The following is a 72089-nucleotide window of genomic DNA, read 5'->3' as shown; positions in this document are numbered from 1 at the left end:
CCTTCTGATATCGGTGTTAAACCTCCCCCCCTTCACCTTGAACCTATGACACCAGCCTGGGAAAAAGCTTCCCACCGTTCACCCTTTCTATGCCTTTCATAATTTTATACACCTCTATTAGGTCACCCCTCATCCTCCGTCTTTCCAGTGAGAACAACCCCAGTTTACCCAATCTCTCCTCATAACTAAGCCCTTCCATACCAGGCAACATCCTTGTAAACCTCCTCTGCACTCTCTCTAAAGCCTCCACGTCCTTCTGGTAGTGTGGCGACCAGAACTGGGCACAGTATTCCAAATGCGGCTGAACCAACGTTCTATACAACTGCAACATCAGACCCCAACTTTTATACTCTATGCCCCGTCCTATAAAGGCAAGCATGCCATATGCCTTATTCATTACCTTCTCCACCTGTGACGTCACCTTCAAGGATCTGTGGACTTGCACACCCAAGTTCCTCTGCGTATCTACACCCTTTCTGGTTCTGCCATTTATCGTATAGCTCCCCCCTACGTTAGTTCTACCAAAATGCATCACTTCGCATTTATCTGGATTGAACTCCATCTGCCATTTCTTTGCCCAAATTTCCAGCCTATCTATATCCTTCTGTAGCCTCTGACAATGTTCCTCACTATCTGCAAGTCCAGCCATTTTCGTGTCGTCCGCAAACTTACTGATCACCCCAGTTACACCTTCTTCCAGATCGTTTATATAAATCACAAACAGCAGAGGTCCCAATACAGAGCCCTGCGGAACACCACTAGTCACAGGCATCCAGCCGGAAAAAGACCCTTCCACTACCACCCTCTGTCTTCTGTGACCAAGCCAGTTCTCCACCCATCTAGCCACCTCCCCCTTTATCCCATGAGATCCAACCTTTTGCACCAACCTACCAGCAGTGCAGCAATGGCCTCAAAATGGAGTTGGCAGCCATTTTGAAAGGGGCCTACTGCCGGATGTCTAAACTTTCTACCTGATTCAGGCAATAAGAAGCTTTCAATAAAGACATTGGGATCTTAGGGATTAAATAGGGTTCTGAATGTCATCTTAAGTAGGAAATAGTTGGAACCCAGCACAATGCAACTTAATCAGTTCGAGGGGTGATGGAAGAGTCCCAGCAAAGCGAAGCCTTTGACTATTTTTGTGAGCCCCAGTGTACCTCCAGAACCCACAGAAACAATGTGGGTCCGTGCAAGCCTGGGACTCCCACCTTAGCGCATTATGACCCATCGCTCCGCCTTACCTGCAACTTGGCTCTCTGGCTGCATCTTTAGCATTGTCAAAGCTGCACCGCTGTAATGCAGCGCATTAATGCTCAAACTCTGGTCGGTGAATTAAAGGTGTATTAACAGAACAACTATGCACATTACAGAGCAAGGGAAAAGGTCTTAAACTCCACAGGCCCAAAACTCCGACTCCTGGAACAAGCCCAGGCAAGTCTGAGTGAGCCCCCAGTTCAGCTTCCAATTGGACCAGCGGATCACATGACCCTTTTGCGGAAACATCCCTTAAAAGGCCACGACACCACAAGCTGGAAGTCTAGTTGGTGCCCTACAACATGGCTGGTGGATGTAAATGAGGCTTGAGTTTCCAAACCTGCCCCACAGTGCCTCATCCCTAAGCTATAGGCTCATTCCTCTTCATCTCCACAGAAAGAACCATCTGTCCTCACCCAGAAGGCAAAATCAGTAAAATGGGAAATAAAGATACTGGTCCAAACTGTTTGTTCCTTATGGGCACCCTTGCTTGCAGCTTCTCCCAAGACCTGCTCCCTCGAATCAGCCTTGCACCTCCACTCAGGTTTGCAATTTCTGTCCACTCCTGTGACCGTGTTACCTTCGACCAAGCCTCTAGGCCTTAAGCAAGGGTTGGACCCTGCTTTGAGCTCGAGACAGTCATCACCAACTTGACATGTGGGAGTTCTGGACTCAATTCCTGAAGTTGTTGGTGAAAATATGCCCTACCATGACTTTGAGTCCATCTTTGGGACCATACCCCAGTGTACCAAGGGGGGTCTCATTGAAACTTACAGAATATCAGCAGGCCTGGATAGATGGACATGTGGAAAATGTTCCCATTAGTAGGAGAGACTAGGATCCTCGGGCACAGCCTCAGAGTAAAGGGACAACTCTTTAGAACCTTGATGAGGGAGAATTTCTTCAGCCAGAGAGTGGTGAATCTGTGGAATTCATTTCCACAGAAGGCTGTGGAGGCCAGGTCATTGAGTGTCTTTGAGACAGAGATAGAAAGGTTATTGATTGGTAAGGGGATCAAAGGTTACGGGGAAAAAGGCAGGAGAATGGTGTTGAAACATTTACCATGATTGAATGGCGGAGCAGACTCGATGGGCTGAATTGTCTCATTCTGCTCCTATATCTTATGATCTTATGACCAGTAACAAGCCCACCAGATGTATACGGCTGATTAAAAGGGTCTTGTGCCGACAGTGGGTTCTGCACCCAGAGGTCAGTGGCCTTTCAACTACCGGCCCACTGTAATCTCCCCCTCACTCAAGAGGGTCCGACACTCATAATATCGTCAGTATGGCGATAATGGCCACCTTTCAGTGGCAAGGGCAGGTTACAGACTATCATCCAGCCTAATGTGTAATGGAGGGTGAGATATCCGGACTTGGAGGTTGCAGTCCTTGACCCTGAACAATGTGATGATCAGCTCTTTAAGGCCCCCCTCCCCACCCAGCATGGGAGACTGCCAGGTGACACATCACATTCTCAGTGTAGAGGAGAGGCTGTGTATTGTGAAGATTTCTGAGTTTTGCAGTCTATCCAGGTAAGTCTATTTTAATTTGAACTTATGACGGGGGGAATCACCGGCCCCATTCACCGCTAGTGGGAATCCCGATGGCACTCAGTAGGGCGTCGGGGCTAAAACAGGATTGCCATAGGGTGTCAAAGCATTTCCAAAACGCGTGCCCCCCACCCCACCAGCCCTGATCAGCTCCCACCCAAAGTGGGCCATTATGATTATGTCAAAATATTGATTTAAGTGCCATGAGCAGACGTGAGGCCTGATTCAATGTCTTCCCGCCATTCACCCACCTCCCCAGCAGGAACTGTACTGGCTGGGCTTTGGTGCTGGTCTTGACCAGTGTAGATCTGGTGAGTTGAATGCCAAGGGGGTGGTCAAGGAGGTAAGTCCAATGCCCATGTGCCCCTCTGCCCCTCTACCCTCTGCCATTGCCAGGCTGCAGACGTAGGATTCCCTCAGGATCCTGGGGGGTTGGGTGGGCTCGAGCTGAATGCAAAGGGTTGACCTCAGCACTCTCCTCCAGGATGGGGGTCCCATGGCTGGACTCCCCGTTGTAGCCCTGGGAAACCTGAACATCACTCTTAACATGATGATTTCAGGGAGCTCAGTGATCAAAGTCTTCATTCCTGTCTGTCAAATGTTACAAACTTTGAGGTGGCTTAGTCAGTTTAATCTCCATGTCCCCTGGATACCTGAATGGCTTCAAAATCCCAGCTGCACTCCATTCAGCAGAAGGGATTCCCTTTCTCTTTTTCAGAAGCTGCGGGTGTGAGTAGACCCCTTTCAAGTTGATTTGATTTGATTTGATTTATTATTGTTGCATGTATTAGTAAACAGTGAAAAGTATTGTTTCTTGCACGCTATACAGACAAAGTAAATTGTACATAGAGAAGGAAAGGAGAGGTTGCAGAATGTAGTGTTGCAGTCATTGCTAGGGTGTAGAGAAAGATCAACTTAATACGAGGTAGGTCCATTCAAAAGCCTGATGGCGACAGGGAAGAAGGTGGAAGAGAGTATGTCTGGGGTCCATGGGGTCCTTGATTATGCTGGCTACTTTTTCGAGGCAGTGGGAAGTGTGGACAGAGTCAATGAATGGGAGGCTGGTTTGCATGATGGACTGGGCTTCGTTCATGACCCTTTGTATTTTTTTGCAGTCTTGGACAGAGCAGGAGCTCACTCACCCCCATTCTTTTAACACAGCATTTATTTCAAGTCTCTGAGCTTTCCTAGAAAGCTCAAAGCCCTTGACATCCCTTCAAATGTTTTGAAAACTTTCGTTTTTATTAAATTTCAGTCTCATCCTTTTAACTAATATTTGATTGACAGCTTAATGGTCTTTGACAGCATGCAGTCAGCTTTGCTTATTTATCTTTCCTTTTACAGTTGAATGCTTCTCAAGTACCCCACAATGTTCTTAACTGCAATATTCATAGAAAAATGATACTGAAAGCACTTAGCTGCTTTAAAGTTGGCTGCAACTGCATTCTTGTGGTCACAGCTGCAGGCACATTTTCACAGTTGACAGGCAGGACTGAAGATTTTCATCATGAAGTTGCTGGAAATCACCATGGTAAGAGTGATCTTCAGGTTTCCCAGGGCTAGAGGAGGCAGTCCAACCACAAGACTCCCATCTTGGCGGGGGCGGGGGGAGGGGGGGAAGGGGGAGGGGGTGCGGTGGTGGTGGTGGAGAGTGCCGAGATCAACCCCTTGCCCCCGATCTGAACCCACCCAATCCTCAGGACCTTTGGGGTACCCTCCCTCTGCAGCCTGCCAGTGGCAGAGGGGCAAATGTGCACTGAACTTAGCATCTTGACCCCCCCCATTCTCCAACATGCCAGGCCAGGATGTCAGTGCCAGGGTGTCATGGAGAAATGCAAGGTTGGCACTTCTGAGGGGGGCCTGGGAGTGGTGAGAAGTGGGATTGGGTCACCTTCAGGTCTGCTCCTTCATTAGGAAAAGTGGAGAGATGCACACAGGCACAGAGTATATAGGCGGAGTGCCAATAGCCCGAAAGCCATTGGTAATCAAGAGTGTCAAAGGATAAGTACAGAGAGTGTGGTGCAGTGTAGACCGGCTGAATAACAAGTCTTTACAGGTAATGATGAGTGCTAATAGATAAGTGCAAGCAGTTAAGTATAATCAGTATGTATAAAGTGTTAAGGCCGTCCTCACGCATGCGGAACTTGGCTTTCAGTTTCTGCCCGGCGATTCTGCTTTGTCGTGCGCCTCGAAGGCCGCCTTGGAGAGCGCTTACCCAAAGATCGGAGATCAAATGTCCTTAGCCGCTGAAGAGTTCTCCGACCAGGGAACACTCCTGCCTGGCGATTGTTGCGCGGTGTCCATTCATCCATCGCCTGTGTACCATGCCCTGGAGCATCCTTTTCGTGCAGCGTATGAGGTAGACTATGTTGGCCGAGTTGCATGGGTACGTGCAGTATACTTGGTGGGTGGTGTTCTCCCATGTGTTGGTGGTTTCCGTGTCGATGATCTGGCAAGTCCTGCAGAGGTTATTGTGGCAGGGTAGTGTGGTGTTGTGGTTGCTGTTCCCCTGAGGGCTGGGTAGTTTGTTGCGAACAATGGTCTGTTTGAGGTTAGGCAGCTGTTTGAAGGCGAGTAGTGGAGGTGCAGGGATGGCCTTGGCAAGCTGTTTGTCATCATTGATGACATGCTGAAGGCTGCGAAGAACCTGGTGTAGTTAACTGCGATGTGGAGATGCCGGCGTTGGACTGGGGTAAGCACAGTAAGAAGTCTCACAACACCAGGTTAAAGTCCAACAGGTTTATTTGGTAGCAAATACCATAAGCTCTTGGTATTTGCTACCAAATAAACCTGTTGGACTTTAACCTGGTGTTGTGAGACTTCTTACTGTAGTTAACTGCTCCAGGGAAGTACTGGATGATGAAGGGTACACTGACGGTTGTGTCTGGGATCTCAGGTTCCTGTCACGCTACATGTAGCCCCACCATACTGTTCTGTGGGGGAAAAATCCCCCTGACTGTCCTGTTCTGACACCGTGCACCTTGATTACGGGTGATGATCTCTCTGCCTGAATCAGTTTGCATCGTGTTTAGCACCATCTTACTCTGTAATTATCTCTTTGGCTTAAATTATCGATTCTTAGGTCATCCCTTCACTTGTTATACAGCCTGTCGACACTTTACACAGACTGATTATACTTAACTGCTTGCATTTGTCTATTAGCACTCGGAATTACCTGTAAAGTGTTGTTATTCAGCTGGCCCTCACTGCACCACACTGTCTCTGCTGATCCTTTGACATTCCTGATTACCTGTTACTGTCGGGCTATTGTCACTCCGCCTACATATTCTGTGCCCGCGCGCCTCTCTCCACTTCACCTGACAAAGGAGCAGCACTCCGAAAGCTTGTGATTTCAAATAAAACTGTTGGACTATAACCTGTGACCTCTCATCCTGCCTCCATTTGGTGAGCGATTGCTGACCCCACTGGAGCCTGTTGTATCTAAGAGTACGAGTGGAGGCAGGCCTGGTTCTGGTGAGATGGCAAAAGTATCAGACTGATTGACAAGAGGAGATGGTTAATGTTGGTCTAAGGAGGATAGGAAATATGCAGTGTGTTTGGCAACTCGGGTTTGTACATTAAGTTTTAAGTTTAAGTTTTAAGTTTAAGTTAAGTTTTTTTAAGTTTATTTATTAGTGTCACAAATGGGCTTACATTAACAATCCAATGAAGTTACTGTGAAAATCCCCTAGTTGCCACACTTAGGCACCTGTTCGGGTACACTGAGGGAGAATTTACCATGGCCAATGCATCTAACCAGCACATCTTTCAGACTGTGGGAGGAAACCGGAGTATCCGGAGGAAACCCACGTAGACACAGGGAGAACATGCAAACTCCACACAGACAGTGACCCAAAAGTGGAATCAAACCCGGGTCCTTGGTGTAGTGAGGCAGCCGTGCTTACCACTTTGCTACCATGCACCCAACCCACCCCACCCCCCGTCCCACCCCGCCTCCCCCACCCTGGCCGGCCAGTGACACCTATGTCCCACGAAATAATTTTTAAAAAGGTTTATGTCAGTGCGCGATAGGGGTGATGTGTCAAGCAATCTGGCATTCAATTATCTGGGGCAGCACGGTGGCACAGTGGTTAGCATTGCTGCCTCACAGCGCCAGGGACCCAGGTTCGATTCCCGGCTCGGGTCACTGTCTGTGTGGAGTTTGCCCGTTCTTCCCGTGTCTTTGTGGGCTTCCTCCAAGTGCTCCGGTTTCCTCTCACAGTCCAAAAATGTGAGGGTTAGGTGCATTGGTCATGTTAAATTGCCCCTTAGTGACAGGGGGACTCGCTAGGGTAAATGCATGGGGTTATGGGGATAGAGCCTGGGCAGGATTGTGGTCGGTGCAGACTCGATGGGCCAAATGGCCTCCTTCTGCACTGTAGGATTCTATGTTACCCCTTTGCAGATCTTTCTCTCTAATACAGGAGAGGTTTCTGCCGTGCAGTCTGAAGCAGAAGCTGTGGAACAACCTTCGTCCTCATAGTTTAGGCTTTGATGGTGTCCCTTAGATCAGATCAAATTGGGGTAAGTTCTTTCCTATTTTTATATTATCATTTATCCAGCTCCACACTTCACTTCTCTGTCTGTTTTCTGCAGGTAAAGAAAACTAAAAATTCAGACCTTTTGCTCTCATTTGGGTTGGTTTCCTCCCTATGCTGTTGCTTGATCAGATTTGACACTGGTAAAGGGCAGCTATATTATCAGTGGTTAGCACTGCTGCCTCACAGCGCCAGGGACCCGGGGTTCGATTCCCGGCTTGGGTCACTGTGTGGAGTCTGCATGTTTTCCCCGTGCCTGCGTGGGTTTCCTCCCACAGTCCGAAAAACGTGCTGGTTAGGTGCATTGGCCATGCTAAATTTTCCCTCAGTGTACCCAAACAGGCTCCAGAGTGTGACGACTAGGGGGTTTTCACAGTAACTTCATTGCAGTGTTAATGTAAGCCTCCTTGTGACATTAGTAAATAAATTTTAAACTTTAAAAATAAGGTCAAATAATAATGGTTAGATATTATGTAGATTCTGCTGCAAATAAAGATTAGGTGGATTGGCCATGCTAAATTGCCCCTTAGTTTCTGGGATTAGCAGGGTAAATATGTGGGATTTTGGAATAGGGCCTTGGTGGGATTGTCGTCAATGCAGGTTCAATGGGCTGAATGGCCTCCTTCTGCACCGAAGGATTCTATGATTTCTATCGTTTATATTGGTGTTTATGCATATTGATGTTAAATTATAGAATTGTGGGTGGCACAGTGGTTAGCACTCCTGCCTCACAGCGCCAGGGACCCTGGTTTGATTTCCAGCTTGGGGCACTGTCTGTGTGGAGTTTGCATGTTCTCCCCGTGTCTGCATGTGTTTCCTCTGGATGCTCCAGTTTCCTCCCCAGTCTGAAAGACTGGTTAGGTGCATTGGCTGCGCTAAATTCTCCCTCAGTGTACCCGAACAGGCGCTGGAGTGTGGCAACTAGGGGGTTTTCACAGTAACTTCACTGCAGTGTTAATGTAAGCTTCCTTGTGACACTAATAAATATACTTTAAACATAAGGTCAAATGCTAATTACTAAAACTAAAGTGGTTAGATATTATATAGATTCTGCTGAAAGTAAAGGTTAGGTGGATTGGCTGCGCTAAATTGCCCCTTAGTGTCGGGAGATTAGTAGGGTAAATACATGGGGTTATGTGGTAGGGCCTGGGTGGGATTGTTGTTGGTGCAGGCTCAATGGGCTGAATGGCCTCCTTCTGCACTGAAGGGATTCTATGCTTTCTATGATTTATATTGGCGTTTACTGCACGAAGAAGGGAACGGGTTAATGAACTTTGTAACACTTAAGATTTGTGCAAAGCATTGAAACCCGAACTTTGTAATACTTAGAGATTTGTAAAAAAGCATTGTAGAACTTGTTTTCGTGTCTGTAGAACTTGTTTTCGTGTATCCAAACCAGATAAGAGAAGCAGCTGTCCCTGCTGTTGTAGCTAATTGTGTTCAGGAATGTGGCTAACCCAGCTAGAATCCATTTTGTGTTCTTTTATATTATGTACTTCTGTGAACACGGTGGAGCTTACATGTATGCCTTCTGTGATCATATAATAATAGACTCATATATATTCATTATATATTATTCATCCTTACTGATATAAATTGTTATATAGGCCCCTGTACCTCAGTTAACTTGTTTGTGCAAACTTATAATCCTGTATGCTGGATAAACAAACCGCAGATGTCCGCCATATAGAGGCGACAGAACAGACAGCCTTGAGATGGCTGCGATTACACGGACTACGCAAAGGACAGAACCACCGAGGCAGCAATAATCGTGAGAAAATGCGGACGTGACCAGGGGCGAAAATATATGTATAAATATTTGCTCTTAACCTGTATTCGGCGAGAGGTCTGGAGACCATGTTAGGAATCGGACTTCTCCCACAAGCTTGTGAAAATAAACCACTGCACTTTGACTCACGACTAGTCTCAGAGGTATTATTTACCTACAACACTGCATATTGATGTTAAATGACAGAATTGTGCTCGGATCTTGTTACTCAGTCTCTAAATCAGACTGATGCCCATAGAAGCTAAAACCAAGCAATGTCTACACAGAAAGAAAACAAGTTTTATGTTTGAAACCTTTGTTTTTGCTGAAAAGACCACTATTTCAAAGTTGCCTATCCCCAGTTTTAATGAATTCCATGTACAGATCCTCTGAATGAAGACAGAAAAACACAATCAAAATTCCTCTCGTGGGATATTTGCATCCCAATTCCAAAATTCTGGGCTCACAACAGATTAGGATGTGGGATTTCAAATCTAGCTGTGGACGAAGTGGAATTTTTTACCTGCTCATTGTCCTGATGACTATTTCTCAGGAGTTGTTTTGTCCACTTGGGGAATTGCCCAAGCTGCATTCAAAGAGCTGCTTTGGGTGAAAGATGAAAGATCAACACCAGAGGACTAACCACCAACTCATCTTGCAACTGCCTTGAAGACACAGTGGTAGCTGAAGAACTGACTAGGATCACCACAAGATGCACTCTCATTCGCTCTCACAGTGGGTGAGTGTAATTGAGTGAACACTTTGAGCCTGGAAATGAGCAGAAACACACATTCTCACCATATTACACTCTACTATTCATCTTTATTTATTAATTGTTTTTTCTTTGCTCTTTTCCTATCTCAGCATTTGCTTTGAAATTCATTTTTAATTCTGTGCCAACTTTATCTTTCCAAAATGTGCTCATCAGACTACTTAAGTAAGAAAAAGTTTGAAATGTGTTGTGTTCCCTGGATAACAGCAACTTTCAGTAAACTATGGATCAGGGCAGGTCCAACAAACAAATAGCAGTAATGTGAGGATACTGTGCCTCCTTTCAGAAATGTATTTATGTCATGTATCTTGTGAGGGGGTATGTTTAAAATTCAGCTCTGGTTACACACTGCCCATTTGTCTGCAGCAGGCTCATATGCTAAGAATGCAGGCTAATAATCAATCTTAGTTGATAGGGTTTTTGTTTTAAACCAAGTTAATGCATTTTTGTTTATTTTGGTTTTTCCCCTGGTGTTTCAGAGTAGGATTTTGTTTAGATTGATTGACAAGAGACAGAGTTATGTGCTAATGGGAGGAGCTAAGCTTACAGGGAAAAGTAAGCAGTTTCTGCTTGGGTCTGAAAGAAACAAGAGGTGTCTCTGTCTTTCTCTGAAGATTGTTTTGGAACTGTCAGTAGACAGTCCTTCTGTCTCGCTCTCTCCAGAGGTGTTCAAAGGCTTTAGGATTGTTAGCAAGTACAAACACCTAAGCCTGTGTGTCACTGACTGATTTTGAAGAGGAGTTTAAGTCTATAATTGCAATAGAGATTGGTTAGTGGTTAAGAATTGTATCTTGTCGTGTTTAAGTATTTCAATTGGTAAAAGTTCATCTGTTATAGTTCAACTGTATTGTTAAATAAAGTTCGTTTTGATAAAAGCTTAAAGTTTATTTATTAATCACAAGTAGGCTTACATTAACACTGCAATGATGTTACTGTGAAAATCCCCTAGTTGCCACACTCCAGTGCCTCAATGCCCCTAACCAGCATGTCTTTCAGACTGTGGGAGGAAACTGGAGCACCACACCTGGAGTGAAGCACCTTATCCTCATATGCCAAAAAAGAAAAACAGCAGTTGGGGTCTAGTCGGGCTTCATAACAGACTTTGGGCATTCTGCTCAGGTACCCTAGCACGAGCAGCAGTATATTGAGGTTAATCACTCACAGTGTGCCATGAAAGATGAGCTGGCATTAATATTATGCACAGTGCCACAAGAGACCAGCTGAAATTAATATGAGCAAGGCCACAAGTGGTTATCTGACAATAATTTCATGCAACTGGTGCAATATTGCGGGAGGACAGCAGATATTAATGCGAGTTATCTGGTACAATATCACTGAGGCCAGCTTATATGTATCTGGTGCAATGCCATGGGAAGCCAGCTGATAATAATACTACACGTCTGGAGCAGTCGCATGGGAGGTCCACATGGTTGAGACATTGTTACAGAGAGTCAGTTGATATTAATAGTGTGGGACTGGTGTAATGCTGCTGGAGATCAGCTGATATTAATACGAAGTGCCTCGTGTAAGGCTACTCCAGCGATCATCGTCGAACCCCTGCAATACAGAAGGAGGCCATTCGGCCCACCAAGCCTGTACCAGCAACAATCCCGCCCAGGTGCTATCCTTGTAACCCCACATATTTACCCTGCCAATCCCCCTGACACCAAGGGGCAATCTATCATGGCCAATCAACCTAACCCGCACATCTTTTGAGTAAGGGAGGAAACCAGAGCACCTAGAGGAAAACCACACAGACATGGAGTGAATGTGTAAACACTACACAGTCAGTCACCCAATGCCGGCATTGAACCCGGGTCTCTGGCGCTGTGAGACTGCAATGCTAACCAATGTACTGCCCAGATCAGCTAATATTAATACCATGTATCTGAACTGGAGCAGTGCCACTCCAGAGGTCAGCTGATATTGAAACCATGTACCTGGACTGGAGCAATGCCACGAGAAGGCAGCTGATATTGAAACCATGTGCCTGGACTGGAGCAATGCCACGGGAGGGCAGCTGATATTAATACCATGTGCCTGCAGCAATGCATCAGGAGGTCAGCTGATACTAATAGTATGTGGCTGGAGCAATGTTGCGGGATTTTTGATTTGATTGGATTTATTATTGTCAGATGTATTAACATACAGTGAAAAGTATTGTTTCTTGCGCGCTATACAGACAAAACATACTGTTCATAGAGCAGGAAATGAGAGAGTGCAGAATGTAGTGTTATAGTCATAGCTAGGGTGCAGGGAAAGGTCAACTTAATGCAAGATAAGTCCATTCAAAGTCTGACAGCAGCAGGGAAGAAGCAGTTCTTGAGTCTGTTGGTACGTGACCTCAGACTTTTGCATCTTTTTCCCGAAGGAAGAAGGTGGAAGAGAGAATGTCCGGGGTGCGTGGGGTCCTTAATTATGCTGGCTACTTTGCCGAGGCAGCGGGAAGTGTAGACAGAGTCAATGGATGGGAGGCTGGTTTGCATGATGGATTGGGCTACATTCATGACCTTTTGTAGTTCCTTGCGGCCTTGGGCAGAGCAGGAGCCATACCAAGTTGTGATAAAACCAGAAAGAATGCTTTCTAAGGTGCATCTGTAAAAGTTGGTGAGAGTCGTAGCTGACATGCCAAATTTCCTTAGTCTTCTGAGAAAGTAGAGGCGTTGGTGGGATTTCTTAACTATAGTGTTGGCGTGAGGGGACTAGGACAGGTTGTTGGTGATCTGACACCTAAAAACTTGAAGCTCTCGACCCTTTCTACTTTGCCCCCATTGATGTAGACAGGGGCATGTTCTCCTCTACGCTTCCTGAAGTCGATGACAATCTCCTTTGTTTTGACACTGAGGGAAAGATTATTGTTGCCGCACCAGTTCACCAGATTCTCTATCTCATTCCTGTACTCTGTCTCGTCATTGTTTGAGATCCGATCCACTATGGTGGTGTTGTCAGCAAACTTGAAAATCGAATTGGAGGGGAATTTGGCCAGACAGTCATTGGTGTATAAGGAGTATGGTAGGGGACTGAGAACATAGCCTTGTGGGACACCGGTGTTGAGGATGATCGTGGAGGAGGTGTTGTTGCCTATCCTTACTGATTGTGATCTGTGAGTTAGGAAGTTAAGGATCCAGTCACAGAGGGAGGTGCCGAGGCCCAGGCCACGGAGTTTGGAGATGAGTTTCACGGGAATAATAGAGTTGAAGGCTGAGCTGTAGTCAATAAATAAGAGTCTGACATAGGTGTCCTTGTTATCTAGGTGTTCCAGGGTTGAGTGCAGGGCCAGGGAGATGGCGTTTGCTGTGGACCTGTTGCGGCGGTAGGCAAAGTGTATAGGATCCAGGTAGTCTGGGAGGCTGGAATTGATTTGTGCCATGACTAACCTTTCAAAGCACTTCATAATGATGGATGTCAGAGCCACTGGCCAATAGTCATTAAGGCACGATGCTGGGTTTTTCTTAGGTACCGGGATGATGGTCATCTTCTTGAAGCAGATAGGGACCTCAGATTGTTGTAAAGAGAGGTCTGTGAATAACTCTGCCAGCTGATCCATGCAGGATCTGAATGCACATTTGGGTATCCCATCCAGCCCAGTTACTTTCCATGGGTTGACCTTCAAGAAAGCTGCTTTGACATCTGCAATGGTGACCCCAGATACAGGTTCATCCAGGGCTTCCAGGGTGGAGGGCATGCTCTCGCTGACCTCTTGCTCAAAACGGGCGTAGAATACATTGAGCTCATCAGGGAAGGGGTGCGTTGGAGCCGGTGATTTTACCTGCCTTCATCGTGTAGCCTGTTATGTCTTGTAGGCCTTGCCATAGTCAGCGGGGGTCGGTGTGGCTAGCCTGGGACTCTAGCTTGGTTCGGTATTGTCTTTTGGCATACTTGATGGATCTCCTTAGACCGTATCTGGCTTTCTTGTATAGGTCAATGTCGCCTGACTTGAATGTCTCAGACCTGGACTTCAACAAGCAGTGGATATCCCTGTTCATCCATGGTTTCCGGTTGAGGAACACACGGATGTCAGCTGAACCTAATAGCATGTGTTTGGAGCAATACCATTGGAGGTCAGCTGATACTAATAGTATGTGCCTGCAGCAATGCCGTGGGAGGTCAGCTGATCCTAATAGTATGTGCCTGGAGCAATTCCCTGGGAGGTCAGCTAATCCTAATAGTATGTGCCTGGAGCAATGCCGTGGGAGGTCAGTTGATCCTAATAGTATGTGGCTGGAGCAATGCTGTGGGAGGTCAGCTAATCCTAATAGTATGTGCCTGGAGCAATGCTGTGAGAGGTCAGCTGATCCTAGTATGTGCCTGGAGCAATGCCGTGGGAGGTCAGCTAATCCTAATAGTATGTGCCTGGAGCAATGCCATTGGAGGTCAGCTGATCGTAATAGTATGTGCCTGCAGCAATGCAATGGGAGGTCAGCTGATCCTAATATATGTGCCTGGAGCAATGCCGTGGAAGGTCAGTTGATCCTAATAGTATGTTCCTGGAGCAATGCCATTGGAGGTCAGCTGATCGTAATAGTATGTGCCTGCAGCAAGGCAATGGGAGGTCAGCTGATCCTAATATATGTGTCTGGAGCAATGCCGTGGGAGGTCAGTTGATCCTAATAGTATGTGTCTGGAGCAATGCCGTGGGAGGTCAGCTGATCCTAGTATGTGCCTGGAGCAATGCCGTGGGGGGTCAGTTGATCCTAATAGTGTGTGCCTGGAGCAATGCCGTGGGGGGGTCAGTTGATCCTAATAGTATGTGTCTGGAGCAATGCCGTGGGGGGTCAGTTGATCCTAATAGTGTGTGCCTGGAGCAATGCCGTGGGGGGTCAGTTGATCCTAATAGTATGTGTCTGGAGCAATGCCGTGGGGGGTCAGTTGATCCTAATAGTATGTACCTGCAGCAATGCCCTGGGAGGTCAGCTGATCCTAATACCGTGTGCCTGGAGCAATGCCGCGGGTGGTCAGTCCTGTGCCAGTGTGGGGCGAGTCCCTGCACCGAGGTTATTTTTGCAGCGCTGCGGCATTTCACTGGCCCCTCCCCCTCCCCACGCGGCCCTGATGATTATTCCACATCACGTGCTGTTGTGAGGGGGGACGGGGTGACCAGTGGGTGGCCTGTACCAAAGCGGATTTCTGCTTAATCTCCCTTAATCAGTACAAGGGGATAGGCTCATCAACTGGCACTCGGCAGCTCGTAATTGTGGCAAAGCCCGAAGCGTCCGGTGAACGTGCAGAACCACACGGAGCCCTGCGCCGGTGTCCGCAGCCCGCGCGTTGGGCGCAGGGTCGAGTGGCTGTGATTTGTGTGAAATTAGCCTCATACCGCCCCCCTCTGCTGGCCGCCAAGTGGGCGGGCCTGACGCTGCGCCAACGTCATGGAGGCGAGCGGAGAGACGCTGGAGGCGCTGAGCACTGTGGGTAGAGCGGTTTGCGCAGGCGCGTTGCTGACAGCGGCCCTGTACCTGGTGCGCGCGCTGTGTCAGAGGATGGCCTGGAAATGCGGAGGAGACAGCCAGGCAGAGCTGGTCAACAACCTGCGGAGTGAGTGTCCCGGGGCTGGGGGAGAGGGGACAGCTCCTTCCCGCCTGTGGACTGCACCCCCTCGCCACACTGGCACGGCCGGGTCAGGCTGACCACCGTCCCTAAGGGCGGGCTTGGCTGGCACTGGGGTGGGGCGGAGTGGATCCCTGCAGTGCCCTGATCTTCTCCTGGCTGCCAGTTTTACCAGGCTGGGTGAAAGAGCCAGTGGTCACTGCACTGCAGCCAGTGGTCACTGCACTGTGGCCAGTGGTCACCTCTGCAGCCGGGTGGTCAAGCCATGAATCCCCAGCAGTGCATTAAAATGGCAATTTTCCCTTGGATTTGGTCTTCTGTAGCACCCAGTGCATGTTGCTACAATGGGAGCAGTCCAGTCTCGGTGTTCTGGAGGCTTATCTCTGCCTTGAACCTATTCAAGAGTTTTGACTTGCCAGAGAGGCAAGGGTCATTGGGGAGCAGGCAGGAAAAGGGATTTGATGCCAAGATCTGATCACTCATTATGCCAAGTGGTGGTGCTGTCTGGAGGGGCTGTGTGGCTTAACGCCTATTTCTTATGCTTATGACCCTTCCATGTATGCTATGTCATAGTAACTGGTAGACTAAGTCATTCAGTGATTGCCACGCCCCCTGCCTTTTTACTATAGCGCTGCAAATTTTTCCTCTTTTTGAGATGGTCCAATTGATTTGTGATTTTAACCTGCAGAAGTTTAAAATTCTGGAGAACTAAGCAGTGTTATGACAAGTTAGAAAAGCAAGGTTAATTTCAAAATGTTTAATTTTGCGTGTGTAATCTTGGCTAATATTCAGTTCAGAGTTATGCTGTGTTATTTGAGATGGCAGACTTCCATTGAGGTTTGCTCCCTCTAGCTGGGTGTTGGATCTTTCCCTGAAGAACAGAAGGTTTTGTTGGTGCACTAGGCGCACTGCAACCTGTAACTTTGACTGATTGCTCATTAGCTCCCTGTCGAAGATACTTGAGTACCTGAGAAAGAAATGTCAGGATGAGATTCATTTGATTTATTATTGTCACATGTATTGGGATATAGTGAAAAGAATTGTTTCTTGCGTGCTATCTGGACAAAACATACCGTTCATAGAGTATAGGGGAGAAAGAAGGAGAGAGTGGCAGAATATAGTGTTACAGTCATAGGGTATCAAGAAAGATTAAAAGGGGCGGCATGGTAGAATAGTGGTTAGCAATGCTGCTTCACAGCTCCAAGGACCTGGGTTCGATTCCCAGCTCGGGTCACTGTCTGTATGGAGTTTGCACATTCTCCTCGTGTCTGCGTGGGTTTCCTCCGGGTGCTCCGGTTTCCTCCCACAGTCCAAAGATGTGCGTGTTAGGTTGATTGGCCATGCTTTAAAAAAAATAGATTGCCCCTTAGTGTCCTGAGATGCGTAGGTTAGAGGGATTAGCGGGTAAATATGTAGGGATATGGGGGTAGGGCCTGGGTGGGATTGTGGTCGGTGCAGACTCGATGGGCCAGGTGGCCTCCTTCTGCACTGTAGGGTTTCTATGATGAACTTAGTATATAAAACAAAAACAGAAAATATTGAAGAAACACAGGTCTGACAGCATCTGTGGAGAGAGAATTGAGCCAACATTTTGAGTCTGGATGACCCTTCACCAGCCCTGATAAAGGATCATCCAGACACTCGACTTTGGCTGTATTCTCGCTCCACAGATGCTGTCAGACCTGCTGAGTTTCCCCAGCATTTTCTTTTTTTTTGTTTCAGATTCCAGCATCCGCAGTATTTTGCCTTCAACTTAATATACGGTAGGTCCATTCAAAAGTCTGATGGCAGCAGGCAACAAGCTATTCCTGAGTCTGTTGGTACGTGACCTCAAACTCTGGTATATTTTTCCTGATGAAAGAAGGTGGAAGCGAGAATGTTCGGAGTGCGTGGGGCCCTTGATTATTCTGGCTGCTTTTCCAAGATAACGGGACGTGTAGACAGACTCAATGGATGGGAGGCTATATGGGTAGAACTGAGAATAAGAAGGGGGAAATCACTTTGATAGGGTTGTACTAAAGGCCCCCATATAGTCAGCGGGAAATTGAGGAGCAAATATGTAAGGAGATTACAGATAGCTCCAAGAAAAATAGGGTGGTAATAGTCAGAGATTTAAATTTTCCGAACATTAACTGAGAGGGTTGGATGGAGAGAAATTTGTTGAGTGTATTCAGGAGGAATTTCTCATTCAGTATGTGGATGGCCCGACTAGAGAGGGGGCAAAACTTGACCTCCTCTTGGGAAATAAGGAAGGGCAGGGAACAGAAGTGTTAGTGAGGGATCACTTTGGGACCAGTGACCATAATTCTATTAGTTTTAAAATAGCTATGGAGAATGATGGGTCTGTCCCAAAAGTTTAACATTCTAAATTGGGGAAAGGCCAATTTTGATGGTATTAGGCAGGAACTTTCAAAAATTAATTGGGGGAGTCTGTGGGAAGGCAAAGGGACGTCTGGTAAGTGGCATGCTTTCAAAAGTGTATTAACCAGGGTTCAGGGTAAACACATTCCTCTTAGAGTGAAGGGCAAGGCTGGCAGAAGTCGGGAACCCTGGATGACTCAGGGATATTGAGGCCCTCGTCAAGAAGAAGAAAGAGGAACATGACATGCATAGGCAGCTGGGATCAAGTGAATCTCTTGAAGAGTATAGAGGGTGTAGGAGTAGAGTTAAGAGAGAAATCAGGAGGGCAAAAAGGGGAACAAAATTGTTTTGGCAAATAAGGCAGAGGAGCTTCTACAAATATATAAAGGGCAAAAGAGTAACAAGGGAGAGAGTAGGGCCTCTTAAGGATCAACAAGGTCATCTATGTGTGGATCCACAAGAGATGGGTGAGATCCTAAATGAATATTTCTCATCAGTATTTACTGTTGAGAAAAGCATGGATGTTGGGGAACTTGTGGAAATAAATAGTGATGTCTTGAGGAGTGTATGTATTACACAGAAGGAGGTGCTGGAAGTCTTAAAGCGCATCAAGGTAGATAAATCCCCAGGACCTGATGAAGTATATCCCAAGACATTGTGGGAGGCTAGGGAGGAAATTGTGGGTCCCCTAGCCGAGATATTTGAATCATTGAGTCACGGGTGAGGTGCCTGAAGATTGGAGAGTGGCAAATGTTGTGCCTTTGTTTAAAAAGGGCTGCAGGGAAATGCCTGGGAATTATAGGCCAGTGAGTCTCACATCTGTGGTGGGTAAATTGTTGCAAGGTATTTTGAGAGACAGGATCTACAGGCATTTAGAGATGCAAGGACTGATTAGGGACAGTCAGCATGGCTTTGTGAGTGGAAAATCATGTCTCTCAAATTTAATTGAGTTTTTTGAAGGGGTAACCAAGAAGATAGATGAGGGGAGTGCAGTTGATGTTGTCTACATGGACTTTAGCAAGGCCTTTGACAAGGTACCGCATGGTAGGTTGTTGCATAAGGTTAAATCTCACGGGATCCAGGGTGAGGTATCGAAATGGATACAAAATTGGCTGCTTGACAGAATCCAGAGGTAGCTGTAGCGAGTTGTTTTTCAAACTGGAAGCCTGTGACCAGCGGTGTGCCTTAGGGATCAGTGCTGGGTCCACTGTTATTTGTCATTTATATTAATGATTCGGATGAGAATATAGGGGGCATGATTAATAAGTTTGCAGATGACACCAAGATTGGTGTCTTAGTGGACAGCGAAGAAAGTTATCTCCAATTGCAACGGGATCTTGATCAATTGGGCCAGTGGGCTGACGAATGGCAGATGGAGTTTAATTTAGACAAATGCGAGATGATGCATTTTGGTAGATTGAACCAGGGCAGGACTTACTCAGTTAATGGTAGGGCGTTGGGGAGAGTTACAGAACAAAGAGATCTAGGGGTACATGTTCATAGCTCCTTGAAAGTGGAGTCGCAGGTCATCAGAGTGGTGAAGAAGGCATTCGGCATGCTTGGTTTCATCGGTCGGAACATTGAATACAGGGGTTGGGGCGTCTTGTTGAAGTTGTACAAGACATTGATAAGGCCACACTTGGAATACTGTGTGCAATTCTGGTCACCCTATTATAGAAAAGATATTATTAAACTAGAAAGAGTGCAGAAAGATTTACTAGGATGCTACCGGGACTTGATGGATTGAGTTATAAGGAGAGGCTGAATAGACGGACTTTTTTCTCTGGAGCGTAGGAGGCTGAGGGGTGACTTTATAGAGGTCTATAAAATAATGAGGGGCATAGACAAGGTAGATAGTCAATATCTTTTCCCAAAGGTAGGGGAGTCTAAAACTAGAGGGCATAGGTTTAAGGTGAGAGGGGAGATATAAAAAAGTGTCCAGAGGGGCACACAGGGTGGTGAGTGTCTGGAACAAGCTGCCAGAGGTAGTAGTAGAGGCGGGTACAATTTTATCTTTTAAAAAGCATTTAGATAGTTACGTGGGTATGATGGGTATAGAGGGATATGGGCCAAATGCGCGCAATTGGGATTAGTTTAGGGGTTTTTAAAAAAAAAAAAGGGCAGCATGGACAAGTTGGGCCGAAGGGCCTGTTTCCATGCTGTAAACCTCTATGACTCTATCCAGCATCTTTCACATCTTCTGGATGTTCTGAATGCTTCAAAGCCACTTCATTGCTTCTGAAGAATTGTCTGTGGTCTTCAGACAAAAAAAGTTGTGTTGAGTGAGCATTCACTTGGTCCATCCAGCTAAGGTCAAGAAAATTAATAATTGGGATGGCTGAACAAATTATCTGGATTTATGTAGTCATTGTGATCTCAAAAGAGAAAACGCTGGAAAATCTCAGCAGGTCTGGCAGCAAGGTGAGAAAAGAGCTAATGTTTCGAGACCAGATGACCCTTTGTCAAAGCCCACTTATTTTAGTCATTGTGATGCTGCATTTTCTGGAAGCTGAAAATTTTGTGAAATAACCCAGGCCAGTTGGTGTCTTCTGGATAGACTTGCTTGGGAAACATTTGCGTATGTCGAAACTAGAAGGAACGAAAGCCACCTCCTGGAATGCGTGTTGATTAAGTGGCCAGTCCATAGAGGAGTGGTGAGGCAAAGGAAAGGAAGTGAGTGATCAACAAAGGGGGAAGCTCAGAATGAAGGGATTAGATAAAGACACAGGAGGAAATTGCTGGAGGCCTGAATTTGTCAGGGCATTTAGCAATGGTACGTAATCCTGAATACCAATAGCACTGACCCACAATGCTAAACAATGATGAAGATGTTGCCACCATTAGAGGGGTATGTAGCCTCTTCTGTGGCTGTAAACTTTACTGCTCATCCCAGGAGTTGGGGGAGGAGAGAAGGGAGGGGGGCAGTGCAGCCTAAAGTAGTATCCTCAAACCTGCTTGGAAAAGGCATTTATAAAGCTCCCTTCTCAACCTCAGGATGCTCCCCAGCGCACTTTCTAACTAAAGGAGTAACCCTACAACATATAAATTGCAACAGCTAAATTATGTGTACAGCAATCTCCCACAGACTACATTGCGGTACACATAGGCATACAGGTACACAGTTCCCTGAAAGTGGTCACACAAGTAAATAAGGTGTATGGCATGCTTGCCTTCATCAGTCGGGGCATAGAGTATAAAAATTAGCAAGTCGTATTGCAGCTGTATAGAACTTTAGTTTGGCCACATTTGGAATATTGCGTACGGTTCTGGTCACCACATTATCGGAAGGATGTGGAGGCTTTGGAGAGGGTGCAGGAAAGCTTTAACAGGATGTTGCTTGGAGAGGGTGTTAGCTATTAGGAGTGATTGAATAAGTTTGGTTTGTTTGCCTTTGAATGTCGGAGGCTGAGGGGGCGACGGATAGAAGTTTACAAAATTGAGAGGCATGGACAGAATGGATAATCGGGTGTCTTTTTTCCCAGGAGTAGAAATGTGAATTACTAGGGGACATAGTTTAAGGTAAAAGGGGGAAAGTCTAAAGGGGTTGTGGGAGGCAAGTTTTTTTTTACACAGAGGGTGGTAAGTGCCTGAAATGTGCTGCTTGAGGAGGTGGTAGAAGCAGATACAACAGCAATATTTAAGAGTCACCTTGACAGACACGAGTAGGCAGGAAATAGAGGGATATGGACCATGTAGAGGCTTTAGTTTAGAAAGGCGTCATGTGTTGGCACAGGCTTGCTGGGCTGAACTGCCTGTTCCTGTGCTGTACTGTTCTTTGTTCTGATCTATTTTTGTGGTATTTGTTCATGGATAAATGTTATCCAAGACACTGGAAGAACTCCCATGTCAGTGGGAGTTTGAATTCCCCACCCACCTCCCCCCTCCGTCCAAGGACCTCAGTTGGGCCTCAGTTTAACATCTCATCCAATGGACTGCATCACTAATGCCACACTTGCTCAGTATTACATTGGATTGTCAGCTTGAAATTTGTGCTCAAATCCCTGGTGTGGGATTTGAATGTACAATCGACATTCACCAACGTGGTTTAAACTAAATTGGCAAGGGCGGGCACCAGCATACGGAAGTTGAAAAGAGGGACAAGGTTCATAAAGGAGTGAGTATTGAACAGTACGAGAGAAGGAAGTAGATAATGGGTAAGAGCAGGAAATAAGCCTTGGAACATAATCTTAGGACCATTAAAATGTGTCCTTGAAGGCCTATCCCACTCAACCCCATTTTCCAGCCCTAGGTTGGCATCCTTGTCGTTCAGTGTTTAAAGTGCACATCCAAGTATCTTTAAATGGCACCGCTTCCGACCCCCACCACCCTCTGGATGGAAAAATGCCTTCGCTTAGAGAAATGTGTCTCCTGTGTACTGTATCTAGCTGACTAAATTTTATACACCTCAATTAAATGTACTCTCAGCCTCCTTTTGTTCTAAAGAAATAACTCCAACCTAACCAGTTTCCTCATAGCTGAAATTCTCCAGTCCTGGCAACATCCTCATAAATGTTCTCACTCTCGCACTACCCCTAGACATTCAACAGCATTATTGTCATTCAGCCCCCCACCCCACTGACAGTGCCCTGGAGGTCACATTGAGCGAAAACTTGACTGGCCCAGCCCTATGTCTACAAGAGCAGGTCAGAAGCTGGAAATTCTGCAGCAAATAATTGTCACCTCCCAACTCCCCAATGTCTTTACACATCTGCAAGGCAAAGGTCAAGAGTGTGATGGAAAACTCTCCACCTGCCTGGATGAGTGAAGCTCCAACAGTGCTCAAGAACCTTGCCACTGTCCAGGGAAAAGCAATCTGCTTCATTAACATCCCATCTACCACCTCAGTCCCTCCATCAATGGTGCACAGTGGCAGGAGTATGCACCATCTCCTTATTTGTTGCATGTTTTGATTGTTTGCTCCTGTGAAATGCTTTGGGATATTTTTATGGTGCTACAGGTGCTTCAGAAATGTAAATAGTGTGTAATGGGAATTACAGTAATGTAAACATCAGTAGATTGATTGGGCAGATACAGCACAAATGCGTTCATCATTTTGCTCAGGTGCTGAGAGCTGGTTCCCAGCTTAGCTCTACAAAGGTAGCTTTTAAAACTCCTTAAAATGTGAGCTGGGGTAGAAGGTTTACTAGATTAATTCTGTCCTACGAGGGGAGATTGAATAGAAATGGGTCCATGTAGAAGAATGAGAAGTGATCTCAGATGGTATCATATCTTAAATTCTGTTGTCAGAATCCAAGTCTCCTTTCACCCTTCAACTAAATAAGTTACAAACTCCAACTCTTTCTTTCACATATGGACACTGTGCCCACTCTCTCCATGTCTTCCAGATGATTCTTCACCCCTCCTCAGTGCTCTTCCCTCTTTGCTGTTGGACCCCATGATCCATTGTGCTCAGTGCATCCATCCCAGCATTCCCACACTTCTGAAATGTCACTTTGTCCATCCACATGTCAATGCCTCCTTACTAGTACTCAACCTCTAGAGATTGTTGCCATGTCCTAATGTTCTCATCCCAATGCCTCCACACTCCCAAAAGGTCTTGCCTACCACTGCTATACTCCTCTCAGTTAATCCAACAACCCTCTGCAGGCTTCACACCTGTGGACTTCTTTGGTCTCCAAACTTGAAGTCACCTTCAGCGCTCTCTCATCACTTCCCTTCCACTCCCTAATGCAGCTATGCGTTTCACATAAAATATCTTGCTGTGTATCTGGGGTTAGTTTGGATAAGTTGGGTATATAGCTAAACAAACATCCAACAGTTATCTTTGGAAAAGTCAAACTCCAAAAGAATGGTAACATTCCTAAATTTCCTTTGTTTTTGAGTACGTTGATACTTGTATGGTCAATGGATTCAAGACCATGTACTGTCTGACATTGCTCGCAATGCCACGGGGAAGTACCTAAATAAGCATATTTTAACCAGCACATTTCAGGACTACAGCTGCCGATATATCTGGACCTATGTATATTAGTGTGTGTGCTTATTTTTACTTTGGAGGGAAGATGATAATAGAACTAGTTTGTGCAGGCTTCCTTGTTCCTATTTTGAAGTTGTGCCTTATTTTTATCCTGCTGTTCTAAGTTTCAGTGCCCCAATTTGTACTGGGAACTGTCCAAATACATTTGTCATGTATTAGTGCACCCTCTGGCTAGTGGAGGTGCTACTACACCCCAGCACCAAATGGAATGTTTCATTACAAGATGGCAAATTTTCCATTATAAAGGTGGAATTAAAAATTTATAATGGGAAAAGCTGATAGATTTAATTTTTATTATGTAGTAGAACATATACAGGACATTGCTAGATATATAGAGAAACCACTTCAAGTTAAGTTGACAAAATATATCAATGGAAGACTGAGAAGCCAATGAAAATATTGAACGACTTGATGACTTCCTTTTGCTGTGTTCCCTCTGAGGATTGATAGTCTAGAATTCATGGGGGCATAACACAGCCACCATTGCTTTCCGCTGCATTTCTTCTGTTTGAGAACTCAAATCAGATATAATGGGAAACTTTAAAAAGGCTTGGAAATCACTTTGGGAGGAGATTCGGAATCCCAATCCTGACTTTAGACATGTTGGAACTGTTTGGTTAAAAAGTTGAGTGCAAATTTACACTTTTCACTGCAAAAAAAACTTGTTCCACTTAATATCAATTATTTGTGGAAGCCGAAGTACTTTGCCCTGTTTTGAGTGATAACATGTTTTATACCTCTGGCTGTGTGACAAGAACAAAATTAAATGTTTAAGCTGTTGTGACTAGTTTGAATAGTGAACTGCAGCCAGGTTTATTACTGTGTCAAGATATGTAACTAATTGAGATTTCATTTTTCATCTGATTGATATTGTAACTGGAAGTGAAGGACTGAGTTCAATAAAACGTCTCTGGCTGAATAACTGCGCTTAATTACAGCAATCTAACACTGCTCCAAAAGAGTGTTGGAGATGTCCTTGCAATAGTTTATCTGACTTGCTGTGGGCATGGTGAGTATGGAGAAAAATTGATGGGAAGGCTCTTAGACCACATTAAGAGTTGCTCACCTGAAGTGACCACAGATTTCTATTTAAAGCTTTAATCTTGGGAGTAGATGGGGCGCTGGCATGATTTTAAAGGGTTTTTTGAAATAAAAATTCTTCAGTGAAATAATAGATTTTAGAGCCAGCAGAATTCCAAGATGTCTAAAAATACTTCTCCATTCTGGCCTTTTTTTATGGGATGTGGGTGTTGCTGGCGAGGCCAGCACTAATTGCCCTTGAGAAGGTGATGTGGAGCTGCCGCCTTGAACTGTTGGAGTCCATGTGGTGTAGGTACACCCACAGTGCCGTTAGGAAGGGAATTCCAAACTTTTGACCCAGTGACAGTGAAGTAATAGTGATGTATTTCCAAGTCAGGATGGTGACAGACTTGGGGGACTTCCAGGTGTTCCCATGTATCTGCTGCCCTCGTCCTTCTAGGCAGTAGCAGTCGTGGGTTCGGAAGGTGCTACCTAAGGAACCTTCGTGAGTTCCTGCATTGCAACTTGTAGATGGCATACTGATGCTGCTGTTGGTCAGTTGTGGAGGGGTGCCAATCAAGTGGGGCTGCTTTGTCCTGGATGGTGTCCAGCTTCTTGAGTGTTGTTGGAGTTGCATTAATTCAGGCAAGTGGAGAATATTCCACCACACTCCTGACTTGTGCTTTGTGGGGAGGCTTCAGTAAGCCTGGAGGTGAATTATTTGCTTCAAAGTTCCTTGCCTTTGACCTGCTCTTGTAGCCACAGTATTTATATGGCTAGTCCAGTGCAGTTTCTGGTCCGTGGTAACCCCCAGGTTGTTAATAGTGGGGAGTTCAGCATTGGAATTGCATTGAATATCAAGGGGCAATTATAAATTTTCTCTTGTTGGAGAAGATTGTTGCCTGGCACTTGTGTGGTGTGAATTTTACTTGGCATTTGTCAGCTTAAACCTGGATATTGTCCAGGTCCTGCTGCAGTTGGATATGAACTACTTCTATATCTGAGAAGTCGTGAATGGTGCTAATCATTATGCAGTCATTAGCAAACATGCCCACTTCTGACTTTTTATGATGAAAGAAGGCCGTTAATGAGGAAGTTGTACAACCGCGTGGTGCCCTTGAAGGGGCTGTGTGGGGTAAAGTAAAACCTCATGATGGTCATACATCTCTTTGCCTTTGCAAAGACGGTTTGGCAAGAGATGCAGTGGTATTGGTCGAGGTTCATCCCCAGCAGCTCTGAAACTAAGGACTCTGTGTTCTTCGGGCTGCTCCCAGGGACGCTGCAAAGTCATCAACTCAATAAATAAGTAAACTTGTGAAAGATGCTCTTTGGTCTGCCCGAGACTTGTTGGTCTTCCAGTGCAAAGAATTGTCCTCAACCGAGTGTTACAGGCTGGCATATTCCAAGATCCAGGACTGTGTGCTGAGGGATGTACTCAAGCTTGGGGCAGCCGCCGCCAAGGCACAATGGAAAAGGCCACTGTAAGGCCTTTCGGCCAATATGCACCAAGGGGCTGGTAACAGTGGAAAACCCCTCACTCTGCTTAATCCTAATTCCATGTAACTGTGCTGAAGTACCTCAGAATGCAAAATGACCAATGTATATAGTTTGAGCACGTTTGTAGTCTAATTAAAGTATTGACATGTTTGTAATGTTCTCATTACTGATTTGAAGCACCTCGGAGTGCACTTTGATCTCTGCGAAAATGTCAATATTATTGCACTTTCATGTTATGACAATTTGAAATGTTTTGTAATGTTTCAGACATTTTATGAACAAAGTATATTTTTGTAAAAAAAGCTAGAGTTGAGACTCGAGCCTGTGGATACTAATGCAGGTGAATTGACTTGCTAGGGTTGAACTGGATTGCAACTTGCTGGATTCATAGAAATCATAGAAACCCAACAGTGCAGAAGGAGGCCATTTGGCCCATTGAGTCTACACCGACCACAATACCACCCAGTTTCTACCCCGTAGTCCCGCTTATTTACTCTGCTAGTCCCTCTGACACTAAGGGTCAATTTAGCATGGCCAATCAACTTAACCTTGCACATCTTTGGACTGTGGGAGGAAAATGGAGCACCCGGAGGAAGATTGGGTAATTGTATTGTAGAAATTTTGTTCTGCTGGAGCTTGAGGATTTACTGTAGAATCAAATTGAATTTCCTGATAATCGCGAGCACTTTTGCAGTTGAGTGAGACTCCGAGGTTGTGGAAATGCAAGTTCCTTCTTTCCAAACTAACTGCCACTGGGAGTTCTTCCTCCAGTTCCACCAAACCTGGCAGCACTTATGTTTACAGTTATTGAAGATGCATCTTGAAAGCTGAGACGTTTGAAGGGGTCGAGGAGTAATATGGCCCAACACAAGTGTTGAAGCCAAATTTGCTCTAGTGACTTGTTTCTTTATTTGGAGTTTGTGGCTGTGTCCTGGTCTAAGTTTTATGTAAGCATTTATTTTTGGTAGCAACCAATATTTGATATTGTTTTGTGTTATAATTCAAATTTGATTTGAAGATTTTATTCTTGATTGAGTTATATGATGGTGAGTTTTTCAAATAAAGCTCGGGACAACATCGTGGGCCGAAGGGCCTGTTCTGTGCTGTACTGTTCTATGAGTGAAACTGTTTAAGGATGCTGCCTGGATTCGAGGGTACGAACAATGAGGGGGGGCTGGACAAACTAGGGTTGTTTTCTCTGGAGTGGTGGAGGCTGAGGGGAGTCAGAACTTTTTTCCCCAGAGTTGAAATGTTTAATACTAGGGGGAATGCATTTAAGGTGAGAGGGGGAAAGTTCAATGGAGATGTGAGGGGCAATTTTTTTAACACCGAGAGTGGTAGGTGTCTGGAATGTGCTGCTGGGGTGGTGGTGCAGGCAGATACGATAGGGGCATTTAAGGGATTTTTAGATAAGCGCACATTTGCAAGGAATAGAGGAATATGGACCAAGGGCAGGCAGAAGGGATTAGTTTAATTTGGTGTCATGTTCGGTACAAAATCGTGGGCTGAAGGGCTTGTTTTTGTGGTATACTGTTCTATATTCTACAACGTGGTGGGGCAGGTACCTTTGACCATAGAGCATGGAGCTGGTATATAGTGAAAGAATCTTGAGGAACATTAACACAGCAGGGGAGATCAATCGGTTTGTGTTTGGTATCTGTAACTGTACTGTGACTTCCCCTTTGCATGGTGATGGATTTATTAAGGCCAGTAATTTATGTACCGAATGAGCTACTCTATTTACAATTTCAAGTGCCTGAGTGGGTGTTTAGTTTGTAAGCTTTCAACATATGTCCCTAGCCACTTCACAAATGGGAGATGCAGCTAATGGGTACTGAACACTGGTCTGGAGCAGTTTGCTGTCGATTTTATAAATAATGGAATTTACTGCAGGAATTTGCAAACGGCGTTCTGCCTTGCATTAAATAATGGTGAGCGGGACAGTTGGTTACATATTAGATTGGGTTGACAGCACAGAAGCAGGCATTTGACATAACTGATTTATGCTCCATTCAAGTCTCTTCCCATTCACTTTTTATCCTATTGGCATATGCTTCTATTCCTCCTTCTGTTATGGTCTTATTGGGTAACATACCTGATACACAAATGCTAGGCAATGACCAACTCCAACAAGGGATTCTAAGCACCTCTCCCATGACATTCAGTGGGACAACATCACTAATATCTTGGGTGACCAATGACCAGAAACCTGATTGGGTGAGCCACACATATTGTGGCTACCAAAGATGAGAGACTGTGTGTTCTGCAACAAGTAACTTGCACCTCATTTCCCAAAGTCTTTTCCATTCTCTTGAAGTTACAAGTCAGGAGTGTGATTGAATGCTCTCCTCTTGCTTGCTTTGACAACACTCAAAAGTGTTGATGCCATCCAAGACAACCCTACTTAATTGGCATCCTCTCCTCCATCTTCACTATTTATTCCTTCCATCACTGCTGCACCGATGCACTGAAAGACCTCGCCAAGGCTTCTTGAGCAACACCTTTCAAAACCATGATCTCTGCTACCTAGAGCAGCAAGTACATGGGAGCACCATGTCCTGCACCATTACCCTCCAACTCTCGTATTCTGATTTGGAAATATCATCAATGTGAAGCATCACTGGGTCAGAATCTTGGAACTCCCAAGCTAACAGCACTGTGGCTATACCTGCACTAAATGGATTGTGGCAATAAAGGGGCTCACTACAATTGGGTATAGGTAATAAATGCTGGCCTGGCAATGCCCATATGCCATGAACAAAGACCAAACAACTTCCCCATAGATGTTTCTGTGCTGCTTCATTTCAACCACCCTTTGTATTGAGTTCCACATTCTTCCTATTCATTGACTAAAGATCTTTATCCCAAATTCCCTATTGGATGTGTCTTCTATTTATAGCATCTAGTTTTTGTCTTCTCCACAATTGGAACTCTTCTAAACCATTGTATCAGATCCTAAGCAATATATTTGATTTGTTTTTTTGATTTGATTTATTATTGTCACATGTATTAGTATACAGTGAAAAGTATTGTTTCTTGCATGCTATACATGACGAGGCATACTGTACATAGAGAAGGAAGGGAAAGAGTGCAGAATGCAGTGTTACAGTCATAGCTAGGGTATAGAGAAAGATCTTAACTATAGCGTCCACATGAAGGGACCAGGACAGGTTGTTCGGGATCTGGACACCTAAAAACTTGAAGCTTTTGACCATTTCTACTTCATTCCCATTGATGTAACATGGGCATGCCCTCCATATGCTCCTGACGTTGTTGACTATCTCCTTCATTTTGTTGACATTGATGGAGAGATTATTGTCATCTGTTTCCTGTACTGTGTCTCGTCATTGTTTGAGATCCGACCTAAGATGGTGGTATCATCAGCAAACTTAAAAATCGAGTTGGAGGGGAATTTGGCCATACAGTCAGAGGTGTATGAGGAGTATAATAAGGGGCTGAGGACACAGCCTTGTGGAGCACCATTGTTGAGGATGATTGTGGACGTTGAGGATGATCGTATGAATGCATGTTTTAATCAATTCTTCACAAAGTTATTATGGAATTTTTAAACTTGGACTATCAATGTACAAATTATGCAAGTGTGTCATGTTACAATAATGAGGTTTATTAGAATTACGTTTTGGAAATGTATCTTCAAATTTGGGATAAATGAAGGGGTTATGTGATCTGTTCTGGATTGTGCCTGACAGTAAGCCGTGTATCAAAAGAAACTTTAGAAGATCTGTTTACTGAGGAGAGGAGGTACATAGAGATGAAGGCAGCAGGCCCTGAATCTCCTAAAGTCCCAGAATGTTAGTGTTGGCATTGGGTTGTAAACAGTTGTAATGTAGCCATCCATTTACTTCAAAGATGAAAGGAAGTTGAAATCAAAGATAGCTAATTAACCTTGCATCTAGGCAGAAATGCTAATGTGTTTCACCTTGCCATGGAAGAGGAGGCAGAGGAAAACACTTGAGATCAGGTTACATGCTTCCCTGCAAATCAGTGAATATCACAGACCGCAGAGGTTGTGTGTGATCAACTTGACTTTGTAAGCTACCACAGCCAGATGCGGGAGAGATGGTCTCTAATCGAAGAGCTGCATCCTGCAGTATTTTACAGATTCAGGAAGATTTGTTCTGGCATGGTCAGAGGAAAGCAGAATTATTGGAATAGGTTTTGATGCCAGTAGTGGATTTATGATCTCCAGAAACCCAGGAACATGCCTGGAGACAGTCACTTGAGGTATTTCTCTGAAATGTTGAAGTGGGAGTAACTGCTGTAAGGACTGTAATTCTGTGGGGAATTTGGTGTAGAAGTACACCAAGAGGACATGTTTCTTTCTGTAGTTTAAGTATGTGTTGCCTTCAAAATTAAAGTAGTGTTTTGTCACCAGTGTTTTTAGTCATTTGTGGCAGTGAAAGCTTTAAAAGGTGAAATCTTGGGGCGTTCTTTCAGCATTAAATGGAAGCTTGAATAGAGATGGTAAGTTTATTTTTTAAAATGAAATTTTGCAGGCGATGCTTGCTTTATTAATGTAGTCCCTGCTTGCAATGGTATCTGAAGATTGCTAAACATGGAGATCTGCATTGCTATTGTAGCAGTTTGAATTGAAATCTAGTGATAATTGGCTATGTGTTGCTTCAGGTGGAAAAACTCATCACTTTCTTTTTCATCTTTTGCAGAGAATGGGATAGTCAAGACAGAGAAGGTTTATCATGTAATGTTGGCTACAGACCGTTGCCACTATGTAAAGAGTAACCCCTACACAGATTCCCCCCAGTCTATAGGTAAGAATTTCCAAAGTACTTGTGCTCTCTTTTGAGTAGTAAACTTGATAATTTCCCCCACTGTATTGTGCACGGTTTTGACTTTGCCTTCTAATGCAATGGGCTGTGCAAGTCCCAAATTAGTGCTGGCAAATTTAAACTCTTGACCTCCTCCCTTTGTGTTCCTGAAATGATGGTGGGCTGCATTTCATTCATAATTTATATTTGAAGAAAATAAATGAAAATGCAGAGTATGGTTTTTTTTTTGTACAATATTCACCACAAAATTCTAGTATATTAAATTGTACAATCATTTTTGCAAAGACTATTCTTTTGCATTCCCCACCACCCCTCAAACAAAAATGCTGGCTGTGAAATGGAAAATCATAATTCCTCTTCAGAATAATACTGATTTTTGCAAAATTTTATGTTGCAACCCCCTCCTGAGCCGTGGTTCCCATTCTGAATGGTCTGCTTGAAGTGGTGCCTATCTATTGAAAGCATCTCATCAGAGGAACTGTAAAACCTTTTTGAGCTTTTTGCCAAACATGATAAGTTGTTAGCATTTTATTTGGAACTGGATAGGTTATCCTCTATTATGTTGTTTCTTTCCTCAATGCCAAACTGCGCTTTCCTTAACCTTTGTGCACTATTTGTTGTGGAGGTTATGACCGTAAGACAGAGGAACAGAATTAGGCCACTTGGCCCATCGAGTCTGCTCTGCCATTCAATCACGGCTGATATATTTTCTCATCCCCATTCTCCTGCCTTTTCCCCATAACCCCTAATCCCCTTATCTATCAAGAACCATCTATCTCTGTCTCAAAGACATTCAATGATCTGGCCTCCACAGCCTTCTGCGGCAGAGTTCCACAGATTCACCACTCTCTGGCTGAAAAAATTCCTCCTCAGCTCTGTTTTAAAGGATCGCCCTTTTAACCTGAGGTTATGAAAGTTGTGTATTTGTAACTGGAGTTGTTACGTTGGACGTATTGAAGTTTAGTCACAATGTTTGATTAGAATCCATCCAAATAATTGCACCTGTCCAAAATCTTACAATTTTTAACACTTATCAAAACAGATAAGTGGTTGCAACATTCCATTTCAAAATGCTGATTGCCAGCAGTGCCTGTTGTAGGTGATGCTCTGATATGCTTTTTCAATGTTATTTGGTCATATAAGTAATGCCTGGTGATTTAGTGATTTGTTCAAAAGGTGAAGAAATAGTCAATGAGCAGCCCGCTGCCACCTTACAGCATTGAATAGTTTCCATTGATTTTTAATACACTTTTCTCTGTTACATGTAATTTTCTTTTGGTATTATTGGATGGAAATCTTCAAGCGGCAGTTTGGAATGTTATTCAGCTTTTAATTTAAACACCCTCCCAGCATTTCAGTTTAATGAGACACAGGCAGGAGTCGACTCTTAATTCATTCAACGATCTCCTTTTATTTAGCACTTTAGGTACCAACTCAAACTTAACTTAAACAGTTGCAACATTTTTAACTCTTTTACTGAACTTTAACTCTTAACTGAACATTAACTCTAATTATTTTACTGAAAATAGATAATACAATTTCATGACCTGCATCTAGGTTTTAGTTATGAGTTGACCAAAAATCCCAGCATGCTTAACTCTCAGCCAGAGTAGCCCTTTAAAGCAAATATTGCCATTATTGTTGTTAAAATCATTGTAGTCATTCTTTCTCCATTCACAGGAACTTGATTTATTTTAAAGTGAAAGTTTACTTATTAGTAAGGCTTACATTAACGTTGCAATGAAGTTAGTGTGAAATTCCCCTAGTCGCCACATGTCGGCACCCATTCGGGTCAATGTACCTAACCAGCAGGACTTTCAGACTGGGAGGAAACCAGAGCACCCGGAGGAAACCCATGCAGACATGGGGAGAACGTGCAGACTCCACACAGGCAGTGACCCAAGCTGGGAATCGAACCCAGGTCCCTGGCACTGTGAGGCAGCAGTGCTAACCACTGTGCCACCGTTGCTCCCTTGCACACAGTGTCCACAGCTCACCAACCCCTTTTCCTCACTGAAAATCCAGAACTCTCATGTCTCATTGTGGTTGGCACAAGCTCAAAATTTGCTGTGTTTCGTCATTGTACATGAATGCCATTGCTTTGTTTTGCAGGTTTCCAAGCTACAATCAGTGCTCCACACATGGTAAGTGCAAATTTAGTTCCACCTGTGTAAGTAAGGCCACCTGAATTCCAGTTAGATTTGCAATAGTTTGAGCTGAGCATATGCTTCATTGCAACCTTGATTCAGATGTGGATATGGGTTGAATGCCCGAAGAGAGATGATAGTCTTTGCCCTTGGTGTCAAGGGCACAGAGTACAAGCAAAGCTGAAGTTGGTAGATTAAACAGAAAATCCTCTAGTTGGAGTCATACCTGATGTAAAAAGAAAAGATGGTTTCAGAAGTCAATCATATCAATCCCAAGTCATTTTGGAGTTCCTCAGGGAAGTGCCCTGGGCCTGCCTTCCATCATTATATTGAATAGGACCCTTTGCCAATGATACAAATATCAAGTAACATGCGTCATAAAATTTAGTCATGTAAGTGATGATGGTAATCTTGCGCCAGATGAAAGCCAAGTCACCTTAATACGACCTTCAAAGCAGCAGCAGAAATTTTGTCTAGATCTTCAGTATCTTGGGAGGAGGAGGGGGAAGAGGTCACCTTTACGCAGAAAGTGAACAGTGTCAGCCATTTCAATAATGAATCTTCAATTTCAGGATAGAGGCTGAGTGCTTTGACAAGTAACTCCTCTTCTGACGCCCAATAACCCACAAATCGGGAGTGTGGTGAAATACTGGCTTTGATGAGTTGTAGCTGCACAAGTGCTCAAGCAGCTCAACAACATCAGGACAAAGCAGTTGGATTGATTTGCATTCCTGCTACTGGACTCGGTATCCCCTCCGTTATTGGCGTGCTTGCGCAGCTTGTGTGATCTGCAGGATGCAACACTGCAACTCACTAATCCTACCAACCCCTCCCTGAGATGTCTACTGCCAAATAACTTGCATTTATATCACTAACTTAGTAAATGTCCAAGGCACTTTAGTAAAAGATAATTAGAAAAATATTGTCATCAACTCGAAGAAGGTGATTTGGACAGGTGACTAAATACTTGGTCAAAGAGATAAGTTTTAAGAGTAAAGGGAGCAAGAATGTGGGAACAGTTTACAAAGAATATAGCTAGGTTAAGTGAATGGGATAAAATTTGGCAGATAGGAGCATGATGTGGGAAAATGTGAACCTGTCCACTGTGGCAGAAAGAATAGTAAAACAGTATACTATTAAATGGAGCGAGATTACAGAACCTGGAGGCACAAAAGGACCTGGGTGTCTTGGTACATGAGTCACAAAATTAGTATGCAGGGACAGCAAGTGATTAGGAAAGCAAGGTAATGTTGGGTTTTATTGCAAGGGAAATGGAATATCAAAGAAGTTTTACTGCAGCTGTACAGGGCATTAAGGAGACTACAACTGGAATAGTATGCACAGTTTTGGTCTCTTTACTTCGGATAAAATTGAAAAGGAAGCAGTTTAGAGAAGCTTCACTTGAGTCATTCTTGGGATGAAGGACTGGTCTTAAGGTTGAGCTGGGACACAGAGTTTCGAAGAAATGAGACGTGATCTTATTGAAACTATAAGATCCTGGGTGGTCTTGGTAGGGTGGACTTTGTTGCCTATAGTGGAGGAGACTAGAACCAAGGACACTTTTAAGAATAAGAGGTCTCCCTGTTAAGACATCATTGGTTGGTAGACTCCTCTTCAGAAAGCAGTGGAGGCTGGGTCGTGAGTTTAATAAGCTTTTGATTGATAAGGGATTTGAGGTTAATGAGGGGCAGTCAGGAAAGTGAAGTTGAGGCCACAACCAGATGTGTTGTGATCTTATTGAATGACAGAGCAGGCTTGAAGAGCCGAATGACCTAGTTCTTCCTGTAGTTTGGGGGGGGTTTCCGGATCTTTGTGCCTGAATGGATGAACCCATGGCTGCTACTGGTTGGAAAGAGCAGCAAGATTGTTGGACCACAATCACCTCCAGGTTTACCCGACAAGCCGCCATCCTGACTGGCTATATATCTCCATTTCTCCATTATCACTAGGTCATTATGTTGGAATTCCTTATGGAATATCATTGAAGGGTGACCATCACCCCAACCGTTAGTACAGTACAAGGAGAAAATCCACTACCACCTCAAATACAAACGGATTATAGTTATGCCCTTGCCCACAACAGCCATGTCCTGAGAACAATGAATTTTAAATTGTAGGCATTTCGAGTGTTAATACTTTCTAACAAACTTTAGGGCAATTAGTGTTTTTGCTTCCACACTGTAAAGAAAGTAAGATTGTTGAGTTTCCTTATTATAGGTGAGTAAACGTCTGAGCAGACTCCAGGTAACATTTAGAAATAGTAACTATGATGTGCTCGTGATTTTTTTTTAAAAATCCTATTTAGGGTGAAGAATACCTCGTAGTAAGATGTGGTATACAAAGGAAACCACACTATCCAAACTTTTATTTATGTTTGGGTTATGAGTGACCTAGGGATGACCACACTCTTTTTGCCACAACCCTAGTTGTCCTAAGAAGGTAACCCTCGACCTTCTGAATGTCCTTGTGGCGATGGTACGCCTGTGATAAATAAGGAATTTCAGACTATTGACCCAACAACAGTGAAGGACTGGGGCTACACGTACGAGAAGAGGTGGTGGATGAATTGAAGGGGGAATCTTGGAGGTGACTGTATTCCCACAGCATTGCTGCTGTTGTCCTTATTTGTGTTGGATGTCATGGAGCTGGGAGCTGTCATGAAGTAACTTTGATAATCTATAATCTGGTTCCATTACTTAAGCAAAAGGTGCTTTTAAGTGACAGACTCAATCGAAGGTTTTGAAGGCATCTAATGTATTTTGATACTGGTTCTGATGCTAAGGATGCCTGTGTTAACATTTGTTTTATCTTGAGTTGGAGTAAACTTTTGATGCAATATTTGAGAAATATACACATTAGGTTACTGTACAAATTGTAAAGCAATTAAATTGTCCTGTGTTCTGTATTGTTGCCCTCTGTATCGTGTGCTGATGTGTTGTGGAGAGATTGATATTGTGAAGTTGTATTTGCTTGCTATGTGCCATCACATTGAAGTATATTTAGGGCAACAGGATATTAGACATATTTGTTGTCTTCCCTTTCTATAGAAGAGGTAGTGTCAGCTGGCAGTGTAGTTCCACCTTTGGGTAGTTAAATACAGTATTGCTGCCACTCTGTTCTCCTTGTAATATTACTAGATTCTGAAAAGTTGGATGAAGTTTTAGGAAAATCTTTTAATTTTTAAAATTAAAATCTGTAATGTTTTCCCTTGATACTGCTGCAAAGAAACCATTGCAATTGTGTCACAGCCCAAGTGTGTAGTAATTAAAGGTGCTGGATGCAGTGTGCACATATTGAGGTTGGCTTTTGTGTGTATTTATCAAGTGGTCATGTGGATGTGGATTAGTGTGTACACATTGTTTGTTTAGCAGAGGCAATGCACACCTTTTTATATAATTTGTACCTGACTGAGATTCTGAATAAATGGATGTTGGCTTCTGTCACCACCACAGGTGCTCCTGAGGTCAAGTGTGTGTTCCACCTGATGGAAAGTGCTGGTGCTATTTGAAAGCTATCCGGGAGCTTGGAAGAAGCAGTCGTCTGTCCTGGTCTAAGAACTTCTCACCTGTTCAGCCTTCTGAACTTGTCACTGCTGCAGTTTGGTGACGAAGGGAATACATTTTATTAACATTGACACCAAGCCATTGTGTTGGGGAGTCTCTGGTATCCGGTGCCTTTCCTTCTGGCTATGGAAGCTGTGATTGTAGGTAGTTGCTGAAGTTTTGAACAGTAACTGCAAGGGAAAGTTTGGCCCAGACTCAGAAGGAAAGTGCAGGAGTGTACTAAGGAGTTATTGCTTTTCAAATAAGATAAACTGATGTGGTGTGGCATACTCACTATTTGATATGATGTGAAGTTAAGTTGTACTTGAAATGAGTCTGATTAACTGTTGCTCCTTATTGTTATAAACAAAGCTTCACACATCATTTCAGAACTTCTCTTTACTGGTGTTTTCTGAATGTTTGAAAAAAAATGGTGAAACCATGTGGGTGCACAAGCAAAAGGCATAAATATCCAGTTTGTTTCTGAAAGTTCTACCATTGTTAAGCATGCATCACTCTAATTTCTAGCTAGATAGACATTAGTCACAATGCTGATCACAAAATTCCCGGAGCACTTAGAGTGTGAGTAGTGCTGCCATACTCAAGAGAATATCTTTGGCAAGACCCCATTGTGTACTCCCAAACCATTCTCACCCTGTAGCCAGCTGGAGAGCAACATGGGTTGAGATCTGGAAACAGGATACTGACCCTTTCTGCCAGAGTAAATTATGCTAAGTAGGATTTAGTTGCAGAGTAGCTCCACAATTGAGAAAATTGGTCCCCATCTCATTTAAATTGCATGACGTGTATGTGGTGCATTGCATACCTGAAGATTACTTTTTAAATTAATTGGCAGAATCTGTGTTGGTATAAGGGCAGTGTTTATTGACTATCTTTAGTTGCTTTCAGGTAGTGGTGGTGTGCTCTTGGTGGTTCAAGAGACCCACTACCTGTTAGGCCACTTCAGAAGGAAGTTGAGAGTAAATCGGACCATTTACAGCTTGTGGTCACCCTCATTGAAGTATTTTTTTTAAAAAGTGTGTACAACCCAGTTGCACGGCAATTGTACCCTCTTGCCAGTGGCAATACTGGAGTGCCACCACTGACAAGGAGATGTAGTTGCAGTGTGACTGGTTGATATAGACAGTGTCCATTGTGAAGAGATTGTATGGTTGTAAACTGGGGACTGAATTAAGTTTGGATGCCTTTGTCCAATTACCTCTTGAGCACCACACTTAGTCTTCACTCCCTGTGAACTTCACTGGAGGAAATTAATTTAAGTGTTTCAAGTAAGTCTGTCAGTTCAGGTGTGGTATATTGTGATATAGATAAAGGATGTAGATATTGGAATGCAGAGCAAAATTTGCTTTGACGCCAAGCTTTGAAGTGTGGAAAACGTGGGGATGATGCCAGTCAGCTGCACTGGGGCATAGATAGTCAAGCAGAATGGGAAGACAAGTGGCAGATGGAATTTAATACTGAGAAATTAGGTATTTTGGTAAAAGAGGCAGGTGGTGGACAATATGCACTTATGGCACAGTTCATAGAAACCCTACAGTGCAGAAGGAGATCATTTGGCCCATCGGTTCTGCACCGGCAACAATCCCACCCAGGCCCTATCCCCGTAACCCCACATATTTACCCCGCTAATCCCTTTAATCTACGCATCCTGGGACACTCCGGGTCAATTTAGTATGGTCAGTGCACCTAATGTGCACCTCTTTGGACTGAGAGGGGAAACCGGAGCTCCCGGAGGAAACCCGCACAGGAAGGACATGCAAACACCACACAGAAAGTGACCCAAGCTGGGAATCGAACCCAGTTCTGAAGAATATGCAGGGACAGAGAGACCTTGGGGTTCATAGATCTTTAAAGTTGGCAGGGCATACTAGGAATCATTTGAGATCTTGCGTTTCGTAAATTAGAAGTGTACAAAAGCATGGAGGTTGTCTTGAACCTTAATAAAACACTTGTAAACAACATTGTATCCAGTTCTGGTCACCGCACTTTAGGAATGATGTGGCTGCCTGTGAGGGCTTGCAGAGATGAGTTTAGCTACAAGGTTAGAGTGGATAAGTTAGGTTTACTTGGCTTGTAGCAAAGGAGATTTATAAAGGTATACAGGATCACTGCTGGTACAAGGACTACAAGGGGATGTAGGGGAAATGTGAGGGAGAAGTTTTGCAGCAGGTGGTAATGACCTGGAACTTCCTACTAATGTGAATGATGGAAACAGAGACAGTAAATGATTTCAAAAGAGAATCTGATTTTGAGGGGAAATAAACGTGCAGGGTTCTGTGGGTAGGCAGGGGAAGGGAATGAAGCAGTTGATTACTACACAGAGCTGGCATGGACTCCTCCCACTGCAATGATTCGAACTCTTGCAAATTGCTGGTGCATTTAATGGGAGCATGGAGGGAAGAATATGGAGAAGGGAGAGAAACACTTTGAAAAATCCAGTTTTTTGGAATGGACAGACAAGCTACTTAACAGATCAATAAAAATAACATGCAGTTCCAGAATTGACTTTGAATGCAGACCTTCACTTCCGAATAATTTGATAGTACATGTTTTTTTCCCCATAAAACAATCCATTTATTTAGATTGACGAGGTTAACATACCAAAATCTGTGTGCCAGCTTGGATTATTTCTGCTTCTGCTGCTTGCATATAACTTTCAGATTTGGTGTGCTAGTTTGGAGTGAGGAGAAGACAGACAAATGGAATTGTTCCGTTCTTGTATATTGGCTATTATAAAGCTCTAGTTCAACCCCTGTGGCGTACTGCATTCAATCCTGGGTCGGGCACCTCAGGACGATTAATTGGTCTTGGAGGAGGTGCTACACAGATTCACCAAAATTATTTAATGCTTTTAGCAAAGGCATAATGATAGAAAGCAGGCTTCTATTCCTTCGTGTTTAAATGGGCTGTTCTGCTTGAGATGTTTAAGATGATTAACATAAGTCATTGGAGTGGATAGAGAGAAATTATTTCCTCCGGTAAAGGAGTTCAGAACAAGGGATCATAACTTGATGATTAGAGCTAAACCATTCAAGGGTACCGTCAGGAAGAACCTCAGAAAGAAGAATGCAAATCTGAAACTCTTGCGCCTGAAAGTCAGAGTCTAGGTCAGTGGAAAATTTCAAAACTCTACTTTTGCAAGTGTGAAAAAGAATCAAATTACTGTGGATGCTGCTACTCTGAAATAAAAACAGATTCTAGCCCAGGGTGGGCGGGGGGAGTGGGGAGTGGGGGAAGGGTGGTTGGGGGGGGTGGGGGGGAGCAGGGAGGGTGGTGGGGGGAGGACTTGTTTAGTCAGCATCTGTGGAGTGAAAAACAGTTAACCTTTCAAGTCAATAACTTTTTTATTAAATTTTTTTTTTGAAAAGAATCTTTAAGGGTTTCCGAACCGAGGCCGGTAGATTGTTCAGTAATTGTGTGGTTATTGTAAAGCTCTTCAAGTCTGTTTGGCATACTGTGTTCAGATCTGGGTACTGCATTTAGGAATTGAGGTCAACCATAACTTGAATGGCAGAATGACCTGGAGCTGAGTACCTACTTCAATACCTATATTCCTTCCTGAAATTCCTTTACCCACTGTTACATTACCAGAATGCAGATTTAAAGGCAAAGAGTATCTGGAGCTGCCTGTTTTTAAAGTGGTCAGCTGTTCTCTTAATACTTTGCAGTCAAGTCTGCCTTTGCACGTCTCTTCCAAATCCACTCACGCATTCTTGGGGTCTGACGACTCGAAGCTGGTTTCTAAAACTACTGCCCCATGTTGTATTCTGCTGACTGTGCAGAAGCACAGGTGGGTCATGGCAGCATGCCCCGGCTACCTCACCTTTCTCCATCACAGTATTGCAAATTTCTGAAATTTCCATTCTTGGGGCTCAGCACCACCTCCAATGTGACAGCCTTGTTCACCATCTTTGAGCATGGTGACACAGTGGTTAACAGCGCTGCCTCAGCTCCACGGACCCGGTTTGATTCCAGCCTTGGGTAAATGGCTGTGTGGAGTTTGCACATTCTCCCCGTGTCTGCGTGGGTTTGCTCCAGCTTCCTCCAACACTCCACAGATGCGTGGGTTAGGTGGATTGACCATGCTAAATTGCCCCTTAGTGTCCCAATCTGTGTAGGTTAGATCGATTAGCCACGGTAAATTTGGGATTACAGGGAGAGGGCCTGGATAAGATACTTTTTCAGAAAGTCGATGCAAACTCAATGGGTCGATCAGCATCTTCTGCACTGTTGGGATTCTGGATGATGCTGGATTTAAAGATGAGATAAATTAATACATCGCAAAAATAATGAAAGCCACTGATGCCCCTGGAACAAAGTTATGGGGCTGCTCCCCACCCCTCTTCTCACATGCACTTGCGGAGTGGTGAACAGCACACGAATGACCATAAAACATTCAGTCATTGTCATTCCTGTTATAACAATGTAACTTCTGACCTGCTAGGATCGACTAGTATATAGATGTAAGAGAAGTTTCCACCTGTCAAGAGTTTAAACTAGGGACCATAAATATACAACTGTAACTAAATAAAATAGAGTTCAGCAAAAACTTATTTCCTCAGTGTGGTGAGAATATGAAACTTGTTTGCCGCATGGTAAATATAAATGGCATTTAAGAGGAAACTAGATAAATGCAGGAGAGAGAATTAGAAGATATCCTGATATGGTGAAACAATATAAGGTGGTATGAACCCAAATGAGAAAATGCTGGAAAATCTTAGCAGGTCTGGCAGCATCTGTAAGAAGAGAAAAGTGCTGGTGTTTCGAGTCCAGCTGACCCTTTGTCAAAGCTACAGATGCTGCCAGACCTGCTGAGATTTTCCAGCATTTTCTCTTTTGGTTTCAGATTCCAGCATCCACAGTAACTTGCTTTTATAAGGTGGAAGGAGGTTAGTGAGGAATGTAAACACCTACCTGGGCCTGTTGGGTGGAATGGCCTATTTGTGCTATAAAATTCTATATTCAGTAATAATACTTTATGGAAAAATGTGGAACTTGTGTGTTATATGTACTCGTGTTCTCTGAATCACTTGGGAATGGCAATTCTTTGTACATATGTTTGAAGTTGCACAGTAAAAGTTTGAAGGAAGGTCAGTGATTACTTGGGTCTGCATTACAGTTTAGTAAGGTAGATGCAGCTGATTCTCTGGCCTATCCACGTCTCAATTTTGCTGGTCATATTGCAAAGGTATAATTTTGATCATTGGCGTTTGATGACATTGGCAATGCCCATCCTTGTCTTTCTGCATACTTGTGGCCAAATGTGTGTTTTTTAATTGTCTAGTCATATTGAGTGAGTAAAGGCTTGCTTTTTTAGTACACATCATTGGGAAGATATTCTGAATGATGTGTGCGAGAGATGTTATGATACACTGCTATCATTAATGAAATTTGTTACACTTTTCCCAAGGTCTGGAAGATTTAATTAAAATAATTCAAAACCAGTTAAAGAACCATTCTATCTCTTGATTTTAAATCTAGTAACTGGAAAGTCATTGTGTATGCGCCTAATCAATATGTATATTGTGATGTTGTCCTCCCCAGCATGCTTATGCCTTGGAACTGCTTCATGATCAATTATATGAGGGAGCTAAAGCACTTGATGTAGGATCTGGCAGTGGAATCCTCACTTCCTGCTTCGCACGGATGGTAAGTAGTTTGTTTTTCAGGTGCCATGTAAGTAATTTTGTGTGTAAAAATTCCAGTTTTTAAACATTAATTGAATGTGCACATCACTGGCAAAGCCAACATTAATTACCCATCCCTAATTGCCTTTGCGAAGGTGATGGTGAGCTGCTGCCATGAATCTCTGCAATCTAAATGGTTCAAATGCACTTAGTGCAATTAGGGAGGCAGTTCCAGGATTCTGACCCAGAAGTAATGAAGTACTGACAGTATTGTTGAAATCAGGATGGTGTGGGGCTTGGAGAGGAACCTGAAGATCATGGTGATCCCATATATCTGCCGTTCTTGTGCTTCTAGTTGGGTGGAGGTTGTGGGTTAGAAAGATGCTGCTCAGGGAGCCTTGGTGAATTGCTGCAGCGCATGTTGTAGATGGCACATACTGGTGCCGCCTTGCACCGAGGCTGGAGAGAGTGATATAAAGCGGTGGATGTGTGCCATTCAAGTGACACTTTTTGTCCTGAATGGTGTCCAGCTTCTTGATTCTTGGAGCTGCACTCGCCCAGGATTTTGTAGACGGTAAACACAGTTGAGAGTCAGGTGATAAGTTACTCACCAGCTGCTGACCTGCTTTTGTAGCCACAGTTCTTTATATGTCTAGTTCAGTTTCTGGTCAATGATAACCCCCATCCCCTGGGATGTTGATAGTGGGGGATTCAGCAGTGTTAATGTCATGGAGAGGTGGTTAGATTTTCTTTTGTTGGAGATGGTCATGGTCTGGCTTTTGTTTGGTGCAAATGTTACTTCTACTTATAAGCTGAAACCTGAATGTTGTTCAGGTCTTGCTGTGTGTGAAGAACTGAATTATCCAAGGAGTCATAAATGGTGAACACTAATCATCAGGAAATATCCCCACTTTTGGACTGATGATGGGGGAAGGTCACTGAAGTAGCTGAAGATAATTGTGTTCGGGACACAGCTGCAGGAGTTCCTCAGAGTAGTGTCCTGGGGCTGAGATGATTGGCGTTTAACAGCCTCAATCATCTTCCTTGCTAGATATGACTCTGGCTAGTGGAGAGATTTCCCCCTGATTCTCACTGACTTCAATTTTGTCAAAGGTAGTTACTCTCACACATCTCTTGGAAATTTGTTCTTTTTGTCCATGTTTGGACCAAGACTCTAAAATAAGGTGGGAAGCCAAGGGGCCCTAGTGGAGTCTGAACTGAGGGTCGTGACGCTTTCCATCACTTTGAGTGTAGACTTATTGGTTGACAGTGAGTGGCCCGATTGGATTTGTCCTGCTTTTTGTCATTGGGACATAGCTGCGGATTTTTCCACATTGTAGGGTAGATGAAAGTGTTGTAGATGTACTCTAACAGCTTGGCTAGGGACACGGCTGGTTCTAGTGCCAAGTATTTTGTTGCTGGAATGTTGTCAGGGCTCATGGTCTTTCAGAACCTTCAACTGTTTCTTAACATCGCACTTATGAATTTTATCGTCAGAAGACTGGCTTCAGCGATGCTGGGGACCTCCGAGGAAGACTAAATGAATCATCCACTCGGCACTTTTGGTTGATGGTTGCATGATTGCCTTATCTTTTGCACTGATGTGGTAGGTTCACTCATCATTGAGGATGAGGATGCTTGTGGAACTTCTTACTGTGGTTAATTGTTCACCATTTATGATGGATTTGACAGGGCTGCAGAGCTTTGAATTGATCATTGGATCGCTTTGGTACCCAAAAGATGCTGCTGCCTAATGTGCATGTAGTCCTGTGTTGTAGTTTCACTGTGATCTTTCCGAAATCCTTGTTGAAGCCTGCTTGTTTACTGAGAAGAGCCAAATTAAATCAATATGACTTGGTGCGGATAATCTCTTTAGTTGCTTCTCCTAACTACAGTCCAGTGATTGTTGTTGGGAACATTTATGGTGGGCTATTGTCCAGACAATTGGTGCTGCAATGCTAATTAGTTCGGCATTTCCATTAAGGAGAGAAACTACTGGAGTCTCTGTACAATCACTCAGACGTTGCTGAGTTTAGGGAAATATGGGTAGAGGAAGAAATTCAAGCTTTTAAAAATAGTATTTCATGGAGTGGGGGAAGATGGGATCAGGATATTGAACTTGATGATCAGCCATGATCAAAATGAATGGCGGTGCTGGTTTGAAGGGACAAATGGCCTACTCCTGCTTCTATGTTTCTGTGACTCTGAGCATGATATGTATTATTAACAAATAGATGTGAGGGTACACGATCAGAAACCCCAAGGTCTATTATGAAGTTAGACTAGACCCCAACTATTTGCTATTTTGGCTTTGATGTGTGGATATGATGTTTCACTCCAAATGTGATTCTACTGACACATTAGGAAGCTTTTATCGAAACAAGCTTTATTTAACAATGCAGTTTAGCTATAATGAAATTAGCTTAACATTTGAACAATACTTAAATATGACAAGCAACAGTTCTGAACTGCTAACAACTCAACGAGTTCCAACTTGAGCAATATTCCTCTTAGCAGACTTAAACCCCTCTACACACAGGCTTGCATGTTTGTACTTGTTAACAGTTCTAGAGCTTTTTTAAAACTTCTAGAGAGAGATCTTTTCAGAGAGAGAGAGAGCACACCGCCACCTCTTTTAAACAGCTTGGGTCAGCAACTGCTCTTGATTTTAAAAATGAAACTAAAACAGTCTTTCCTGCAGGCTTGGCTCCCCCCATTAATCACACAACTCTGTCAATCAACCTAATCAAACCCCTATTCTGAAACCCAAAGAGAAACCCAAATAAACAAAAATGCATTAACTCTATTTAAACAAACACATCCTGAGCAATTATTATCTTCCATTCTCAATGTTTGAGCTGCCTGCTGCTCAAACAAATTGGGGGGCACCATGTAAAACTGAGCTGGATTTTAAACATGCATCTTACAAGAAACATGACAAAAATACATTTCTTAAAGGCACAGTATCATCATACAGAGCAGTGAACACAGTCAATGGTGAATTTGGAATACAAGATGAGTGGTCTAATGGTTTGAATCCAGATTAAAGCTGCTACTTTTAACCTGCTTACTCTCTCTGTTGGACTTTGCTTTCTTCTGGTTGGCGTATTGCTTTGAACAGTGAGCGATTGGGAGGCTGGGGAAGGAAGAGTAAAGTCTGGTTGGGCCAGTCTGGGGAGTTTTCCCAGCTGATCTAAGTGGAACATCTACACAACTTGGACAATCTGTGGCCCCATTCTGTGAGTAGGTTTTTGAGGAGTGGGCAAATGATCAGCATTGCGGATCTTGCCAGAAGAAAAATGGACCTCTTTCAGGTGGCTGCTGTTTATATTAAATGTTTACATGTTACAAATATGTATAGTGCTATTATTAAATCTGCATTAATCTCCCTTCAGTTCCACCCTGGTGGAATAACCGTCTCACCTATACATATTATCCCTAACTAGTATCGTAGCTTCTTGATGCCTGATAGCTGCTGGTGCATTTATGGCTTATCCATGTCATCATAAAGCAGTGAAGGATTTTGTTTCTATCATGGAACTAAGATTGTTTTAGTAAAAGTCATAGGTAGAATAGGGTTATTTTAAACAGCATGCTCTTATTCTTGGACTTCTCTCCCTTGAGTGAGATATTTATAATCATTGCTCTGAGATACTTAACAGGAAGGTGTTTTACAGGGCATGACCTCTGTGACTTTTCATAATTTGTTTTCATTTTTGAGCCCAACCCTTCCAACTTTTCAACTGAGGCTTACATCGGATAAATCCTGACATAGAGAGAGGAAAGCAATGTTCAGAACTTATACAGAGCTTTCTTCTTTTTTTATCTAGGTCGGTCCAAGTGGAAGAGTGGTGGGAATTGAGCATATTAAGGAACTGGTAAATGACGCGATAAGTAATGTTAAGAAAGACGATCCATCTTTGCTTACATCAGGAAGAATAAAGTTTTTAGGTGAGTGAACCACTGTGTGTGCAAACATATAAAGGATCAGCCCAAAGGTAGTTGAATAAAATGACATTCTGCTTTTGTTTCAAATGTCCGGCATCTGCATTTTAATTTTTTTGGGTGGATAAAATCTATCCTTTTTAAAGGATGTTTCACTTTGGAACCATAAATATTGATATTCCTTCTTTATTAATTGACGGGCATCTGTTTGTTCACAGTGGGTGATGGGCGACAGGGATACCCAGAGGAAGCACCATATGATGCCATCCATGTGGGGGCTGCAGCAAGTACGGTACCACAGGCAGTAAGTCATTTTCAAACCATACCATAAACTGGAGAATAATTCACTCTCGTTGCAAACTAAGAATCCTTTTTGCATTCGCTCCGAGATTTGGCCAGATTGAACTAACTGAGGTTGTATTGTGTACAGAGCCATCAACTCCAAAAGAGAGATTAATTTTTTGATATTCTTTCAGGCTGTGATCTGCATTCCATAATGTCGACATTAGTGGAAGTCCTTAGTTTTAAGGAAATATTTTCACCCCCATTGGAGGCATTGGTTCTTTGAGTTCAGATTCCTGGGCATCTGCAAATATCCCTTCATTAACAAAGTGACCAGTGAAAAAGTGATGATGATGCAAGGTTTCACAGTTGAACTCTCATCTGTCCTTACCTGATACCCTTGGTTGCATTTCCGTTAGTCACGTTAATCCTCCTGAACAGACTGTTAATTGGATCACAAAATAAGTGGCCAGCACGACATAGTACTTCACACTCACTGCTGCCTCACAGCGCCAGGGATGCAGGTTCGATTCCGGCTTTGGGTGTCTGTCTGGTGGGCATGGGTAAGATGGCTCTTTTGGTAAGTCAGTGAAGATCCGATGGGCCAGCTGGCCTCTTTCTCCACTGTAGGGAGTCTATCAACTCAAAAACGTGAAGCAGGAGTAGGCCATTTGGCCCTTCAAATCTGCTCTGCCATTCATCTTGATCATGGCTGATCATCGAATTCAATATCCTGATTTCCCCCCCTACACACACACACACACACACACACACACACACACACACACCACCCTCCCACCCCTTTCTCCCATATCTCTTGATCCCTTTAGCCGCAAGAACTATATCTAATTTCTTCTTGAAATCAGATAACGTTTTGGCCTCAACTATATTCTGTAGTAGTGAATTCCACTAACTCAACGCCTAAAGCAACAAACTCAGTTTGTTTCTGATGTTTGGTTCTTTAAAGCATTCAGGCCTATGAGTAGGCACCTGGGGTGCCTTCAAAAAAAACAAATGTTCTGTTTTCGCTTGGACCAAGTTTCTTTCTTTGCTTGTGAGATGCAACCATGAAGTGAGAAGAAATTGAGATGTATGTTGTGGAATTAGCCTTGGTTGATCAAAAAAGATGAGTTTGACATGCTGTGGCTTGATTGTACCTGAAACATCCTGTAAAACTGGCTAAACCAGGATAGATTTCATGCATGGTGACCTGCTGATTTGCTGTAAACAGTAACTTCATGCTGGGGCATATATTTCAAGAGGTTGGTTTCACCTGAAGATCTTGTACCGAAACCTTTGGAGTGAGGGTAACAGAAACTTTGAGACTATTGCTTGAATCACACCAATGCAGCAAGCTTAACATTGAATCTAGGGGTTAGTCCATGTGTACAAGATGTCAACATATTTTTACAAAGCACTGATGAGCCCTAATGAATCTGCTCCAAACTGAGACATCCATTCGACTTCACTGTGACAGCAGTTATATCATCCAGTATTTCAAATTCAGCTACCCGTTTTGTTGGCTTATGTGAGGAGGCAGACAGGGTCCTAAGTAACTCAATCAATGTTGTGATTTCCCAGTGAGTTGGTGCTGTACTGCACTCTTCAACTTGCAAGTTGCAGGCAATGTTAAATCTATAACTGAAACAGGTGAAAAAAATTTGCATTTATATTGCACCTTTCACAACCAAGGGACATTGCAAAGCATTTTGCAGTAAATTCAGTAGTTTGCAGTATAGCTTTTTTTGTGATGTAGAAAATTCAGACACTTGGCACACACAGCAATGTGACAACCAGGAAATAATCTGTTTCAGTGATAATTGATGGATAAATATTGGCCAGGATACTGAAGTAACTCCCCGACTCATCATTGAATAGTGCTATGGGATGGGACATCATGTTCACCTGAGAGCAGATCAGGTCTTTGTTTACCTCTCAACCAAAGGATGGCACCTCCAGCAGTGCCTAAGTAGCTGTTCCTGAGTGTCAACCAATATCAACCAAGATATTTGTGGTACAGTTTCTGGACTAGACCTTGAACCAACAACCTTTTGACTCAGTGAGAGTGCTACTACTGACTTATGGTTGACAATTTTGTAAGTTAATGTGATAAATATAGAAATAGTATTCTTTGCCCATGCTATATCGTTAATCTAAATTCAGGAAGAAATGCCTCTTAAATGATTTTTATTTATTTATATTCTTTCTCTTTCCCTCTATCTCCCTCTCTGTTTCTTCCCCCCCCCCCCCCCCCCCCCCCCCTCCCCTCCAGCTGCTAGACCAGTTAAAGCCAGGTGGGAGGATGATTTTGCCAGTAGGTCCTCCAGGTGGAAACCAGATGTTGGAGCAACATGACAAACTAGCAAACGGCAGCATCAGTATGAAACCCCTGATGGGAGTGATCTATGTGCCTTTAACAGATCAAGAAAAGCAAGTGCCAAGGTGGAAGTGACTCTACACAGTCTTCCTCGGAAACAAGGTGAAGTGCTGAGGATTGGAGCATGCTGCAGTGATTTGCCTTGCTGCTTATGTTTTTTTTGTAACTCCATTCCATCTAATAAATGGACTAATTCAGATATTTATTGTTCTCTGAGATATGGGGTTAGGATAAATAAATTACCAATGTTGCACGCTTTGGAATATCTGTTTTAAACAGTTCCAAGTAAACACAGACTGGGAAGAGGGCCAGAAGGAGGAGGTAGGTAGGCCTTCTCATCAGCCTACTATTTTGGAAGTTTTATTGTATATTTTGAATGTAGCAGTTTGATAACTTGCTGACTAATGAAATTAAAATGTTAAACTGAAGGTGTTTAATTGTCTACACAGCACATTGTTTTAGCTTCAAATTCCTCATGGAAAAACACTGATCAGGCTGGGGGGAGGGGAGTATGGCATCAAGGAGCCCTAGCAAAACTGGAATAAGTGGAAATCGGAGGAGAAAACTCTGCTGGTTGGAGTCATACCTGGCACAAAGGAAGATGGTTGTGGTTGTTGCAAGTCAGTCATCTTAGCTCCAGGACATGCAGGAGTTCCTCAGGGTAGTGCCTGTCCTAGACCCATCCATCTTCAGCTGCGTCATCACTTACATCGTAAGGTCAGATGTGGGGATGTTCACTGATGCAAAGGTCAGCACCATTCAAATACTGAAGTAGTCTATGTCCAAATGCAGCAAGACCAGGGCAATAGACAGGCTTGGGCTGGCAAGGGACATATATGCCACACAAGTGGCAGGCAATGACCATTTCCAGCAAAAGGGAATCTAACCATTGCTCCTTCAATGGCATTGCCATTGCTGAATCCCACATTATCAAAATCCTGGGGGTTACCGTTGACCAGAAACTGAACTGGACTAGCCATATAAATACTATGACCACAAGAGCAAGTCAGAGGCGAGGAGTCATGGTGGCACAGTGGTTAGCACTGCTGCCTTACAGCTCCAAGGACCTGGGTTCAATTCTGGCCTTGGGTGACTGTGAAATTTGCATGTTCTCCTCGTGTCTGCATGGGTTTCCCCCCAGTCCAAAGATGTGTACATTAGGTGGATTAGCCATGGTAAATGCACAGGGTTGCGGGAATAGGGCGGAGGGGAGAGTCTGGGTGAGATGCTCTTTCAGAGAGTCGGTACTGGCTCAATTGGCTGGTTGGCATCTTCCTACACTGTAGAAGTTTAATGGAGTCCTGCGACAAGTAACCTGTAATTCCCAAAGCCTGTCACAACCAATGCAGGCTGCATTGTCCTGTGTGGTGGTGAGTTTCTTGTGTTGATCAGGCATTGTAAGTGATGGAGAATCTTTGGAGACTCGAGATATTACCATCATTCTGTCTATAACCAATATTTAGACAGGTGTAAAAGCAAATGTATGAGAGACTGGAGAAAGGAGGAGATAAAGAGATAGAACAGGAAATAACTGGGTAAAAAATAAACAATTGCAACATGGCAGAGCAAATAGTCTCATTTGGGGGAAGGGGAACTGGAATGATTCTGAAAGGATGGAGATATCTGTGCCCGTTACCAAGTTTTAGATTATCTCCAGTCCCAAGCTATGTTGCCTTGTTTCTCCTACAGCTGTAATTCTTTAGTTACTCTTTGTATATCAGTGCTTAACCTTTAAAAGTTGGTTCCTGTACCATGAGTCCTTCCAAATGACAAATAATCAAGACACTGATCATTACAATCAGCCATCATTTCGTATGACCTTAAACACACAACCTGTAGCAGATGCAGCGCTTCCATTCATCAGAACAGGAATAGGCCATTCAACCCCTCAAACCTGTTGTAGCATTCTTTTGTGAAAAGTTCTAGTTTTCCACTCTTGGATGAAGTGCTTCCCAATTTTACTGCTAATGGGCATGGCTCTAATTTTAAGATCATGCCTTGTCTTGCACTCTCCATCAGAGGCAATGGTACCTCTGTATCAATCTTAAATCATTTTAAACACTTCATTTATGTCCCTCAGTGTTCAAAACTCGTGCAATCTGTCCTCACAATTTAATCCTTTAAGTCATTGTATCATTCTGGTGAATCAAAATATAGATTGTAACCTCCCAAAGCAAGTACATTTTTTTTCTTGATATTGCGCCTAAAAAGGAATGTAGATGGAGTTTGACCAAGCCTCTGCCAAACTGAAGCACAACCTCTTCTTTGCACTTTAGTCCCCCTGAAATAAAGGCCATCATTCCAGTAAATCAATGAATTACCAATTCATTGTTTAGCTTTAAGTGAGTAGTTGTGTAGACTGAAATCCCATATCTTCTCTATAGTTATGATTTATCGGATGGAAATTCCGGACTCCAGATTTCAAGCTCAATTTGTCTCTGCTCTTGGGACATGCCGTTTGGCTGAAAGGATTGTTTCGTGCCCAGATCAGAAGCAGAGTTCAGCACTGAGCAAAGCCCCGGTGGCGGCTGCACTGGTCGAGATATGTTCTGCCTCGGCTTGGGTGAACGTGTCACACTGACGGGGGCCCACCCACCTTAAATACTGATTATTATCCAGCCCAAATTTCAGTTTCACTCGGCACAACTTTTGACATGTGTGACCAAGATATTGTTGGGTTCCTGATGTGGGTCTGTTCAACCATTAAGATATTAATAATAGTTTATTTGTTGAACACAACAAAGCAGTAGAAACAAAGGATGGATATTATCTCAATCCAGACAGCTGTATTGCTATTGTTCTTTACTCCTGTTTTCCCCCTCCCTTCTCTGTGAAGACACCGTCCCTGGGTCTGTGTGCTGTCCCCATGACATTGTCAGCTAATCATTGACATTAGTTCATTTCACTATTGCATTGAAGTGCTTCCTTTTTCTTTCTCCCTGTCATTCTTAAGCAGTTTTTAAAAATAAATGCAGTTTAAAAACGTACTGTTAAAATAGTTTCAAATGATGCAGACTAGCACCAGTGTGATTCCATTGAGTGATAAAGCCCCTAGTACTCTCCTCCACAATATTCAGACTTGAATTGATTGTGCTAAGTTCTCAATAGTACAAAAGCAAAATACTGAACAAAGAGCTGGAGGAAATAAAGTGCGGGGGAGAAACACTGCTGCTTCACAGCCCCAGGGTCCCGGGTTCGATTCCCGGCTCGGGTCACTGTCTGTGTGGAGTTTGCACATTCTCCTCGTGTCTGCGTGGGTTTCCTCCGGGTGCTCCGGTTTCCTCCACAGTCCAAAGATGTGCGGGTTAGGTTAATTGGCCAGGTTAAAAAAATTGCTCCTTAGAGTCCTGGGATGCGTAGGTTAGAGGGATTAGTGGGTAAAATATGTGGAGGTAGGGCCTGGGTGGGATTGTGGTCGGTGCAGACTCGATGGGCCGAATGGCCTCCTTCTGCATTGTAGGGTTTCTTTCTATGATAATTCAACGTATTTTGTCACTGCTGATGCTAGGGTTGGGAAGTACAAATGTCTATTGTTTTGTTTTCCGTCTCCATTGTCGTGCTGATGTATGTATGCAGATTTTCCTATCTCGCAAATCTAATCTAAACTCATATTGTTTGTGCAAATAACTACCCATCGAAAACAACTATTTTGTCGCTGCTGGTACAAACAAGTATCTATTCTTTATCCATCTCCATTGTCATGCTGATGTGTGTATGCAGATTTTTCTATCTCACAAATCTAATCGGTTGAAATTACCAATTCATTGTTTGTGCAAATAACTGCCCTTCAGAAATAACGGAAGTGCATGCGAGGAGATGTGACTAAGTGCTATAATAAATGTAGAATTGGCCTTTGTCATTTGTTACTATTGGCAAACGATGAAAGAGGTCGGGGTTTGTAAGAACGAATGGGTAAATAAAACCTCCAGTGACGGGAAGACGCGTGCAAAAACATTGAGCATGAAAATCAAACAAGCCCGAGGGAAGAGTAGCTCGCAAAAATAGTATGTGCTGGAAATACTCGGCAGATTTGGCAGCATCTGTGGAGAGAAAAAAAACAGCGTTTCAGGTCAAAGAGCTTTCTTCAGAATATTGTGTGCAGTTTTGGCCTCCTTATATGAAGGATGATCTTGTTATAAAGTTAGTGCTGTGAAGGTTTACAGGCTGATTCCAGGGATGGCGGAACTGATAGAACATAGAACATAGAACATAGAACATTACAGCGCAGAACAGGCCCTTCGGCCCACGATGTTGCACCGACCAGTTAAAAAAAAAAACTGTGACCCTCCAACCTAAACCAATTTCTTTTCGTCCATGAACCTATCTACGGATCTCTTAAACGCCCCCAAACTAGGCGCATTTACTACTGATGCTGGCAGGGCATTCCAATCCCTCACCACCCTCTGGGTAAAGAACCTACCCCTGACATCGGTTCTATAACTACCCCCCCTCAATTTAAAGCCATGCCCCCTCGTGCTGGATTTCTCCATCAGAGGAAAAAGGCTATCACTATCCACCCTATCTAAACCTCTAATCATCTTATATGTTTCAATAAGATCCCCTCTTAGCCGCCGCCTTTCCAGCGAAAACAATCCCAAATCCCTCAGCCTCTCCTCATAGGATCTCCCCTCCATACCAGGCAACATCCTGGTAAACCTCCTCTGCACCCTCTCCAAAGCCTCCACATCCTTCCTGTAATGTGGGGACCAGAACTGCACACAGTACTCCAAGTGCGGCCGCACCAGAGTTGTGTACAGTTGCAACATAACGCTACGACTCCTAAATTCAATCCCCCTACCAATAAACGCCAAGACACCATATGCCTTCTTAACAACCTTATCTACTTGATTCCCAACTTTCAGGGATCTATGCACACATACACCTAGATCCCTCTGCTCCTCCACACTATTCAAAGTCCTCCCGTTAGCCCTATACTCAACACATCTGTTATTCCTACCAAAGTGAATTACCTCACACTTCTCCGCATTAAACTCCATCCGCCACCTCTCGGCCCAACTTTGCAACCTGTCTAAGTCTTCCTGCAAACTACGACACCCTTCCTCACTGTCTACCACACCACCGACTTTGGTGTCATCAGCAAATTTGCTAATCCACCCAACTATACCCTCATCCAGATCATTAATAAATATTACAAACAGCAGTGGCCCCAAAACAGATCCCTGAGGTACACCACTTGTAACCGCACTCCATGATGAATATTTACTATCAACCACCACCCTCTGTTTCCTATCCGCTAGCCAATTCCTGATCCAATTTCCTAGATCACCCCCAATCCCATACATCTGCATTTTCTGCAGAAGCCTACCATGGTGAACCTTATCAAACGCCTTACTAAAATCCATATATACCACGTCCACTGCCTTGCCCCCATCCACCTCCTTGGTCACTTTCTCAAAAAACTCAATAAGGTTAGTAAGGCACGACCTACCTGCCACAAAACCATGCTGACTATCACCTATCAATTCATTACTCTCCAAATAACTATAAATCCTATCCCTTATAATTTTTTCCAACATCATGTACAAGGAGAGAGTGAGTCGGTTCGGATTATACTTGCTGGGGTTTAAAAGAATGAGGTTGAGGGGGTGGGGGTGAGAGAGGACGAGTAGAGAATCGCAGAAACCTATAAAATTCTAACAGGACTAGACAGGGTAGATGCAGGAAGGATGTTGCAGATGGTGGGGGAGTCCAAAACGGGTGGCACAGTGGTTAGCACGGCTACCTCACAGCGCCAGGGACCCGAGTTTGATTCCTGGCTTGGGTCACTGTCTGTGTGGAGTTTGCACATTTTCCCTGTGTCTGTGTGAGTTTCCTCCGGGTGCTCCAGTTTCCTTCCACAGTCCAAAGATGTGTAGGTTAGGTGGATTGGCCATGCTAAATTGCCCCTTGGTGTCAGGGAGACTAGCTAGGGTAAATGCATGGGGTTATAGGGATAGGGCTTGGGTGGGATTGTGGTTGGTGCAGGTTTGATGGTTGAATGGCCTCTTTCTGCTATGTAGTATTCAATGTATTCTTTATTCAATGAACCAGGGGTCATAGTCTTAACGATAAGGACTGAGGTAAGGAGAAATTTTAGGACTGAGATGAGAAATTTCTTCACCCAGAAAGTGGTAAGCCTGTGGAAGTTAGAAACATAGAAAACTACAGCACAAAACAGGCCCTTCGGCCCCACAAGTTCTGCCGAACATATCCCTATCTTTTAGGCCTACCTATAACCCTCCATCCTATTAAGTCCCATGTACTCATCCAGGAGTCTCTTAAAAGACCCTATTGAGTTTGCCTCCACCACCACTGAAGGCAGCCGATTCCACTCACCCACCACCCTCTGTGTGAAAAACTTCCCCCTAACATTTCCCCTGTACCTACCCCCCAGCACCTTAAACCTGTGTCCTCTCGTAGCAGCCATTTCCCCCCTGGGAAAAAGCCTCAGAGTCCACCCGTTGCTCCAACAGAAAGTACTTGAGGCCAAATCATTGTATGTTTTCAAGAAAGAGTTAGATATAGATCTTTGGGCAAAAGGAATCTAAGGATATGGGGGGGAAGGGCAAGATCGGGCTGTTGAGTTGGATGGTCAACCATGATCATAATGAATGGTGGAGAAGGCTTGAAGAATGACCAACTGTTGTTCCTATTTTCGATGTTTCTAGAACTTTCTTCAGTATTTTCTATTTTTTTCAGATTTCCAGCATCTGCAGTATTTTACTTTTGTAAAAGAATGATTTCCTCTTATTGATTTATATATAAAAAATATACTTTTGAATCATTTTTCCCAGTTCATCTAGTAATATGTCTGTTATTGTAAGTGGAATTAGTAACATAAGCACACTATTTCCCTCAATATTGCAATTAAACATTATGGATTTGGCTTAATTTAGTTCTCCTGAGATTTGACCAGAATTGATCCAGTTTTCTCAAAACTAGAACAACCTGTATTTATATAATGAAACATCCCAAGTTTCCCAGTTGTATAAATGGGGCAAAATTTGTTACTGAGCAGCATAAAGGACTGGTAACCAAAAGCTTGTCAAATGTAGATATTAAAGGTGTGCCTGAAAGGATGATGGTGGGGTTTTGGTAGGGAAATCCAGAGCTCGGGGCCTTGGTAGCTAATGGCATCGCCACAAATGGTAAGAGCAATTAAAATAGGTGTTGCTTAAGAGGCCAAAATTGGTGGTGTGCAGTATCTCGGTAGGTTGTAGGGCAGGAGGAGACTAATTTTAATTTATTCTTTCATGGGATGTGGGCATTGCTAATGAGGCTAGCATTTGTTCCCAAACCCTAATTGCCTTTGAACTGAGTGGCTCACTCGGCCATTTCAGAGGGCAGTTAAGAGTCGACCACGTTTCTGTGGGTCAGGAGTCATGTAGTGCAGACCAGGTAAGGATGGCAGATTTTCTACCTTGTAGGACATTAAAGAACCGGATGGGATTTTGCAACAATAGTTTCATGGTTACCATTACTGAGACTTGCTTTCAATTTCAGATCTTATGACTTGAATTTAAACTCCACCAGCTGCCCTGCTGGGATTTGGACCCATGCACCAGGACATTAGCCTCCTCCTCTAGATTATTAGTCCAGTGACGTTACCACCATAGGTAGCGGCAGGGCAATGAGGATGCAAATTTTTAAAATTAAACTCATCTGAGCCAATATAGTAGTTCAGTGAGCAAGCATGATGGCAGCAGTTTTAATGACCTCTAGTTTAGAGGATTGAATGTGGAAGGCCAGCCAGGAAGTGCGCTGGGGTAGTCAAGCCTAGAGCTACCAAAGGTGTGGGTGAGTTTCAGCAGCAGTCTCGATCAAGTTGTCCACTCTGCGATTTCTTCAACTATTCTTGATCCAATTCTCCTCTGAGGTTGCACTGGTCAAATCTGATCTAGTCCGTGAGGCTTGATGAGCTGAATGGCCTGCTCCTATTTCTTATGATGATCTCCTCTGTGGAATCATTTTAACCAGTTTTGATTCTGCTCTTCAGATCAATTTAATCAGACTCAGTCGTCTGACTCTTGGTGGGCAGTTCATCGATCAAACCTGCTGTAATTTGAGTCCACAGAAAAATGGGTGTGGAAGCTGTCATACTGGGAAATGCCCTAATTGCTTTTCTGGTCTTGGAGATGAAGTGCCTAGTTTGACTAGGTTACATGGAGACGTACTCTTGGTTTCAGTGCAGACGTAGAAATGCATAAATGCCAACATCAGGTGACTGAAATGTCTGGAACCCAACTGTCCCTTATAAGCAAAAATGTGTTTATTTTAAGAGTTAAATCACCAGAAAGCTATCTTTAATTAAAGCTGCTTATGTCAACAGAATAGTATAATTCAGTTATTTGCTAAATAATTGTCTTGAAACACTTTGTATTGTTCACAACCAGACTGCTTTTTAACTTTGAATTTTTCCTTCAGTGATGCTATTTGTACTTACTGGGGGGGGGAAGCAATGGCCTAGTGGCATTATCAGTAGATTATTAATCCAGAAACTCAGCTAATGTTCTGGGGGCCCAATTTCGAATCCCACCATGGCAGCTGATGCAATTTGAATTCAATAAAAAGAATCTACTGACGACCATGGAACCATTGTCAATTGTCAGAAAGGCCCATCTGGTTCACTAATGTCCTTTGGGAAGGGAAGTCTGCCATCCTTACCTGGTCTGGCCTACTTGTGGCCTGCAGAGTTTCACTGGCTGTCTTGTCTGGAGACAATACACATCTTTTTAGCCTGTCTTGATGCTCTCTCCACTCCCATTGTTTTGTTTCTTAAAGACTGGATTAGTTGTAAGTATTCGCATTCCAACCATTATTCATGTAAATTGAGTCTGTGTCTTATAAGTTCTGTTTGTGAACAGAATTCCCACTCACCTGAAGAAGGGGCTCAGAGCCTCGAAAGCTTGTGTGGCTTTTGCTACCAAATAAACCTGTTGGACTTTAACCTGGTGTTGTTAAACTTCTTACTACTTGTGACTCCAGAGCTACAGCAATGTGGTTGACTCTCAACTGTCCTTGGGCAACTAGGGATGGGCGATAAATGGGCCAGTGATGCCCATGTTCCACAAATGAACAAAACAAAACATACAAAATATTTCGATGATCATTTTGGATCCATTTTGCATAGCTGGAATGCATAGATTGGTCTACTTGAATATTGCATTTATATTTGTGGATTAAGATAATGTAGGGTGCATTCCTGCTATAAATGGAGGGATGATTCATATTAAGGTTCGGTGCATATGCAGTTTCATATGTTTTTCATGTGTGGTGATGGAGCTTTTATTGATCACCCTTTAATACAGGAGAGCCTGGCGTTTCCTTTATGCAATTAATTGGTTTCTTCTACAATGTGGTCAATTTGAGACAAAGTCCACTGTAGGTTTCTACTTTAACAGTAGATAGAATTAAATTTATTGTCTAACATTTCCCCAGGGAGGTATTGTACCAGATAAATTCCAGAACGTTTAATTAGGAGTAGATGGACTGCCGTAGCAAAGGAGAATTTATATTGTGAGATTATAATCTAACTGTTGGGTTGTGGCTTGTGCTTTAAAAGCTCCACCATGTGCAGTTTTCTCTCTTGTAAACATGTCAGCATTATAAACTAGAAATATTGTTTGCTCAACAACATTTCACATTGTAACCAAATTGTCCAAGTGCCCTGAGAGAACCTGGCCTAAGTTGCAACAGCCCTTACTTAACCAAGTAGCATGTACAAAGCAGTAATAGAAGACTAGAGCTAATACATGCACATTATAGGAGAGCTCAGTAACGAGGTCTACTCTTGGATTCAATTGATACTGGTGAGTGCGAACATCTCACCAGCCAGAATACTGAAAGATATTATGTAGACTGTTGGGAGTCCAAGTTACAATCTGCAATAACCAAACTGACAGTACAATTGGTCATCTCATTAAAATGCAGCTATGACAAATCTGCTTGGAACCATGTGTATTCTACTTGGTGTGTGAGAGTGGACCAGCAGTAGTCGGGTTACTGGCCTGTACACAACTCAACATGTGTATGGTCACAATGCACCAACTGTAGCAGAGGAGACCAAAAAGAATCATGTTGAGTCAGTCCATAACCTACAACAGATGCACCCACACAGATTCAACATTCAGACGTGATGCTGTACTGTGATGCAATCCCATCAGTCAATCCTCATAGAATGTGCACACAGCACTTGCAGGAGAAGTTTAAGGGCAAGGTCAATAACATAGAAATAACCTTATCTGCCATGTGCAGCTCTTTCATATGCATAGTGGGAAAGAAAGGAACAGTGCAGGTGTGCTTGGACCCCAAAACCTGTAAATCTAATTCTTAAGATGCCCATACAAGATCCCAACATGAGAAGAATTGAATCCCAAATTCACAAGCAATTTTTTTCTCCAAATTGGATGCCAAATCCAGGTGTCGGTCAGTTCATTTGGTGGAGGGATCCCAAGATCACTAAGTTCAGGGCACTTTTCAGAAGATGCAGCATTCAGAGGTTATCTTTTGGTTTATCCATAAGTCAGAATCTGTTCCAACAACATATGGCCAGAATTACAGAAAATATCCCTGAATCTGTATGCATTTCAAATTGACATTGGAGTTATGGACAAAACCAAAAAGGAACATGATCAAAATGTATGCTTGCTAATGGTAGTGGCTTGTCATGAAAGGCTCACCTTCAGTGAAAAATGCCAGGTGAATGGAGGTTAGATTATTTTTTTTTTTGGCTCTGTTTATTCAAGTTATTCAACTCCAAAGATGTGTGGGTTAGGTTGATTGGCTATGCTAAGTTGACCCTAGTGTCAGGGGGATTAGCAGGGTAAATATGTGGGGTTACAGGATTAGGGTCTCGGTGGGATTGTGGTCGGTGCAGACTCGATGAGATGAATTGTCTCCTTTTGCACCGTAGGGATTTTATGATTCTAAGTTCCAGGATCCATCCTGACCTCAGGGCAGAGAGGACTGATAGAGATGCCTTGGACTGTCCAACTTCTCAGTACCATACCTACCCAATCTTGCCATCACTTGGCAAGCATCATCACTTGGAGAGCTGTGAAGGAAGGGTGTTCCACACATGTGGCAGCGTTCGCATCAGTTAATGGGCATTGTCAGAAGAGACATGTGGATGCAGGAAGGATGTTCTTGATGGTGGGTGTGTCCAGAACCAGGGGTCACAGTCGGAGGATTTAGGATCAACCATTTAGGACAGAGATGAGGAGACATTTCTTCACCCAAAGAGTGGTGAGCCTGTGGAATTCGTTACCACAGAAAGTAGCTGATGCCAAAACATTGGGAGTCCAAGTTACAATCTACAATAGCCAAACTGACTGTGTACAATTGGTCATCTCATTAAAATGCAGCTATGACAAATCTGCTTGGCGACTAGATATAGCACTTGGAGCGAATGGCATGAAAGGTTATGGGGAGAAAGCAGGATTAGGCTATTGAGTTGGATGATCAGCCATGATCGTAATGAATGGCAGAGCAGGCTTGAAGGGCCGAATGGGCTCCTCCTCCTCCTATCTTCTATGATTCTATGACATATTCTACAATATTACGACTATAGAAAAAAGACAGTCTTGGAGATTGACATGATCAACGCGTCTCAAGAAGAGTTCAGAGCATGCATTATGCAAGATAAATTGTATTTGGCTCAAAACGTCTATTACAAATGCAATCCAATTCAAATATGAGTGCAGGACACTTACTTCAGTATTCAGCATCACAAAATTCCACACGTATCCACTTGACAAATGGCTCATTGTGAAAACTGATAAATCATTAGAAATTATTGGACACAAGCCACTGATAGGTGCATCAGCCAGGCTGCAGGCTACATGGCTACGTCTTTGATGTCTGTTACCAACTGGGTGACAAAATGGTTACTTTGGTCACGGAGCAGGTTTGCAAATTCGAGGTGGAGGAAACCTGGGTGTTTTGGTACCTGCAAGTAGACATCAAAATCAAAGATGTACTCTGCCAATCTGAGTTTTGGTCAACACCTGGTGAATCCAGATTCAGGAGGGTAGAATGAATGGACCACAGCTCAAGACAATATGGAGAGTTATTCTAGAAGGTTGGAGTGATATGATACAAGAGTTGTCAAATATCTGGAGATAAACTAGTGTGATCTGATGCTTTTACCCAAAGCTCTTTGCCAGAACATATTGTCACACCAGGAGCATATGTATTGGCCAGGGGTTAACAATGATATCAAAAGAGAAAATGCTGGAAAATCTCAGCAGATCTGGCAGCATCTGTAGCTTTGGCAAAGGGTCGTCTTGACTCTCAACATCAGCTCGTTTCTCTCCTTACAGCTGCAGCCAAACCTGTTGAGATTTTCCAACATTTTCTCTTTTGGTTTCAGATTCCAGCATCCGCGGTAATTTGCTTTTAACAATGATATTGCAGTGGTAGTCAGGATGTGCAAAGCATGCCAGCCACCAACCACAGCAACACAGATCTCTGCTCTCGCATCTCCTAAACAATTGTGCCATTTAGTTTGTATTGTTACACATTCTTCATGTGGATAATATCACTTCACATTTGTGTAAAATGCCATCTGCCATGTGCCCAGTTTACCAGTCTGTCCTGAAGTGTGGTTCTTTCCTCATTGTTTACATTTGAGTTTTATATCCTCTGCAAACTTTGAAATTATGCCCTGTATATCCAAGTCTTTGAACTTTATTGAAGAGAAGGGATTCTAGGGCCAACCCCCTTTGGGGCACTACTTAGTTCTTCCATCCAGCTTGAAAAGCAAATGTTTTACCGCTATTCTGTGCTGCCTGTCCCTCAGCCAATGTTGTATTCCTGCCATTGTCCCTTTTAATCCCATAAACTTCAATTTTGCTAAAAAGCCTAGTGTGATATTTCATCAAATTGCCTTTTGAGAGTCTGTATAAACAGCAACCCTGTGCAGCTCCCTCTGTCGCTTTATCAAAGTTCTGTTTGTTGCACGAGTTATGATTTAATAGCTCACTTCATGCTTCCCACCCAAAATTGAATCTAGCTAGACTTGACCTAACCCCGAGAAGTAGTACAGGTAAAGAACTAGTTGGTCCATTCATTGCACATGTGTAAACTGCTGCAGTGCAACTTCTGTATAGTTGCCTTCTACCATCTGCCTCCCCTTGCTGCCACAATCCAAAGATGTGCAGGTTGGATGGATTGGCCATGGTAAATGTGTGGAGTTATCAGGAAAGGATGGGCTGAATGGCCCCCTGCACTGTAGGGGTTCTATGGTTTTGAAGAAGCCAATAAACCAGAGGTAAATTTATGGAAATAAACTGAAAAATTCCTCTGTCCCTGGAAGGTTGAGATGAGATCCCAGTGACCCACCTTCCTGTGTGTAGACATATGCCACTGTTGTGACCTTAACTGATCCCTTTTGACTCCTTGCAGTAAATCTGCACTCTCTGCATGAGTCAGTATCTTATTTCAACATCTCCAAGTCCCCTGTTTGGACTGACTTCGATAGTACATTTAAGCTGGAAGATTCTAGGACCACTAAGATTGATGGACTTCTATTTTGCAATCAGTTGCTGTGTAGGTTAACGTTTTCATCCAGTGGGGTGTCTGCAGTGCAGAGTGAAAACTATGTGGAAGTAAAATACAATCCAATATGTCCCCGAGGTAGGTAGATAGGTTACTGCATACAAATAATAGTAATATCTTGGCCATTGGGCCAGTGCTAGTTTTTACTAAGAGCTTTCCAGTTAGTTCCATTCCACCTCCCCACATCTCTCACCTCCTGAGCCCTTGCCTTATAGCCCAGCAATTCTTCCCATCCATTATTTATTCAATTCCCTTCGAGTTACCATTGAATCTCCACCACTTTTTCAGGGAATGCATTCCAAATCATCATAACTTGCAGTTTAATAACATGTTTCCTCTGGTTCTTCAGCCGCTTACCTTTATTCTTTGCCCCCTGGTTGCTGATCCTCCTGCCAGTGTCAGGCATCTCTAAATTGACTTTTATCAAAAGCCTTTGTGATTTTGAACACATTATATCTCCCCTTCTGCATCCAAGATCAATGATTACAATGCAGTGTCTCAAATCTGGCTGTCTAAAATCCAGAGTTGTGTGAAAACTAGACATTTTTAGAATGTCATGCATCAATTTTAGTGGAGTAAAATTTAAAAGCAAAACTTAGTTGGACAATTGAGCTAGCACTGTTCCAGTGTGCTGTCTGACTAGTTATCCCCTTCGCTGCTGCTTGTGTGCGCCAGCCTATGCCCATGCTCCAAGTGACCCTTGACCCCAGTTGACCCAAAGTTCCCAATCAGAAATCCAGGGTGGCCTCAGCCCTGAGGTTGAGATGCTGGACCTGGAGCAGAATCTTCTGAATGAAACGCACCCACGCCTTTTAAAAAATATGGTTTATTATTGTGATCACTTGGATGGGCTGATTTGTGTTACAGTTTCTAACTTTTCTTTTAAACCTGCAGGGATGAAATGTGAAGCTTCATCTGTGTGCTCAGAACCTGATGTTAATGTGGAGTACATATCTCCAGTTCTAAATGCTTTGAAAATGACAGCATTGCAGCTTGTTTTGGACTTAAAAAAACACACACACACACTTGATGACTGGTGTGGAACAGTGTTCTTTTAATGATTCAACAAACCTAGCCTGGGAAGAGGCTGCCATGAAGGGTTTTTAAAAAAAATAAGTGCAGAGTTGGAAGAAGTTTAATGCGGCTTGGTTTCGTTTATAACTGGCAAGAGTGAAGCTGCAGCAAGGAGGTACCAGCAGATGTGTGGTGTGGCTAGTTTTTTTTCCTCCCTCATCTTGAATTGATAGGTGTTCAAAACCCTGCACCATTACAACTTAAAGTTAACTGTGTGCACCCATGACATAACGTATGCAAGACCTTTCTGTATGCAGGTGTAACTAAGCACTAAACGTTGAAGATTGTAGTGTGCCTTGAGTTGCCATCAAGATCGCCATGTTTCACATCTTGTTCCTGGAATCAAACCTCCCAAGCACTACATGCTGACGGTGGCACATGCACTGTTGATTGTAAACTCGGACAGATTTGAACATATTGATGCTTTCGACATTAGTTTTTAAGTTCTGTGCTGCTATTCCTTTGTTTTGTGTTGCTTCACGGTTGAATGTAGTAGAAATGATATAACCCATGCTCTATAAGCTTATGACACATTATGGATCGCAGTTAAAATTTCCGCAATGTACGCATTATTGCTTTGCAAAATAAAATTTAAAAGCAGATAAATTGTTTAGTACTTCTTTTTCCTGAACTATGCTAAGCAGCAATATTGCAAAAGTGTAAAAATTATCAATACGATAGAATTGGTGAAAACATGATTTGCTCTCCCTCCAAAATTGTTAATGAAAGGGTATGGAAATCCTAAGAAAAGACATAGCAAAGGGCCATGCCCATACGGCCCTGCTCTACTATCCAATCATAATGGCTAATGTAACATTGGCCTCAACTATCTGTTCCCCATAAGCCTTGACCCCCCTTAGTTCAAAATTCTGCCTGAACATATATTCAAGACCAAATTCTCATAGCACTCTGGAGTGGAGAATTCCAAAAATTCAGGAGCCTGAGAAGAAATCCCTCTGTCTTAGGTAGGTACATCACTGAGTGCAAATCATACTGATATCTCGTGACTCTTTAGGTCCATCGTGCTTGTGCTAGCTTTTAGAAAGAGGTTTCCAGTTAGTTCATGCATCTCCTCCTCTTTAACCCAACCCTTTATCTCCTGGCAGTTCTTCCATTCAATTGTTTATTCCATTTCCTTCCGAGTGTTACTACTGACTCGACCTGTGTCCCCAATAGGTCGGCATGATGCATCATGTGTGTTGGTGAAAAATTAGCATGCTTTCCCCTTTGTGCGCTATTTTGCTTCTCATTTTCAGCCCACATCACTGGCTAGCAACAATGTGAAGAAGCGAGTTTTTAAAGCTCGCTCCCCTCCCCCTCCCCCCTACCCACCCACCCAACCCGCTCTCATCCTTATCAGAGTTTTTACCCTGATGACACTGCACTAACATTCCATTCTGAGGAATATCTGCAGTGGTAAATGGACAGACTCATACCTGTAAAGAGTTTGTTTGACCATCAGTGTCAGGAAGACAAATGTCATTGTCCAATTTGTCTTACTGCCACCTATCAGCATCAACAATGTGATGCTGGAGCTTGTTGATAGCTTCACATATCTATGCTCCACAATCACCAGCAATCTGTCACCTGATACTGAAATCAACACATATATTGCAAAGGCTGCAGCTGGTATACCCAAGCTGTGTTAGTGTAGAACAACAGCAACCTGACTGAAAACACTGAACTATGTACATGCATATGAAGTAGGAGAACTAGGCATCTGGCCCCTCGAGCCTGCTCTGCCATTCAATAAGATCATGGCTAATCTGAATGTGGCTTCAACTGTACTTTGACTTGCTTGTCAATCAAAAATCTAATTCTGCATTTAAAAATATTCAATGACATTGCTTCCACCACTCTCAGGGGAAGAGTTCCAAAAACTTCTGACTCTCTTGAGAAAATAGGCAGAACAGGAACAAAGGTTCTGCAGAGGGAGTATGAAAAGCAGAACCAACAAGGTGGTAATCTCTGGATTACTACCTGAGCCACAAGCGAATTGGCACAGGGTCAATAAGATTAAGGAGGTAAATGCGTGGCTCAAAGATTGGTGTGGGAGGAATGGGTTTGAATTCATGGGACATTGGCACCAGTATTGGGGAAGATGGGACCTGTTCAGATGGGATGATCTTCGTCTGAATCGTGCTGGGACCAGAGTCCTGGCGAATTGTATAACCAGGGCTGTAAATAGGGCTTTAAACTAAATAGTGGGGAGGAGGGTTCAGGGGTATGGGGAATTACAAAATCAAAGATAAAGGAGAGGGTACGAGTGCAGGTTAATGATGAGGACATTCATCTAGTTAAAGGAGTCAAGGGCTCAGGCAGAGTAAAAAAGATGACAAACACAAGAAGGGAGGTGGTCAAGCACTGCAAGGAGATGGTCTGGGGAAGGATAACCAGTTTGTGACAGGTAGGGACGGAGTGTGCAATCAAAAGAATTGACGAACAAATCGGGTCCATAAAAAGGCCAGCATAAAGACACTTTACTGAATGCACGTAGTATTCGAAACAAAGTGAATGAGTTGATGGCACAAATCAGTACAAATGGGTATGATCTAGTGGCCATTAAAGAAACGTGGTGCAGGGTGACCAGGACTGGGAACTGAATATCCAGGGGTATCAGACATTTTGGAAGGATAGACAGGAGGGAAAAGGAGGTGGGGTAACTCTGTTAATTAAAGATAACATCAGGGCGGTAGTGAGAGACGATATAGGCTCTAAGGAGCATAATGTGGAATCGTTGTGGGTGGAGATAAGGAATAGTAAGGGGAGAAAGTCACTGGTGGGCATGGTCTATAGGCCCCCAAATAATAACTTTGAGGTGGGTCGGGCTATAAACAAGCAAATAATGGATGCGTGCAAAAACGGAACAGCAATAATCATGGGGGATTTTAACCTGCATATTGATTGGTTGTCTCAAGTTGGACACGGTGGACTTGAGGAAGAGTTCTTAGAATGCTGTCGGGATAGTTTCCTCGAACAGTATGTTACAGAACCTACGAGGGAGCGAGTTATCTTGGATCTGGTCCTGTGTAATGAGACAGGTAAAATTAATGATCTACTTGTGAGGGATCCTCTTGGAATGAGTGATCACAATATGGTTGAAAGTCTAATACAAATGGAGGGTGAGAAAGTAGGGTCCCAAACCAGTGTCCTCTGCTTGAACAGAGGGGAGTACAATAGGATGAGGGCAGAATTGGCTAATGTAGACTGGGAGCGCAGACTAGTTGGTAGGACAGCTGAGCAACAGTGGCGGATTTTTAAGGAGATTTTTCTCAGTACTCAGCAAAAATATATTCCTGTGATAAAGAAGGAATGTAAGAAAAGGGATAACCAGCCGTGGATAACTAAGGAAATAAAGGAGAGTATTAAATTAAAAACCGATGCGTACAGAGTGGCCAAAACTAGTGGGGAATTAGAAGATTGGGAAAGCTTTAAAAAACAACAAAGAACTACTAAGAAAGCGATAAAGAAAGGAAAGATTATGAAACTAAACTAGCACAAAATATAAAAACTGATAGTAAAAGTTTTTACAAATATATAAAAAGGAAAAGAGTAGCTAAAGTAAATGTTGGACCCCCTTAGAAGACGAGAAGGGGGATTTAATAATGGGAAATGAGGAAATGGCCGAGGCCTTAAACAAGTTTTTTGTGTCGGTCTTCACGGTAGAGGACACAAATAGCTTACTGAAAATTGACGGTCGTGGGACTGTAGGGGGTGAGGTCCTTAAAACGATTACTATTACTAAAGAGGTAGTGCTTGGTAGGCTAATGGGACTTCATGAAGGGAAAGTCGTGTTTGACGAATTTACTGGATTTTTATGAAGATGTAACGAGTGCAGTTGACAGAGGGGAACCGGTGGATGTGGTGTTTTTAGATTTCCAGAAGGCGTTCGGTAAGGTGCCTTACAAAAGGTTGCTGCAGAAGATTAAGGTACACAGAGTTGGGGGTTGGGTGTTGGCGTGGATTGAGGATTGGCTATCTAACAGGAAGCAGAGAGTTGGAATAAATGGGTGCTTTTCTGGTTGGCAGTTGGTGACTAGTGGTGTGCCGCAGGGATCGGTGCTGGGGCCTCAACTGTTTATCATATACATAGACGATCTGGGGGGGGGACCGAGTGTAGGGTAACAAAGTTTGCGGATGACACAAAGATGAGTGGGAAAGCGAATTGCGTGGAGGATGCGGAAAGTCTGCAGAGAGATTTGGATAGGCTGAGTGAGTGGGCGAGGATCTGGCAGATGGAGTATAACATTGACAAGTGTGAGGTTATCCACTTTGGAAGGAATAATAGTAAAATGGACTATTATTTAAATGGTGAAAAATTACAACATGCTACTTTGCAGAGGGACTTGTGCATGAATCGCAAAAACTCAGTTTGCAGGTGCAGCAGGTGATCAAGAAGGCAAATGGAATGTTGGCCTTTATCGCGAAGGGGATAGAGTATAAAAACAGGGAGGTCTTGCTGCAACTGTACAAGGTACTGGTGAGGCCGCAACTAGAGTACTGTGTGCAATTTTGATCCCCTTATTTGCGAAAGGATACATTGGCCTTGGAGGGAGTACAGAGAAGGTTCACCAGGTTGATACCGGAGATGAGGGGGTTAGCTTATGAGTAGAGATTGAGTAGATTGGGCCTGTACTAGTTGGAGTTTAGAAGGCTGAGGGGAGATCTTATAGAGACATATAAGATAATGAAGGGGCAAGACAGGGTAGAGGCAGAGAGATTCTTTCCACTTAGAAAGGAAACAAGAACTGGAGGACACAGCCTCAAAATAAGGGGGAGTCAGTTTAAAACAGAGTTGAGGAGAAACTTCTTCTCTGAGATGGTAGTGAATCTCTGGAATTCTCTGCCCATTGAAGCAGTGGAGGCTACCTCGTTAAATATGTTTAAGTCACAGGTATAGATTTCTGATCAATAAGGGAATTAAGGGTTATGGGGAGCGGGCGGGTAAGTGCAACTGAACCACTATCAGATCAGCCATGATCTTATTGAATGGCTGGGCAGGCTCGAGGGGCTAGATGGCCTACTCCTGCTCATATTTCTTATGTTCTTATTTCCGTCTTAAATGGAAGACCCCTTATTTTTAAACAGTATCCTCTGTTTCACAAGGGGAAACATCCTTTTAGCATCTCTCTGTCAAGTCCCCTCAGGACCTTAAATGTTTCAAAGGGCGGCACGGTGACACAGTGGTTAGCACTACTACTTCACAGTGCCAGGGACCCAGGTTCAATTTCGGCCTCGGGTGACTGTCCGTGTGGAGTTTGCCCATTCTCTCAGGTGGGTTTCCTCTGGGTGCTCCAGTTTTCTCCCACAGTCCAAAGATGTGTGGTTAGGTTGACTGGCCATGATAAATTGCCCCTTGGAGGAGGGAGGGGTGGGGGTGCTAGCTACGGTAAATGGATTGGGTTATGGGGATAGGACCTGGCTGGGATTGTGGTCAATGCAGACTCGATGGGCCGAATTACCCGTTTCTGCACTGTAGGGATTCTATGGGTAATCCACTCATTCTTCTGAACTCCAATGGATACAGGCCCAACCTGCACAACCTTTTTTCATAAGACAACTCCATTCCAGGAATTTGGCAAATGAACCTTCTCTGAATTGCTTTTACTGCATTTATATCCTTTCTTAAATCAGGAGTCCAAAACTGTAGCATTCTCCAATGTTGCTCTCACCAATACCCTATACAACAGTAGCAAAACATCCCTACTTTTATACTCCCCTCCCCTGGCATTTAATGACATTCCACATGCCTTCCTAATCACTTGTTGTACCTGTATACTAAACCTTTTGTGATTCATGTACCAGGATACCCAGATCCCCCTCTGTACCTCCGAGTTCTTGTCATCTCTCCCTATTTAAATAATATGCTGCTTTTCTATTCTTTGCCTGATTGCGTTATGGTTTTCTAAATATCCTGCTGCTACATCCTCAATAATGGATTCTCAATAATGGATTCCAACGTGTTCCCAAAGATGGATGTTGGGTTAACTGGCCTGTAGCTTCCCACTTTGTGTCTCACTCCTTTAGAGGCTAATGCTAATATTCCAATCCAATGGAACCTCTCCAGAATCAAGGGAGTTTTATAAGATTACAATCAATGCATTCACTCTCTGCAATCACTTCTTTTAAGATGCTATGATGCAAATCATCAGGTCCAAAGACTTTGCAGCATTAAGCCCTATTTGTTTGCTTAGAATCATGCCTCCTGCCATGTATTCAAGATACCCTCAGACATACCCTCCTTTGCGTCCTGCTCTCTTCTTGATCCGGGGGTGGGGATGGGAGGAGCTCCCTCTACCATATACAAACATACGAATTAGGAGCAGGAGTAGGTTACTCGATCCTTCAAACCTGCTCCACTTTTCAATAAGGTAATTGCTGATCTGATTGTAACCTCAAATTCACATTCCTACCTACTACCTTTCACTGCCTTGTCTATCAAGAATCTATCTAACTCTGCCTTAATTGCCTTTTGAGGAAGAGAATTTCAAAGACTTATGACTGTGTGCGAGAAGAAAATTCTCCTCCTCTGTCTTAAATGGGTGACCCCTTATTTTTAAACAGTGACCCCTAGTACTAGATTCTCCCACAACAGGAAACATCATCTCCACATACACTCTGTCAATACTCCTCGGGTTATGTTTCAATCAAGTCGCCTCATACTCTTCTAAACTCCAGCGGATACAAGCCCAGCCTGTCTAATCTTTACCTCAAAAGCCAACCTGCCCTTTCCAGGTTTTAGTCTGGTAAACTTTCTCCAAACTGCTTCCAATCGATTTGCATCCTTCCTTAAATAAAGAAACCAAAACTGTGCACAGCACTCCAGATGTGGTCTCACTAATACTCTCTATACCCAAAGCATAACCGCCCCCCCACTTTTGTATTTAATTCCCCTTGCAATAAACAATAACATTCTATTAGCTTTCCTAATGGCTTGCTGTACCTGCATATTTTCCTTTTGTGATTCATGCACTCGGACACCCAGATCCCTCTGCATCACAGAGCTCTGCAATCTCTCACCATTTAGATAATGTTTTTTAAAATTTTTCTTGCTAAAATGAATAATTTCACACTTTCCTACGTTATACTCCATTTGCCAGGTCTTTTCCCACTCATTTAACCCTTTGTAGCCTCCTTGTGTCCACTTCACAACTTACTATTCTATCTAACTTTGTTGTCAGCAAATTTAGCAAACGTACCTTCCGTCCCTTTATCCAAGTAATTTGTATACAGTGTGGAAAGTTGAGTCCCCAGTACTAACCCTGTGGTACAGATCAAATTGAGGTATTTAAGATGAAAAAAGGTATGGATAAAGTAGACTTGGATCGGATAGAATCATAGGATGCTTCCTCTTAGGATAGTCTTAGGATAAGGGGTAGCAAATTTTAAACAGAGTTGAGGAGAAACTACTCCCAAAGGATTGTGAATCTGTGGAATTCGCTATCCCAAAATGCGGTTGATGCTGGGACAGTGAGTAAATTTAAGCAGGAGTTAGCCAGATTTTTAATTGGTAATGGGTTGAAAGGTTATGGGGAGAAGGCAGAAAAATGGGCATGAGGAGCATATCAGTCATGATCGATGGTGGAGCACTCGATGGGCCGAATGACCTAATTCTGCTCCTATATCTTATGAACACCACTTGTCACATCTTGCCAACCAGAAAATGACCTCTTATGCTTATCTTCTATTTCCTGTTAGCTGTCCCATCTTCTACCCATGCCAGTTCATTAGGCCTACACCATGAGCATTTACTTTTTGCAATAATTTCTGGAAATCTAAATACAGTACATCCACCAGTTCCCCTTTATCCACAGCATATACTACTTCTTCAAAGGGCTCCAATAAACTGGCTAGACATAATTTCCCTTTCACACAACTATGTTGACTCTGCCTGATTACCCTGAATTTTTCCAAATTCCCTACTTTAAAAAAATTTGTTCATGGGATGTGGGCACCGCTGGCTGGGACAGCATTTATCCCCTAGAGCATTTAAGAATCAACCACAATGCTGTGGGTCTGGAGTCACATGTAGACCAGACTGGGTAAGAACAGCAGATTTCCTTCCCGAAAGAACATTAGTGAACCAGGTGGGTTTTTACAACAATAGTTTCATGGTCATCGTTAGACTTGTAATCCCAGATTTTTAATGAATTCACATTTCACCATCTGCCCTGGTGAGATTCGAACCTGGGTACCCACACCTGGGTCTCTGGATTAGTTGTCTAGCGACAATACCAGTTTGCCATCACCTCCCCGTAACATCTTTAACAATAACGTCTAACATTTTCCCTCTGTCAGATAGTAAGCTAACTGGCCTATAATTAACTGCTTCCTGTCACCATCCCTTTTGAATACAGGTGTTACATTCAAAGTTTTCCAATCTAATGGACCACTGCCTGAAT

At 43.4% G+C, this 72089-nt stretch overlaps 1 protein-coding gene across 1 annotated transcript; it reads left to right on the top strand.

The window, feature by feature from the left end:
• Positions 1-14947: 14947 nt before the first annotated feature.
• On the top strand, positions 14948-64293 carry pcmt (protein-L-isoaspartate (D-aspartate) O-methyltransferase). The gene is made up of 8 exons (XM_078230232.1): positions 14948-15419; positions 30993-31097; positions 33228-33259; positions 42370-42474; positions 46283-46403; positions 46616-46701; positions 48952-49158; positions 63508-64293. Exons 1-7 carry the CDS (start codon positions 15254-15256, stop codon positions 49129-49131), a joined length of 795 nt encoding a protein of 264 aa, XP_078086358.1. The 5' UTR covers positions 14948-15253; the 3' UTR covers positions 49132-49158; positions 63508-64293.
• The last annotated feature ends 7796 nt before the right edge of the window (positions 64294-72089 follow it).

Source organism: Mustelus asterias, chromosome 15 (genome assembly GCF_964213995.1).
Source record: "Mustelus asterias chromosome 15, sMusAst1.hap1.1, whole genome shotgun sequence".
Lineage (NCBI taxonomy): Eukaryota > Metazoa > Chordata > Chondrichthyes > Carcharhiniformes > Triakidae > Mustelus > Mustelus asterias.
This window is presented reverse-complemented; position numbering and strand designations above follow the sequence as displayed.

What these genes read in the sequence shown, in the direction of transcription:
- pcmt (XM_078230232.1), top strand. Translation starts at nt 15,254, where the DNA reads ATGGAGGCGAGCGGAGAGACGCTGGAGGCGCTGAGCACTGTGGGTAGA. An exon ending in AGATTCCCCCCAGTCTATAG is followed by an intron (nt 31,098 to 33,227) that starts GTAAGAATTTCC and finishes TTTGTTTTGCAG; the next exon opens with GTTTCCAAGCTACAATCAGT. An exon ending in CAAGTACGGTACCACAGGCA is followed by an intron (nt 46,702 to 48,951) that starts GTAAGTCATTTT and finishes CCTCCCCTCCAG; the next exon opens with CTGCTAGACCAGTTAAAGCC.